This window comes from Lissotriton vulgaris, chromosome 5 (genome assembly GCF_964263255.1).
Source record: "Lissotriton vulgaris chromosome 5, aLisVul1.2, whole genome shotgun sequence".
In the NCBI taxonomy this organism is placed as follows: Eukaryota; Metazoa; Chordata; class Amphibia; order Caudata; family Salamandridae; genus Lissotriton; species Lissotriton vulgaris.
Window position 1 is genome coordinate 580793822 of NC_141693.1, and position 72089 is coordinate 580865910.

Consider the following 72089-nt stretch of genomic DNA (forward strand, 5'->3'; position numbering starts at 1 on the left):
GTACTAGGGGTGGGCGGAATTTGTGTAATCGTGTAACGCAAATCTCTGCGAAACTGTAAAAAATCTCAGCGAACACTCAGAAATTCCGCGAACATGCGGCACTGCTTGTTCGCAATGCTTTTTTCCTGTTTACAATTGCTGTTTGGGTGCTCAGGGGAAATATCTTGCGAACATGCATTCTGAGAACACGAACAACAACAGAATTTTGGGCAATATCACGTTCTCCGCGGAACGCGAAATTGCCCAAATTCCGTGAGCGGAACGGAATTTACCGCCCTGGCCTACCAAGTACTGCTCAAACAGACGCTCAAGCATGTAGAAGGTTGAGTTCCAGCGTGTTGCCACCTCCTGGATGAGTCCTCTGAATGGCACTCTACGGACACGTTGAATGATCCTCAGCTGCTTCCGGGCCTTAAAAGAATGGCTGAAATATGTGCAGTTTCTTCGGCAGGTGGTCAGTAACTTGCTGACTGTGTTTTCTTTTCTCAATAAATCTTAAACAACAATGTTAATACTGTGCGCCAAACACGGCACTCTGAAATAGCCACCATCAGACATGGCCCTAACTATATTACTGCCATTATCCGTGGAAACATAACCAATCATGTGCTTTCTTGGATGCAGCCATTCAAAGACCTTACTGTTAAACTCCTCCAAAATGTTTACTGCAGTATAAGATTTCTCCATGGCAAACATGGCTTCTGTTGCATGTTTCTGAGTAGCTTGAAAAATTGTGGCACTGTGACCACCTGCAGCTATCTTGTCTCTAACCCCCACAAAAGAGACCCAGTGTGCAGTGATGTACATGAATCAACGGCTTGGCAACTGGTCCACATGTCTGTTGTCAGGTGGATAGTGTGAACAGCACTCTTCTGCAAAGCTGCCCCAATCACCTCCAGCACATTTTGATGTAGTGCTGGAACCGCAACTCTGATAAAATAGGACCAGCTGGGAACCTCCCATTTAGGACAGACTGTTGCTACAAATTCTAGAAAACCCACCCCTTCCACGAAAGAAAAAGGGAGAAGGTCCAGCGCTAACATTTTAGCCAGCGTTGCATTATAAAGACGTGCGTTGGGTGATTGCGTACCAAGGGCGCCTCTGACTAAAACATGCTTTTAATGGTGGTCTGGACCGTTTTCATATGTGATGAGGATTCAGGCCTCTTCAACCCAGTTAGGCACATTGATGTACTTTTTCGTATTGGTGTCTCTACCACACTACTGTGCCTCCTTGATGTTGCTGGGGTAGAGGAGTGTGTGGGCACTACCACTGCAGTGCTGCTGCCAGGGGTACTGTGTGTACCAGAAAAAATGTCTCTCGGTTATTCACCTTCCCCTGCACGATCAGCTCCTCCACGTCATCAGATGCAATATCAATGTCTACATTTGGATTTGTACTTTTGGCTTTCCGAATGTTACTTAGGTATGCCTCCCACTGGATAATGGGGTTGTTTTTGAGATGACCTCTCTAGCCTCCGGTACCATAGTTGGTACCAAGCTTACCCCGACTAACTACTTGTTTACAAATCGAACAAATGACTAAGTTTTCCGCCTTTTTGCTAATACTAAAGAAGTCCCAAACTGGGGAGTTGAGATTTCCAGTGGTGGTGGAGGTGCTACTTTCAGTGCCAGATGAAGTCGAGGATGGGCGTGGCTGAATTTGACTCTGTTGTGCACTTACAGCAACACTACTTGAGGTAATGGAGGTCGAGCTGGATGGAGGTCCCTGCCAGCCCTTTCTGATGAGAAAATATGGAAACTGTAGGTTGTGTTTGTGTAGTAGTTACCTGTGTTGGTGGTGGTACCACCAGTGGTGCCACGCCACACACATCCTGCACAGCAGCATTTTTGGATAGGGTAAAAATGTCTATCTGCTGCATGCCCGCTGGGGATGGAGTGACGACTGTGATGACTGGGTCATCATCGTCAGACTGTTCATCAGCAGCAGAATACACCACTTCTACTTCTTCTTTGTCATCACCCATAAGTGAAAGTCTTGCGGGAACCTTCCTTTTAGCTAGCTTTGTCGGCTCATGGCGTGCCTCCCTCTCAGACTGCATTGGTGGGTGCCAATCAAGATCTAGATCATCAGAAGGAAGGGGGCTTGAAGAAGAACTTGTACTAGCCCTCCTTCACTTTTTTCTTGCTGAGGATCTGGAAGACAATGGATCATCAGGAGGAGTGGCTTGCTCGGATCATACCTCAGCTTGAATCTCGATTTCCTGATGTGCCCCTACTTCTGGAGGAACAAGCATTGTGGGCAGTTGTGCCTATCCTTGCGCCACTCCTTGCACCACTCCTTGCGCCACTCCTTGTGCCACTCCTTGCACCACTGCTTGCGCCTCTCATAGTGCCACTCCTTGTGCCTCTCCTAGTGCCACTCCTTGTGCCTCCCCTTGCGCCTCCCTTTGCGCCTCTCCTTGCGACTCTCCTTGTTGCACCTTTGGTTGTCATTGCGGCTGTGGTTGAACACTCGTCAGATGAATTACACCCTGCGTTGATTGGATGCTACTTTGCGATGAGTCAACGTCAACATCACTGGCGATGGTGAAAGAGCAATTAAAGAGGCTGCCTCTGCGGCACTCATGGACTTGGGCCTAACTTGGCGTGGTGGCACTGCACCCAATGAAGTGGAGGTGCTGCTCCATGCTTGGTCCCCTGCAGACACCGCTGCTGCAGACGTAGTTTTTTTCCCAAAAAAAGTGTCTGTCGGCACACCAGTCTCCTTGGTAAGTGGCGCCACTTGCTTCTTCTGCTCCTTCTTACTGGCAGTGGCACTGTAAACTTTCTTGGTAGAGGAGCTACGGCCTCCTTTCTTTGGGCCCATCTTCTTCAGATGTGAGAAAAGCAGGACGCAGTTGCACGAGTTGCTGAGTTATCTGTGGCCACCACAGGTGACATCATGTGGAGTTGTGTACACACCACGGCAGGACTTCTTCCTGGCACTAAAACAAGTGGTGATGATGAGGATGATTCCTGCTTGTCAGTCTTTGTGCACCTAAAGCAAAGGAAGCCAGAGGAACATCAGTTAAATAAATGTTGCATATGTCGTGTTTCAATTAATATTTGGAACTAGGCATTTATTATTATTAACACAACACACCCAAAAACGGAAACACTCAAAATAAAAATTACAATTCTAATCCAAAATGGATGTTTAAATTAATAGCAAAGAGACCACACAGAGAGAGTTGTTTCATGCACCACTGAGTACCCCTGGGCATAATGGATGAAAGCAAGGTAGACTGGGTGCAGGCATATGGTACAAAGCACACTGCCTGGCTTCAAAATGGCCCCTAGACCCCCACCCACATGACCAGGCTCTGGACCAGATCTCAAAATGGCCCCCACCCACATGGCCAGGCTCTGGACCAGGCCCCAACAACACCCAAAAAATCGAAATACACGCAAAAATCACCCCAATCCAATGTCATCCATGCCCTAAATAATGTTTAAATTGGATGTATGATGTTACAATGCATACTTTTGCAATGCATACCTTTACATTGCATTTTTTACAACGCAACATCCATTACAACGCATTCCATTACAATACATGCCAATCCAACAAATTTTTAAAAACTACCTTTACAACGCATTCCATGACAAGGCATACTACCTCTACAACGCATACCATTACAACGCATACCATTACATTGCATGTATGGATAGTGTAGGGGTAAAATGTACTATTCTAACTCCAGGGGGGTGCAACAGTAGGGTAAGTGTTGGATAGTGTAGGGGTACAAATTACTATTCTAACTCCAGGGGGTGCAACAGTAGGGTAAGTGTTGGGTAGTGTGGGGGAAAAAATTACTATTCTAACTCCAGGGGGTGCAACAGTAGGGTTAGTGTTGGATAGTGTAGGGGTAAAAAATACTATTCTAACTCCAGAGGGTGCAACAGTAGGGTAAGTGTTGGATAGTGTAAGGGTACTATGCGTTGTGATGGTATGCGTTGTAATGACTGCGTTGTAATGACATACGTTATACCGGTATACGTTGTAGTGTCATGCGTTGTAATGGTTGCGTTGTAATGGCATGCGTTGTAATGGATGTTGCGTTGTAAAAGTTTTGTTGTAATGGCAGTGCGTTGTAAAAGTTGCGTTGTAAAGGTTGTTACCCGTTTAAAGAGAGACCACACAGAAAGACTTGGCCCATGCACCCATGGGCATAATGGATGAAAGTAAGGCAGACTGGGTGCAGGCCTATGGCACAAAGCACACTGACTGGCTTCAAAATGGCCCCTAGACCCCCACCCACATGGCCAGGACCTGGACCAGGCCTCAAAATGGCCCCCACCCACATGGCCAGGCCCTGAACCAGGCCCCAAAAACACCCAAAAAATCTAAATACACAGAAAAATCACCCCAATCCAATGGCATCCATGCCCTAAATGATGATTAAATTCAAGAGATCCCACAGAAAGACTTGGCCCATGCACCACTGACTGCCCCTGGGCATAATGGATGAAAGCAAGGCAGACTGGGTGCAGGCCTATGGCACAAAGCACACTGCCTGGCTTCAAATTGGCCCCTAGACCCCCACCCACATGACCAGGTCCTGGACCAGGCCTCAAAATTGCCCCCACCCACATGGCCAGGCCCTGGACCAGGCCCCAACAACACCCAATAAATCGAAATACACACAAAAATCACCCCAATCCAATGGCATCTATGTCCAAAATTATGTTTAAATTCAAGGGAACCCACAGAAAGACTTGGCCCATGCACCACTGACTGCCCGTGGGTATAATGGATGAAAGCAAGGCAGACTGGGTGCAGGCCTATGGCACAAAGCACACTGCTTGGCTTCAAAATGACCCCTAGGCCCTCACCCACATGGCCAGGCCCTGGACCAGTTCCCAATAACACCCAAAAAATCAAAATACACACAAATATCACGCCAATCCAATGGCATCCATGCCCTAAATGATGTTTAAATTCAAGAGACCCCACAGAAAGACTTGGCCGATGCACCACTGACTGCCCCTGGGCATAATGGACAAAAGCAAGGCAGACTGGGTGCAGGCCTATGGCACAAACCACACTGCCTGGCTTCAAAATGGCCCCTAGACCCCCACCCACATGGCAAGCCCTGGACCAGGCCTCAAAATGGCTCCCACCCACATGGCCAGGCCCTGGACCAGACCCCAACTACACCCAAAAAATCACAACACACACAAAAATCACCCCAATCCAATGGCATCCATGACCTAAATGATGTTTAAATTCAAGAGACCCCACAAAAAGACTTGGCCCATGAACCATTGACTGCCCCTGGGCATAATGGATGAAAGCAAGGCAGACTGGGTCTAGGCCTATGGCACAAAGCACACTGCCTGCCTTCTAAATGGCCCCTAGACCCCCACCCACGTGGCCAGGCCCTGGACCAGGCCTCAAAATGGCACCCACATGGTCAGGCCCTGGACCAGGCCCCAACAACATCCAAAAAATCTAAATACATACAAAAATCACCCCAATCCGATGGCATTCTTGTCCTAAATGATGTTTAAATTCAAGAGACCCCACAGAAAGACTTGGCCCATGCACCACTGACTGCCCCTGGGCATAATGGATGAAAGCAAGGCAGACTGGGTGCAGGCCTATGGCACAAAGCACACTGCCTGGCTTCAAAATGGCCCATAGACCCCCACCCACATGACCAGGTCCTGGACCAGGCCTCAAAATGGCCCCCACCCACATGGCCAGGCCCTGGACCAGGCCCCAACAACACCCAATAAATCAAAATACACACAAAAATCACCCCAATCCAATGGCATCTATGTCCAAAAGTATGTTTAAATTCAAGGGAACCCACAAAAAGACTTGGCCCATGCACCACTGACTGCCCGTGGGTATAATGGATGAAAGCAAGGCAGACTGGGTGCAGGCCTATGGCACAAAGCACACTGCTTGGTTTCAAAATGACCCCTAGGCCCTCACCCACATGGCCAGGCCCTGGACCAGCCCGCAGAATGGCCCCCACCCACATGGCCAGGCCCTGGACCAGTTCCCAACAACACCCAAAAAATCAAGAAACACACAAATATCGCGCCAATCCAATGGCATCCATGCCCTAAATGATGTTTAAATTCAAGAGACACCACAGAAAGACTTGGCCGATGCACCACTGACTGCCCCTGGGTATAATGGACGAAAGCAAGGCAGACTGGGTACAGGTCTATGGCACAAAGCACACTGCCTGGCTTCAAAATGGCCCCTAGACCCCCACCCACATGGCCAAGCCCTGGACCAGGCCTCAAAATGGCCCCCACCCACATGGCCAGGCCCTGGACCAGACCCCAACTACACCCAAAAAATCACAACACACACAAAAATCACCCCAATCCAATGGCATCCATGACCTAAATGATGTTTAAATTCAAGAGACCCCACAAAAAGACTTGGCCCATGCACCACTGACTGCCCCTGGGCATAATGGATGAAAGCAAGGCAGACTGGGTCTAGGCCTATGGCACAAAGCACACTGCCTGCCTTCTAAATGGCCCCTAGACCCCCACCCACATGTCCAGGCCCTGGACCAGGCCTCAAAATGGCCCCCACATGGCCAGGCCCTGGACCAGGCCCCAACAACATCCAAAAAATCCAAATACATACAAAAATCACCCCAATCCGATGGCATCCATGTCCTAAATGATGTTTAAATTCAAGAGACCCCACAGAAAGACTTTGCCCATGCACCGCTGACTACCCCTAGGTATAATGGATGAAAACAAGGCAGACTGGGTGCAGGCCTATGGCACAAAGCACACTGCCTGACTTCAAAATGGTGCCTTGACCCCCCACCCAGATGGCCAGGCCCTGGACCAGGCCTCAAAATGGCCCCTACCCACATGGCCAGGCCCTGGACCATGCCCCAACAACACCCACAAAATCGAAATGCACCCAAAAATCACCCCAATCCAATGCCATCCATGCCCTAAATGATATAAATTCATGAGACCCCACAGAAAGACATGGCCCATGCACCACTGAATACCAATGGGTCTACTGGCTAGTGTGGCTTTAACACGCACCCCAAAATTACAAAAAACATCCACATAGATATAATAACAGAAACAGTTGTATTGTGCACCTATGACGAACCTTGGGCCTACTAGATACTGTGGCTACCCACAATATATTTTTTTTAAAGTTGTGAAAAAGTTTATAAATTGTAGTTGCAGCAAATGCAATGCACCAAACAAACAACACCAACTTACTTAAATCTCAACTCCAAAAGTGATCTAAACAAAAAGTCCTCAAATACAAATATCCAGCAGAAGCCACTAAGAGTAATCCTTCCAGCTCAGATCCAAATGAACAGTGACCAGGACATGGACAAAGCAGTGGGAGGAGCCTGCTGGACAGGAACAGGAAGTTGGAGACTTGGGGCACCTCTTACTCCCAACCCCCCAAGAATGCACTCCTTGCACAAAAAAGTGCAGCCAAATGTCAATCTGAGGAGTTATTCTGATCCAAATCATCAATTTCAGAAGGTTTAGGCTGCCAGTGATAGATTTCTTGTGCAGAATTGCAATTTTCGCTATTTCGGGAAAGCAAGATGTTCAAATCTCCCGCCGGATGTCAGCTGCGCGGTGCATCTACGTGTTTGCAATTGTTTACTCTCGTGATGCGTGATCGCGGGCACTTATGACGTATTCGCGTTCTGAAAGTCTCTCAGTGCAAGATGGAGGGACGCTATGACGTACTCGCGGTCGAAAAGTCTCGCGGGATCACGCAGCAAGATCGAAAATGGCACAGCACATGCAAACCGGGAGGAAAACAACTCAGCAAACTCAGAATCAGGGTAAGTCAACGCCGCACGCGCGAGATTGTATTTTAGAAGCGCGGCCAAGCAAAAAAAATCCGCCAACTTGCGAATTGCAAATTCTTTGAAAATAATTCGCAAATTCAGTGAGCGGAACGGATTTTCAGCCCATGCTTAGTCTTTCCTTCTTGATGGATTGAATTCTAAGGGTGTTAGCAAATTTGATATCACAAAAATTTCCTGGGGCTCCAGAATCAATCATTACAGAGACACCATCAACTTCGTGCTCACCAAACTGAATTGAACTAGAAATTATCAAATGAGGGGCAGATGATTGAAGAGAGTTCACCAATAACTGTGTGTTTGGAGTTGTCTCTTCTGAAGCACCCACCAGACCAACTCATTCTACTGGTGGGGCCTGTCTTTTAGCCAATTACTGGTCTTGGGTTTCTTTCGGCATTCTTTAACAAAATGTCCGGAATTGCCGTAGTACATACACAATTTCCCACTTCTTCTTTTCTCTCACTCTTCCTTAGTTAGTGGACCTCGCACAGTGCCTATCTGCATAGGTTCTTCGAATGTTCCAAGATCACTGGGTTTTACAGTTTCAGATTTTACTCTATCAAATCGAGGAGGGAATGGCTTAGAATTCTTTCGCTGCTCATTAGTTCTCTCCGACTGACGCTGATCAATCGGCAGTACCAAATCTATTAACTCGGTAACATCCGTGTGTCTCTCTGGAATTTGTGCAAGCCCATCTTTGAGCTCAACCTTTAGCCCTCGATAAAAAATTGCAGCTCTTTTTTCTTCGGGCCACTTAGTTTCCACAATCAATTTATTAAATTGCGCCAGATAGGCCACCAAATCTCTGTTCCCTTGCTTCAAATCTAGGAGTTCATTATCGGTGGTCTGGGATATAGTCCTTCTGTCAAAAATACATAGAAACTCTGACTTGAATTCTTCAAAATTATATAACACACGATCATTGGAATTTACCAAGGGCATGGACCAAGCAGCCGCATCGCCACCCAGATAGGACAATACGAAAGCCACCTTAGACTGGTCCTCTTTAAATATAATTGGTTTGCATAAGAAATGTAAGGAACACTGTGTGAGAAATATTTGAGCCTTCTGTGGATCTCCAGAAAATCTCACTGGGGCAGCCAATGGAATAGTGGGAGAAAAAGCATGTATAACCTGTGTGGATAACTCAGTAGCTGATGGGGAAGGGGAGAACGGACGAGAAGTAGCACCCCCTCTCACTGGACCTCTACTGCCCACCCTCTCTATAACTCTCCCTGAATCTTTTACCTGTGATTACAGTGGGCTTAGCTTTTCTCTCAATATAAGATTTCGAATACTGTTGTGGTAATGGTCAAGAGGTTCTTTTACAGTCTTATCTTCTTTTGCAGATGCTGTTCTTGTAGTCGCTGATAGAGATGGTAAGTACAACATATATATATATATTTTCACCTACTTGAAGATTACCGACTATGTAGAACTTGACCATATGTTGTAGTAACTAAAATGAACTATTGCCAAAGTCTTTCTGAAGAAAAGAATGGATAAGGACCTCTTCTTTCTAATGTTTCTTATGCTCAAAGCGCTGTTTGCACCAAGAGGGTACTACTATGCAGGTGGGAAATAATGGCCAGTACAAGAGACTTCTTAAGAATGAGGATAACACTGACGACCCACATGTGCAGATATTGAGGTACCTGAGTCTCTAATAATGTCCAAATATTTCTATAGTGTTCACAATGTTGCATAACTGAAGATCCTGACATCAGACTGCAAGAGAGATTCAGACAGGACTCTCCCAAGTCAAAACCAAATACCTGAAATTCCTCAACGGAAGATATGAAGCATAGAAATTACCTTCGTTGACAGGAAACCAAGTGGGATACTAGAAGGCGAGCGGAAATTAATCCCTCGTAAAGATTCTTGTCCAAAATTCTTTGCGCACTGGAATACACAGCTCCCCTTGAAGAAACAATGGTTCAAGTGCGCTGAGCTTCATACGCTCGTGCACGAAGACAAGAATCGCCTGATTAATCTGAAAACACTAGAGCGCTAACCAGCGTTAGAAGTAGCGACCGCCAAGTTGGAAATACAGTGAAGGTGGCGATCGCGGTCAAATGTGTTTACTTAGATTGCCTAGCCACCAGTTGCATCCAGGACAACTGCAGCTTTTTCCTTTCTCCATTAGGGACTGAGTCTAGACCTCTGCTCCTGAAAACTGTATGGGCACGATAAGGGACCATCCTGATAGAACCCATCTTGCCTCTCCAGCAACTTTTCAAACACACGCAGCACTTTGGGATCTTTGAAATATGGTTTAATTTGGCCAATGCATTTCAGTAACATAAACTTCTTCAGTGCCGAAACCATACAGAAATGTTATGCTCAGCTTCCAATCATTTTATACTCTCTGCACTCCTTTATTGGGGCTTCAGTCAACCCCGAACAGCACATCTCACAATAGGCAAAGAGAACGGAATGGCAGGGACTAAATGCTCCATAATGCACCTTCATCACCAATCCTTGTCCGTTCTCATTGTTTCAAAATAAAAAGGCTTATTCCTTATTATGGAATACTGGTTTTGTTTCGAGTGCGAGGCCTATTGAATATTACAGAAGCTGTGTATACTCCCCTTGCTTCCCGCTGTTGTTCATTGCACAAGCGCTCGTGGGTGACCCTCACATGGTCGAGGCACCCCAAACTTGATAAGTCAACGTCTTTCTCAGATGACCATATGTATATATATATATATATATATATATATATATATATATATATATATATATATATATATATATATATATATATGTATATATATATACATATATGTATATTACCTACTGGCGGTCGCCAGTAGGTATATATAGTTAGGATTTTTTCTCTATGGAACTTTTGAAAATTCTATGTCTAATAACTTTGGCGTTTGTGGACGGAATCGGCTGAAATTTGCAGGAAAATGGCACTTTTTGTTTCCGAGCAGCCCCTGAAAATTTGGGGGGGTTTCGTCAAGGGGGGGCCGAGAAAAAAGGGGGGTCCCAAAACGCATTTTTAACATTGAGTTTTCTATAGGGCGTTTGGCCTTTTTTTTAGCTCGAACGGCTGAATGGATTTGCATGAAACTTGGCAAAATTGTAGGGACTGTTAGCCCGATGTGCCTTTGCTGGGTCTCAATATATGTGCTCCAGTGGATTTTGAGAAATTAACGTTTTAAAAAACAGATATATCTGTGACAGCGTCCCGGATAGCACTCCGGTTCGCGAACTTTTCGCGTAACGGAACTTTGCGTAGCGAAGCTGATTGGCTCTCCGGTGTCTGTCAACATTCTAAACAGTCCGGAGCGGCCGCCATCTTGTTTCTCGGTAGGATCGAGAGACAAGAGGAGGAGAAAAACGAAGGGGGAATTTAATGAAAGGGGGCAAGGTAGACCCTTCTTGACCCCCTAGGAATGATGTTGGGGTTATTAAAGGGTCCCGTGGGGGAAATAAAAAAATATTGATTTTTTGCGGTAGAAGCGCTTTCCGGTTCGCGAACCGAGTAGTGAACCGGGACGCGAAACGGGAATTCGCCATTTTGTGTTTCGATTTAATTAAATTACAAGATGGAGGAAAAACAATGTGAGAAATGGGTATAAGGGGGTACGGGAGACGTATCCTGACCCCCTATGTTTTCTGAGGGTGACTGAGGATGCTCATATATGTTGATACTTGTCTTCCAGCGGCTGCGCGTGAGCGTTTTTTTTTTTTTGCTGCGTGACGTCTGGTAACGTTCGATTAGAAGGAAATCAGGAAGTGTTGACCGCCATTTTGACACTGCGAGTAAATATATTGTTAAAAATAATTGTTATAAATTAATTCGTATTGATAAACATTGTCTGCGCCATCTTGCTTTTTTTCAATGCCACACTTTTGTCGTGCACGGCAGCCATTTTAGATGCCTTGACCAGACCCACTCTCTGCATGCCGCCGATCCTCAGCATGGCTCCCCACCCTCGCAAGCATCTCCCCCACGCACTGGTCACGCCCGCTCTCTGTCTTATGCATGGGCCATAAACCTCCCCCCATCTGTGCTGCACACCCTGTGCCCGCCCGACACCACCCTTTCACCCTATTCACTACCGCACCCTCTGACATTCCTCTTCCTTTGTGTCTGAATGTTCAGGCCGGTCCCAGGCTATCACCTAGCCCTGCGGATGTAGTTTATGGCCTCAACTGTAAAGAATCACCCCTCTTCAAGGAGTTACAGTAGATCAAGGCCCCCACCCGATGAGATCCGTCACACCACACTCGTTCCTACTATCTGATAACCATCCTGTATTGTGATTGGGGAGGGGATTCTCACTGTGAGGGTGTGTGGGACCGAGCCTGAAGCGGAAGATTCCAGGGATGACTTTTTGTACATTAAAGTCTTCACAATTATGTGTCACATTAAAAATATATAGCACTTCAACAAAGTAGTAGGATTATAACACTTTAATAATTTATAAATATATACAACGCAACAAAAACAGTAAACACGTTAAAAAAAGTTTTTAAACAGAAGCAACAATGGTCAGTAGCGGTCTGTTGTGCGAATAGTCCCAAGGCAGCACAACGTGCTGAGTTCTGGACGGCACCTAGGTGATGTCACCTGGGTGCCGCACTGGTTTTGGTATCCTACAATGCTGCTCAGAAAAACGGCATGGGGTGCCCCGGGGGGGGGGGGAGGCGGCGTGAACGGGCCTTCCCAGGTGGAGGCTCGTCTGCTGTAGTGGGGCGCCCCTTTAGCGTTTCACTTGCCATTCAGCGGTTTTCCGCCCGCTTTTTCTGCACTGTGCATCGTCAGTAGCGGTCTGTTGTGCGAATAGTCCCAAGGCAGCAGAACGCGCTGAGATCTGGACGGCACCCAGGTGATGTCCAGTAAGTTGCCGCACTGGTTTTGGCATCCTACAATGCTGCTCCGAAAAACGGCGTGGGGCGCCCCGGAGGGGGGGGGGGAGGCGGCGTGAATGGGCCTCCCCAGGTGGAGGCTCGTCTGTTGTAGTGGGGTGCCCCTTTACCGTTTCAGTTGCCATTCCGCTCGCTTTTGATACACTGTGCCTCATCCACCATTCAGCTGTTTACCGCCCGCTCTTGCGGCTACAGCGTCTCGCTTACCATGTAGTTGAGTTGCGCCCACTCTTGGGGTGCAGCGATAGGCGGCTGCCACAGGACTCTTAAAATGGCGGCCGGCTCTTCGGATTGGGCCTGGTCCACTAAAATGGCCCTGGGACACCTTGGAACTCGGACGCTTGTCTGCTAGGGCTTGGGCCCCATTCTCGAAAGCGTCCCCTCAGCCTTGAAGATTCTACAAAAGTCTTGGGGGCCCCCGACTCCCGCAGGCTTCCGGTGGGGAGCGGCTGCCATGATTGCTTGAGGAATGACCACGACGGAGCTACGAGATGGTTGTGCTCTCATGCCGACGCCAGCTTCAGTCTGAAACATCCAGAAACACTGTAGACTATCAATTCGATGAGTTCCGGTGGAGCCCCAGCGTGACCCGGTAGGGAAGAACTTGCCCTCCCCTTTTTTGAGTGATGGTTCTTGTTGCCTGTCCCCTCTGTTGTCATCTAACGGAACCTTTTTTGATTGCCGAGTGAGAATAAAAAAGGTGGGTCTTTCATCGTTTGGGAAAAAAAAATGTTTTAATCCAATGAAAAGTGTTATTTTTAGGTCATATGATCAAGCCTTCCATCATTAGGAAACCAAAAGTAAAATGAACCAATGAAAAGTTTTATAAACAAGTCACATGACCTGTTATGCGGCTTTGGGCTATAAAAAGCGTACAAAATCCGTTGGCTCATGAGGCGGAGTCAGTAGCGGACCGATGTGCGAATAGGCCGAAGGCAGCACAACGCGCCGAGATCCGGATGGCACCGAGGTGGTGTCCAGCAAGTTGCACTGGTGTGGCCATCCTACAATGCTGCGCCGAAAGACGGCGTGGGGTGCCCGGGGGGAGGCGGCGCGAACGGCCCTCTTCCGCCTCCTCCGGTGGAGGCACCTCATCTGCAGTGCGGCGCCCCTTAGCGTTTCACACGCCGTCCAGCAGAGTTGGGTCCGCACTTGCTGCTACAGTAGGCCGAAGGCAGCAGAACGCGCCGAGATCCGGATGGCACCGAGGTGGTGTCCAGCAAGTTGCCGCACTGGTATGGCCATCCTACAATGCTGCGCCGAAAGACGGCGTGTCCAGCTGAGTTTCTCCCGCTCTTGCGGTACAGTGACTCGAACGCACCGAGATCCGGATGGCACCGAGGTGGTGTCCAGCAAGTTGCCGCACTGGTGTGGCCATCCTACAATGCTGCGCCAAAAGACGGCGTGTCCAGCTGAGTTTCTCCTGCTCTTGCGGTACAGTGACTCGAACGCGCCGAGATCCGGATGGCACTGAGGTGGTGTCCAGCAAGTTTCACTTGTGTGGCCATCCTACAATGCTGCGCCGAAAGACGGCGTGGGGTGCCCGGGGGGGGGGGAGGCAGCGCAAACGGGCCTCTCCCTCCTCCCCAGGTGGAGGCACCTCATCTGCAGTGGGGTGCCTCTTAGCGTTTCACTCGCCTTTCAGCTGAGTTCCGCCCGCTTTTGCGGTACAGTGACTCACTCGCCATCTAGCTGAATTGCAGCTATTCTTGTGGTGCAGCGATAGCCGGCTGCAACAAGACTCTCAAAATGGCGGCCAGCTCTTTGGATTTGGGCCTGGTCCACTAAAATGGCTCTGAGACACCTTGGAACTTGGACGCTTGCCTGCTAGGGCATGGGCCCCATTCACGAAAGCGTCCCCTCTTTTGATTGATTGTTCTTGTTGCCTATTTCTTCTGTTGTCATTTAACGGACCATTTTTGGACTGCCGAAAATGGTTCTGGTCCGACCGCTGGTTGGTGGAGACATTTTGACTATATCCTGGACCTGCCCGGCCTCGCTCAAAATGGCGCCGGTATAAATGGGACTCGTAACTCCTTGTTGTGTACTGGTTGCCCAACCTTGATATCACGAGATACGTATGCAGTTTTGAAGCACATGGCGGGCGGGGACGAGAATCGATTGAACATTTTGACATCCCTATTGATATTAAGTTCTGATGTGTTATTGATTACTGTGCTATTGAAAGTTCGAATTAACGTCACCCATGGTACTTGCCCGCAAATGTATATCTAGATAATTTTATTGTAACTGGCCCTGTCGTACTTTAATTATAAAATGTACGTCCACCGATTCCGCTATTGTTAGACACCTTAGTTCTTGCAACCTAATGGGTCGCCCGTTACGTTCTTGTACAGTGTAAATGTTCCCTCATCATATACGATTCAAGTTTGCTCCGTGGCCGGCCCACGTGGTTATAGGCCCGTATTTGTATACTGTCATTTTCACAATAAAGGTTTTTAAAAAAAACATGGTAGTAGTACCTACATTGGTAAAGTTTTGAATAATAGCCACTGTTTTCGAATCAGTAAAAGGCAAGTGAAATAAAGCAGTCCAATTACATGACTGTTAAAAGGTATAATACGCAGGAACGCAGTAAAGATAAATGGTTAAGGGCTGTTGTGTTTTCTACTCCTGCAACATAAAGTGATCGATAAGAATCTGATATTCAGGCCTATCAGCGACTAAGACAGCAGGCCGAGCCTCTTTTGCTCAACGGCTCCCTCATGGGACGAAGAAACGCCCTTTTTCTCGAAAAAGGAATATATTTTACTTGCAGGACAGTTGTAAATTTTCCGGGAAAATACATTAGCCTGGAACATTATAACATATATGTTTAAGAAAAAAAAATGTTCGAAAGCAATGAAAAGTGTAATTTTTAGGTCATATGACCAAGCCTTTCATCATTAGAATAACAAAAGTAAAATGAACCAATGAAAAGTTTTATTAACAAGTCACATGACCTGTTATGCTTATGTTACGCGCTGCGCGTCGCGCTCTGCATCGCTTCCGGGAAGTACTTCCGGGTGCGCTAACGCGGCGCGTCATATGACGCATTACGCGACAACGCAGGTCCAGAATATAGTCAAAAGGTCTCCACCAACCAGCGGTCGGAACACAACCCCTTTCAGTAGTCCAAAAAATTATGTTAAATGACAATAGAAGGGACAGGCAACAAGAACCTTCAGTCAAAGAGGGGAGGGCAAGTTCTTCTCTACCTGTTCACGTTGGGGCTCCACCGGAACTTTTAGAATTTGGGCGGGGTGGGTGGCGGAGCCGAGCTGTCTTGCAGCCATCATGGCGTCGATCTCAGTTCATCTCACTAGTTTCGTATTTCTCATGAGGGGTTGTTCCTAATGTTTCTATTTTAGCGAGGTCAAAAAGAGATCCCATTAGTGGCCTACTGATTTTGCTCGATTCCTTTTGTTTTTTAAAACGATTTTTCACTATTTTTGACCATGTCATGAATGATGTAATATGTGACATCATCAGCAGAGGATTGCGGGTGCGCGATATATAGTTATTGCACTTAACTATATATGCGAATTTCTATGGTTTTGTGCGAGTAAATTAAGGTTTTGTAAATGCTAATTCCTAACTATATATGGTCTATAACCTATGGTTTTTTCAGTGAATTTCAATGGGTTTTTAATAGCAAATATCAAAAGCTGTAAAATGTATTCTTATTCTAATTCAAAAATATGTTTTATATATTTTTGTATTATATTTTTTAAATTTAATTTATATTATAATTTAAATTATTTTTTATTGTTTCGCTGCCGGTACGCGAACCGGTAAACGTTCCGTTAGTGCAAATACCGCGTTAGAAAGCCACATCGTGACGCGTCGCGTAATCACAACGTATCGCGTTTCTGCGTAATGCGCCTTATGACGCGCCGAGCTAGCGCACCCAGAAGCGCTCTGGAACGCGAACCAAGGCGCGAAACGCAGAGCCCCGGAAACGATCCGAGGCGCGGCGCGGAGCGCGTAACATAAGCATAACAGGTCATGTGACTAGTTCATAAAACTTTTTATTGGTTCATTTTACTTTTAGTTTCCTAATGATGGAACGCTTGATCATATGACGTAAAATAAACACTTTTCATTGGTTTAAAACATTTTTTTCCCAAATGATGAAAGTCCCACCTTTTTTCCTCACTCCGACTTTCATTTTTATGAGAGAAAGACCTGTTTCTACTTGTACAGTCATGGCATCTGTAGTATCTGCAGCTGGTGGATCCCCACCACCACCACCACCTCCAAGGAAGAGAGGACCAACTCCACAGGTCATCTTCCAACAAGAGGAGGAAGAAGAGGAAGACGAGGAACAGGAGCAAGGGACAAGGGTGTTTTTAAAAGAAAAGCCAAGGACGTCCCATATTAAAGAAAATGTTATTTGGCAATTTTTTTCATTTCCTCCACATGAAAAAAAAGTAAATGCCAGGTACGTTACCTGCCTCATCTGCCACGATGTACTCTCCAGAGGAACCGAAAAAAAATATAGTTATGGTAATTATACCATGCATCGTCATATGGAGAGGTGGCACCCGATTAATTATAGTGCTGCCCAAATTCGAGATTTGGTGGATAACCCCCGACCTGCCAGTACATCCGCCAATTAAGTGGCAGTGACAGAATCAGAGGCAAGGGAAACGGTCCCAAATCTTCAGAAGAACTTTGGGCAGATGAAAATGACATGTTTAAGTTGTGGCAAATTAATTTCATGTGGAGAGAGGAGTGTTACTCTAATAAATAGAGCATATGAACATCATCAATGTCCAAAACGTCCCAGAAAGTAAATGTTCTTTTTTTTGTTGTTGCTCCTGTTGAGCCCTTTGTAATGAATCATTTTTGTTTCCCCTCCCTCCAAAAAAACACAAAAAAATATAAAACAACAAAAATAATAAAAAAAGTTCTTTTCAGAACTACCTTCCCTTTAAGAAAAATTGCTAGAATGTTTAGCACTCTAGCATCCTCTATTTCTTTTGATTCGCTTCCCGGTTCGCGCGCCGGTACGCGAACCGGAAGCGAACAAAATTTTTTTTTTTTTTTAAAAAGACGAGTAAGTAAAAGAAGTGAAAAGAGTAGTATAAATAAGTAATAGAAAATGAAATGAAGGAAGTAGCAAAGGCAGGAAACTAAGGGTTAAAGAAATGAAGCAGTGGAACTAATAAAAGTTAAATGTGATAGACATGTAACTTAAAGAGTACTAAACACTTACCTTATAATTGTCATTAATGTAGTCAATTGTCATTTTTATACTTTTAATCTGTGTAAGAAAGAACAAAAAAATTTTAATTAATAGAAGGTAGTAAAAAAAGAGTGAGCATGAGACAAAATGAATACATATTATAAATCACTATTCAAAGTACAAAATTAATTATACATATTTAGTGGTTTATTTTTGCTGTTATCAGAAAATATCAAATTTCACTGAAAACAGTGAGTTGAAGGTATTCATCATATAACAGCGGGGAAAAAAAAAACACAATCAAAATGATTGTGTTTAAAAAACCCAAATAATATAACTAATTAGAAATTAGAACTCCTCCAAAGTAACTTACTTTCTATGACGTCAAAGGATGTCCTATGAACAGCTTATACTCTGTTGTGCTGTTACTAATTTCTGCCCGCCACTTTCTGAAAAAATAAACTCCATCGTTTTAAGAAAAATTAGACATACAAAGCAATTTAAAACAGCACACTAAATTACAGCAACACCTAGAATCATTATAGTTCAGTTACCTACCCTAAATTCTCACTTCAGTAAACAAGTCAAAAGGCAACATTGCTTCATACTCAATTGGTAATGTTTGCTGAAAGACTAGCTTTTTTATATTTCAAACAAGCTGTGTAATATCCTGATGTTGTCAAAGGACCATCATAATATATAATAACTGCAGTTGCAAATGTTCTTCCTGAAATCGATGACTGTGTAGCCAAAACATTTTTAATTAGACTTAACAACTTTTTTTCCTCCAGTTTTTGTAGTTGAAATTGTAAAATGACATTTCACCCATAGGTTTCCATAAATAGTATGGACAGCATTGCAGACTTACATTTCCTCTACTCCTTATTTTGATCTGCTGCTTGACTTAGCTTATAAACACAAACAGTTTTCGCTCTGTACTACAATTATCCACAAGGCCATATAGAGTAGGAGCCATTAGAACCTCTGGAAATTCCTTAGAACAAATCCCAAGATTCCTTTCCTAAAATTTTGGTTGTAAGAACACCAGGTAAGAATTTTGAATGTGGAAAGGCAATCTTTTTTTGAAAGTTAAAACGGAATCATTGCAGAATGACCAGCCGTTTCCAGATTTTAAATAAGCTGTATAATGTCCTGAAGTAGTTGAAGGACCGTCATGATATATAATTGCTGTAGTTATAAAAGTCCTTCCTGATATTGACAACTGCGAAGCCACAAAATTATTAATTAAAGTTGTCAATTTAGTTCCATCAGGCCTACATCGTTGGAACATTAAAATGACATACTGGCCATAACTTCGTAAAATTAACGTGGACAGCATTGCAGACTTACATTGGCTACACTCCATGTTTTGATCGGCTGCCTTTACTAGCTTATTGAAGGATACTAATTTACTGTCAGGCAAAGTTAAATATATAAATCTTTCTGAGTCTACACTAGTAGTACTTGATAGCCTACAGTTCTCGCAATCATGCTGCCATAGATAAGAAAGGCCAAACAGATAATCTACATCTACACCTTCATCTTGCAATACATCAAGAATATACATCAAAAACTCCTGACAATCCTGCTGAATATTTTCAGAGAATTGTGTTTGACCTGAACGTTCGTCTAACAGAGACACACTTTCTACTCTTGTTCTATCAGCGCTACATTTCTCTAACACAGAATTCAACAAACAGCATAAACTTTGTTCCGAATTGATCACAATCTGTTCTTTTAAAGTCTCTAGTGAAAAGAGAACATTAACAACTACATTAGCATAGCAGTTGACACCAGAACTATTTTCAAATTCAAAACCAACAACATTTTCAACAGAATTCATTTTATTCCTGCTTACAATTTTTGGTTCATCGACTTTTGGTCTTTTTGCTTCAACCTCCCTACTATTACTGATATTTCTTCGTTTCCGGCCTACCACACGTTTCTCAAACAAAAGATATTGAGGCAAATGTGGCGCATACTCTCTTCTTAACCTATTGTATTCCTTAACACAATCTAGATCCGCACAAATGTTTGTGACATCACAGTCAATCAAGTACAATCCCGATAAAGTTCTGACTCGTGACAATGCTACATAAGCCATACCCTCTTTGAACACAGAACTGCCAATATTCACTAAAGCAGTGTCTACACTTAAACCTTGCGATTTATGAATTGTCACTGCATATGCCAAGCAAACAGGAAACTGCTTACAGCGAACATATAAGTCTGTTACAAGCAAACACCTTGCTGTGCAATGACCAATTAGCTGTACTTCCTCAATGCCATCAAATTTAATTTTAAAAAATTCAATTCCATCTCTACTTCTGTATTTCTCAAAATCAACAACATTACCCATTGATCCATTTACCAGACCTCTTTCAACATGTAAATTCCTTCTCAAAATGATACGGCAATTTAAGCACACATTCAGAGTCTTTTCAAAACCCGCAGTTTTAGATATAGTCTTCTCTAATGAATCCAATTTAGATTTCAAATTCTCAGACAAAATAATTGTTGCTCCCATATGCTCTATTTTGTCAATAGCTTCCAGTTTCACAATCTCTTGTTTTTCTAAATTCAACATTTTGTTGTTGAAGATGGAACATTCTGCAAGAGTTGGCATCAAACATATTCCAGATTTCTTCACAGTAATTTTCTGAAAAATATCCTCTGGCAAAACGTCTTCTTCTGGATATAAATTTGACAGTAATCGTGCATGTAAAGCTTCTTTCTCACGCTCAGTCACTTTCCCGATTCTAACATCTTGAAGAATATTCTTGTAATCTTCGTCCTTCGCCTGACGCATATTTTCACGCAGCTCAGCATAACTGAAGTTTAACCATATGTTACCGTTGCCAATGCTCCCTAGGCACTTCTTGGTATCTTCATGTGTAAGCAGTTTAAACACTGGTTGTCCTTTCACTGGTGTCAGCTGCAAAGGATCACCAAAAACAATGATGTGTTTGCCACCGAATAACACATCATACTCTGTTTTAAGAACTTCCTGCATTCTCAAATGCACAAAGGCAAGCATGACATTGGAAACCATGCTTACTTCGTCAATGATAAGAAGTTTCATCTTCTTCAACACTCTAGATACTTCACAACAAGCATCCCCAGATAACTTGTGGTATTGTAATTTGTTATCATGCTCCACTGGCAGCATCAGTAACCGATGCAAAGTAATCCCTTTAATGTTATGAGCTGCCAGTCCAGTTGGAGCGGTCACAACACAAGACAGCGATGACTCAGTCCTTTTTTGCAGATAACATGAAATTGCTTTAATGAGGAAACTTTTTCCAGTTCCTGCTTCTCCACTCACGTATAGTCGGACAGGCTTCAACGACGTGCATGAGCACTCTTTCTTCTCATGACTTAATCCATGCTCAATTGGTTGGTAACTTCGTCATATATTTTCCTCTGCTCAACGTTGAGTTGTCTTTCCAAATCTTCTAAGTTAACCGCATCCTCCTGAGCATGTGCCATGGCTCTTTTGACTTCAATCATGGCAGTGGCAGCTTCATTTTCGATAACTGGTTCTCCTAGTGGATCCTGACTCAATGAAACAGAACCCTGACTGTCCTGAGAACTGTCTCTAGCAATCTCAGCTGCAATTGTTGCTTCCTGCTCGATTTCTGCATTCAACATTTCTAGATATTTTGGAAAAACAGGACATTCTATGGACTCCTTGGCTGCATTGAAAGAGTCTTCGTAACAGAGGAAATCCCCAAGCAGTTCCTCTTCTGTACGCCAAGGCTTGAAAAGTTGTAAAAGAGCTAAATAGAAAAACTCTTTTCTTTCTGGAGATTCGCAATCCAATTTTCGATGATTTATCAATTGACATTTTTTTTGCTTGACCAGACATCCCTCACTTCCAATTACAGCATACACTCCTTTATCAATATCTTCTTTGATGTTCCTCTTGAAAACGTAATTTTGTAGAACATCATACAGACAAACATTCTCCAGGTGACTGCTTCTATTTGGATAATATGTATCCAACATGTTGGTCTTCAAAATATCTGTACTGTTTGGCTCCTTCTCCGCCAAAAACTCAATTTCCCGTACAGGTTTCAGAACTCGATTACGCGTTGCAGCAAGACCAAGACTCGCCCAAATGATACTCCTAGATTTGGCATAGAGACTTGCTGAAGATAACCGGTCAGAACATTCGTAAGCTCCGATTTCTCGATGCGACAACATCTTCAGACTGAAACTGTACAACTTCTTACTGAGGCTCTTTTCATGGGAAATATCCTCCCATATATCCTTCAATTCTGTCTTTTCTTTTTTGGTGATGTAAGACGTCACATACCGAGCCACAGCCATACAGTTGTCAGCCACAAACTGTATATCCATGTTAGCATTCCACATGAACGAAATCACTGGGTTGTAGTCGTTAATGTACTTGGACTCTTCGTTTCTTTTCAAATTGTATGTGTTTTTGGGTGATTTCCTATCACATTATGTCGCAGCGAAGACATCAAATTGTTAACTCTTCCTTTTAATATCACCGACCGTGGAAATGCAAAACGACATTTGGTGTAGTACTTGTCCTTGTTTCTGAATTTACGACGACAGTACTTTCCACAACGATGGCTTTGAAACCGTAAAACTTGTTCTCTTAGACTTTTGTCTTCGTTTGTCTTTGGAACAGCACATGTAGCATACTGTTCTATGAAACTCATCACTAAGTCATCCGGATCTGTTCCAAATTTGGGTGCATCTTTGATCCATAGCAGCATATGTATATGAGGAGCTCCTCTTGCTTGATACTCCTTTCTCCAGAAGAAATCCAACACCTCTCCAAGAGGTGGATTTTTCTTGTTCATGATGAAAGACATCATAGCTTCAAATCTATGATTGAAGTACCTGCATACATTCACTGGATCCAAAGAGCACAGTTCTCCGGGTGTCTTGAATTCGATATTTTCAATGTTTCCATTTGCCTCTCGTAGAAATTCAAGTAAGTCTTCCCAGCCATACTCAGCACAGCTGAGAGTGAGGAACCATGTGGGAGTTCCTAAGTTCCTCAGCATACATTTTAAGTCACCATGACGACGGTACCAATACTCATTAGTACCACGCTGACATGCCATCAGATTAATCAGGTGAGAATCCAAAATACAGTCTTGCACATTGACTTTATCCATAAAGTCCCTTGCCGAGATATTTCGCAGTTGTACACCACTTTTCAAGATGTGGTTCACTGCATAAGACAATTTTTAGAGAAAAGGAACAAGTATTAAGCAAACTATTGATAATTGAAGCGCCCTTATCTTGACCCAATATTACATATTAAATGCTAACACATAATGATTTTCCGAGACAGTGATATATCAAAATGATACGTTTTTTTATTATTTTATGTTTCTTGATTTTTTGTTCATTATTTTTGCCTCAGTTCATTTATAAAAGACATATATATTTCATATAAATTGTCAGTCAGCAACATATAATGTACATACAAATATAAACTGCACACACTCAACAATAATGCAAAAATAAAAATAGACAAGTGCTATACGATATGATTAGTCGATGGAAAAAGTGAATAAGGCAAATGCGGTAAGGTGGAACACAACGCGTTTCGGCCAGGGGGCCTTCGTCAGGTAACCGTCATTCGTATATAACATACAACATAACCTATATAAAAAAAAGTGAAAAAATATACATACAATATAGTTATAAAAAATGTCATAGAATATATATTGTTTTATACGTTTCTTATCATGATACATGAAATCTATTCATTTGTAGCAAGGGTCAAGACCATTAATTTTCAAAACAAATGTCATTATAATACTTTTGGGTCGCATATTTTATCATTCCAGAAAGTTATACCATTATGCTTATCTTGACAAAGATACACTAGCATTTTAGTCACTATGTTACACACTATATCTTATATGTACATGCATTGAAATGGCATTACTTAAAGGTAGACATTTGTCACTTTTAATCTCAAGACACTCTATGTTGTATACTCCCTACCTCTACCTCCTATACCTTCTATCTACATCATGCTTCCCTTCCCTCTTTTTGCAAAAATAGGAAGATATAACGTGTGATGGTTAAAAGAAATTAAAGAATGAAAGGTTAGAAGATATGGAGTCTACTAGATAGGAGGAATTCAGGGAATGTATAGAATGAAGGGACATCTATCACGGAAAGTTCTACGTTTAAGTTATTAAAATGTTGTATTCTTAGATACTCACTTATTTTTATTGGTAGAAAACACGATTTTGAGATTCCAAACACAAATTGATTAGCTGTTGGGTATTGAGGAATGCTATATTGAAGCACTGAAAAAATAAATATGGTTTTATAGTAAAATTCAACCAGCTTTTTATATATCTTTTGACTTATCTAGGCTTAGAGTATAGTAGGTCTATTCTCAGTTACCTGATACTCTTTATTTTGGACTCCCTCGTTGTCAAACAATTCTAGGGAAGCAGTGATTTTAGATAACTCACACAGGTATTCTTCTTACAGATACCGACACGTGTTGACCTAGGGTTCAAATGGCTACACGTATTAGAAGTTCTTAAGGACATTCCGTAAACATTAGACATATAGATAAACATATTCTAAATTACTTAATATGCTTTGAGGACATTTATCTGGCAACCAGCTTGAATATATTGTGCATTGTATGTTGCCTCTAAACGTTATTTAATTACACTATTATTCTTGTTATCTTGTCACATGAGTGTAAATCTTATATTGTTTACTAACGGACCATGTGTGTTTTATTTTTAGATTCTTACCTTTAACATCTATTTCTGAGGCTAGATTATAAAATCCATTCAAAGTAGATATTCTGGCGTCCTATGTTTACCCCTTCTAGTTAGCTGTTTGTAATTTGCTGCAATGTTTAGGGCAGTCCACTTCATTCTTTAAATTTCTGAAATATTAATGCATACCATATTTGTACACTGATTCATATAAATTCCTGGGACTAATTATTTATTATAGTAGATATTAGCTCACTGTTCCTACCTTGTTAACGGTAGTTCGAATCGTGGTCTCTCTATGCAGTCTAGTACCGGTTAAATCTAAATGGTAAACAAACGGCAACAAAATACGAGGGGATTGTTAAAAAACTTCTTTGGGAGTAAGGGCTTGATTTTAAGTATTACAGATGGATAGTCTCCTCTCTGCGCGTAGTAACATACCTTCTGTTTGATGCCGGTGCTGCATAGCCTGGGGTTCTGCTCGTATACGTGTCTTCCACTACCGATGCGAGAATGAGTTAAACCCAGCCTGCTATTTATAGGACAGCCGCTTTGTAATAATATATGCTGAGGGCTTGCAGCTGATGTCAATTACGATTGGCGCTCTTTTTGTGACTGGTCTGGCGATAAGCCTTGGGTGATTTTCGGTGTTGTGCAAAAAAGTAGAGGATAGACTTCCTCGTAGTTTTCATGAAGCAGGAATACTAGTACAAACCTTACTTCGCTAGCTTTATTTTTACTCAATTTTAGCAGCTATATTGAATATAGTATTCCGTGGTTGATTAGGTCTATATTGTTATCCAATTCCTTAAGTGAGTTTATATTATCAAACATAGAGAACAGACTCGTTAATACTAGTGCTACGGATGCCTTAGGTGGTTAAACAGCAAAAGAAGAAAAGACTCATGTCAATATAATGTTAGATGTTAATTCGTTTTGAACTGAATGTTATTTATTTCTTTAAGATGGTATTGTATATATATTGCTGTCTCCTATATATATAAATTCAGATACATTATCATGTCTAATTGGATTAAATGTCTCCATGTTTTATATTAAGTTAGGGCATGAGCCAGTGTACATATCGTTAGCTGTCTTCATATAATTGCCTGCTGCCAAGGAATGTCAGAGTTTAGTCCTAATTTAACGGTATCTAATGTAAAAATCCAAAATACCTCTCGCTTTCGTCGAATTTTGTCTATATTAATACCTGGTTTTGCTACAATTTTTTCCAAGACTACCCATTTTATGTCTTCTGGTTTGTGGTTATTCTCAATGTAGTGCTGTACCATAGGGGCATTTAGTTTTTTCGTGCGGATGGCAGATTTGTGTTCAGTAACTCTAGTGTATACTGAACGTGAAGATTCCCCAACATATCCTTTATTACATGGACATATTAGTAAATAAATGATGTTTGTGGTTTTGCAGTTAGTTAGGGATGATAACGACACTGATATGCCATTGAATTTAAGTTCTGTTGTCTCAATAGCTAGCGGACATATTTTACAGATTCCGCATTTGTGATTTCCTATTACCGGAGCCCCGGTAATTATGTTTCTTTGATCAGTGTTTTTTATAGTAGTTTGCATTCTTGATCTAACTACTAAATCTTTGATATTTTTGTTTTTTTTATACGCAAAAAGGGGTTTTGGTATAAATTCAGTACCTGTTTTGTTCACATTAAGTATATGCCAATTAGAGTATATAATTTGGCGAATTTGGTTATTGAGCAATGAGTGTCTGGTGACAAACACCAAACTGGCATCTCGTTTGTTTTTGTTATTGGTTAAGAGATGTTGCCGATCGTAGTACCTGGCTCCTTTATACGATTCCCGTATTAGTCTATGGGGATAACCGCGTTCTTTGAACTTTTCTTTCATTACAGTTGCCTTCTCATCAAAGTCACTTAATCTAGTACAATTCCTCCTCAGTCTTAGGAACTGACTGAAGGGAATGCTGTCTTTTTGGGAGGTGGGATGGACACTGCTGTAATGAAGGAGCGTGTTTCGGGCTGTTGGTTTTACATATAGATCCATGATGAGCTGTCCTTCATGATGTTTTATCATTAGATCTAAAAATTCTATTTGAGAGTTACTCATTTTCTCAGAGAATTTCAGGTTTGGATCACATATGTTAAGCCACAATAGGAATTCGTTTAAGGCATCCTCATTATCATCCCAGACAAAGATGATGTCGTCGATGAATCGCGACCAGTAAAAAATTGATTCGAAAAACGGTGCCATTTCATTAAAAATGTGTTTTTCTTCAAATTTTGCTACGTAGATGTTAGCGATCGTTGGTGCACACGAAGCGCCCATACTTACACCCTTTATTTGTTGATAAAGGTTTCCATTAAATTCAAAGACATTGTTTTCAAGAATGATTTTAAGACAATCCAGAATAAAGGATGTGTTGCAGTCAATTTGAAATGATTCAATGAACCATTTTGTTATGTACACTGGCTCATGCCCTAACTTAATATAAAACATGGAGACATTTAATCCAATTAGACATGATAATGTATCTGAATTTATATATATAAGAGACAGCAATATATATACAATACCATCTTATAGAAATAAATAACATTCAGTTCGAAACGAATTAACATCTAACATAATATTGACATGAGTCTTTTCTTCTTTTGCTGTTTAACCACCTAAGGCATCCGTAGCACTATTAACGAGTCTGTTCTCTATGTTTGATAATATAAACTCGCTTAAGGAATTGGATAACAATATAGACCTAATCAACCACGGAATACTATATTCAATATAGCTGCTAAAATTGAGTAAAAATAAAGCTAGCGAAGTAAGGTTTGTATTAGTATTCCTGCTTCATGAAAACTACGAGGAAGTCTATCCTCTATTTTTTGCGCAACACCGAAAATCACCCAAGGCTTATCGCTAGACCCATCACAAAAAGAGCACCAATCGTAATTGACATCAGCTGCAAGCCCTCAGCATATATTATTACAAAGCGGCTGTCCTATAAATAGCAGGCTGGGTTTAACTCATTCTCGCATCGGTAGCGGAAGACACGTATACGAGCAGAACCCCAGGCTATGCTGCACCGGCATCAAACAGAAGGTATGTTACTACGCGCAAAGAGGAGACTATCCATCTGTAATACTTAAAATCAAGCCCTTACTCCCAAAGAAGTTTTTTAACAATCCCCTCCTATTTTGTTGCCGTTTGTTTACCATTTAGATTCAACCGGTACTAGACTGCATAGAGAGACCACGATTCGAACTACCGTTAACAAGGTAGGAACAGTGAGCTAATATCTACTATATTAAATAATTAGTCCCAGGAATTTATATGAATCAGTGTACAAATATGGTATGCATTAATATTTCAGAAATTTAAAGAACGAAGTGGACTGCCCTAAACATTGCAGCAAATTACAAACAGCTAACTAGAAGGGGTAAACATAGGACGCCAGAATATCTACTTTGAATGGATTTTATAATCTAGCCTCAGAAATAGATGTTAAAGGTAAGAATCTAAAAATAAAACACACATGGTCCGTTAGTAAACAGTATAAGATTTACACTCATGTGACAAGATAACAAGAATAATAGTGTAATTAAATAACGTTTAGAGGCAACATACAATGCACAATATATTCAAGCTGGTTGCCAGATAAATGTCCTCAAAGCATATTAAGTAATTTAGAATATGTTTATCTATATGTCTAATGTTTACGGAATGTCCTTAAGAACTTCTAATACGTGTAGCCATTTGTACCCTAGGTCAACACATGTCGGTATCTGTAAGAAGAATACCTGTGTGAGTTATCTAAAATCACTGCTTCCCTAGAATTGTTTGACAACGAGGGAGTCCAAAATAAAGAGTATCAGGTAACTGAGAATAGACCTACTATACTCTAAGCCTAGATAAGTCAAAAGATATATAAAAAGCTGGTTGAATTTAATTTTACTATAAAACCATATTTATTTTTTCAGTGCTTCAATATAGCATTCCTCAATACCGAACAGCTAATCAATTTGTGTTTGGAATCTCAAAATCGTGTATTCTACCAATAAAAATAAGTGAGTATCTAAGAATACAACATTTTAATAACTTAAACGTAGAACTTTCCGTGATAGATGTCCCTTCATTCTATGCATTCCCTGAATTCCTCCTATCTAGTAGACTCCATATCTTCTAACCTTTCATTCTTTAATTTCTTTTAACCATCACACGTTATATCTTCCTATTTTTGCAAAAAGAGGGAAGGGAAGCATGATGTAGATAGAAGGTATAGGAGGTAGAGGTAGGGAGTATACAACATAGAGTGTCTTGAGATTAAAAGTGACAAATGTCTACCTTTAAGTAATGCCATTTCAATGCATGTACATATAAGATATAGTGTGTAACATAGTGACTAAAATGCTAGTGTATCTTTGTCAAGATAAGCATAATGGTATAACTTTCAAGAATGATAAAATATGCGACCCAAAAGTATTATAATGAAATTTGTTTTGAAAATGAATGGTCTTGACCCTTGCTACAAATGAATAGATTTCATGTATCATGATAAGAAACGTATAAAACAATATATATTCTATGAAATTTTTTATAACTATATTGTATGTATATTTTTTCACTTTTTTTTATATAGGTTATGTTGTATGTTATATACGAATGACGGTTACCTGACGAAGGCCCCCTGGCCGAAACGCGTTGTGTTCCACCTTACCGCATTTGCCTTCTTCACTTTTTCCATCGACTAATCATATCGTATAGCACTTGTCTATTTTTATTTTTGCATTATTGTTGAGTGTGTGCAGTTTATATTTGTATGTACATTATATGTTGCTGACTGACAATTTATATGAAATATATATGTCTTTTATAAATGAACTGAGGCAAAAATAATGAACAAAAAATCAAGAAACATAAAATAATAAAAAAACTTATAATTTTGATACATCACTGTCTCGGAAAATCATTATGTGTTAGCATTTAATATGTAATATTGGGTCAAGATAAGGGCGCTTCAATTATCAATAGTTTGCTTAATACTTGTTCCTTTTCTCTAAAAATGTTGCTCTTTTCCCTACTAAAAGCAAACTAAACATTATGTAGGGGTCCCCATTTTTTCCAATAATCACTGCATAAGACAATCCAGAGAGATCACTTTCAAACAGTAGATGAAATAAATATGGAATGCATTGACGAAACCTAGAATCTTCTGCATACAATCGTAAAGTCCGGTATTCTGAAGCAGGAATTTGAACAGGTCGCTCTTCATATCGTCCTCCTCGACCTGTGGGAAATAACTGTGGGAAACATCGAGCTTCCAAACTTTCCTCCCAAACACTAATGGGACTCCCTTTGGCTTGTTTCATTTGAAACAACTCAATAGCATTCCCCATGACTTCCTTGGAATGCAAAGGATGAACACTATAATGTTCATATATTTCTTCCTTTTTAGAGGCTTCTACTTTCTCAATTTGTCCAGGACACAATTCGCTGTCCTCTTCTTCACTTACTTCCTCTTCTGCAACACATACATTCTTGTAGTACTCATTATTTTTTATCAAATACAATGTTGCCTTTTTGACTTTCCTAACATCCACTAAATCTTGCCAGATTTTCTTACTCTTTGTCGGAACACCATTAACTATGATAACCAGAGGTTCCTCTTCCACTTTCTCTACTCCAATTGTATTAATGTTTTTCTTCAAATCCAAAGGCAAATAAACAACCCTTCCCTTTAATCCTCTCTGTAAATCTGATGGAGGCAACTTCCCTGTCTTTGGCTCCATTCGTACAATACCCTGAAAGGGATGGACACTTTGAATCAAAATAGATTCATAAGTATTTAAATCCTTCAATTCAGAAGGAATGTCAACTAATTCCAGATTATTATAAACCGCTCTAGCAGGCATCTGGTTTTGGTTTAATTTGTTATAGCAATAAGTACACATACGTTGGTCCGCTCCCAAATCAAAACAATTTTCTACCATCAAGTATGTGACAACATCCTTCCATTCACTATTGTTTTTCATATCACTTTTTGCAAATAAATCCACTAACTTAGTCTGATTCTTATAATAAGTCCGTCGACAACACACACAAGTGAAATTAGGACTCTCACATGTTTTCACCATAAACGTGGAAATTTCCTTGTGAAACTTATGTGTACTGAAAATCTGTACACTGTCTTCCACATTACCTTCTTCTAGTGGTTCAATATCAACATTGTTCTCTTTACCAGCAAAGTAACAGAACTCAATTTCTTGACAAATATTCTTCACATCTACTTCAGAACCATGCAAAAGAGCACTCCTTAAATTTTTTAAGCATAATTGCTGGACTCTTAGCATAATACAACATTTTAACTAATTTCCTCACTTTATTATGATGCACTGCTAGCATCCTGAAATGATGAAAAACACTCTGGCATACTCTCCTAGAAAGACAAGCCAGTGAATGACCATGCAAACCTGTCACTTGTCTCACTCTGCAAGGATCTAATTCTTGCAACAACTTCATTTTTTGTTTTAAACTTTTCTTATTAAATGTCCGTATAAAATCACAAAGCAAATTGATGGAATCCTGTCGCACACTGCAAATAGAACTACACTTCCAGGTGTACACTGGTCCCTTAGGACGTCTCCCTAAAACCTCATCACTTAACACCTCTTCTGCATCTGCAGACACAAGTATTTCTTTTTCAACCGGACGACCATCTTTTACCTCATATGCTCGACCACTGCTGTCAACTGCATGCACCAAATCATTGTCCTGAAAATAACTCTCCTCATTAAAAAATGCCTCACTATTTGAAATATGCATCCATGCCTTTTACTGATACGAAAACAGTGACTATTATTCAAAACTTTACCAATCTAGGTACTACTACCATGTTTTGTTTTAAAAACCTTTGTTGTGAAAATGTCAGTATACAAATACGGGCCTATAACCACGTGGGCCGGCCACGGAGCAAACTGGAATCGTATATGATGAGGGGACATTTACACTGTAAAAGAACGTAACGGGTGGGCCATTAGGTTGCAAGAACTAAGGTGTCTAACAGTTGCGGAATCGGTGGACGTACATTTTATAATTAAAGTACGACAGGGCCAGTTACAATAAAATTATCTAGATATACATTTGCGGGCAAGTACCATGGGTGACGTTAATTCGAACTTTCAATAGTACAGTAATCAATAACACATCAGAACTTAATATCAATAGGGATGTCAAAATGTTCAATCAATTCTCGTCCCCGCCCGCCATGTGCTTCAAAACTGCATACGTATCTCGTGATATCAAGGTTGGGCAACCAGTCCACAACAAGGAGTTACGAGTCCCATTTATACCGGTGCCATTTTGGGCGAGGCCCGGCAGGTCCAGGATATAATCAAAATGTCTCCACCAACCAGCGGTCGAACCAGAACCCCTTTCGGCAGTCCAAAAAGGTTCCGTTAAATGACAACAGAAGAGATAGGCAACAAGAACAATCAGTCAAAAGAGGGGACGCTTTCAGGAATGGGGCCCATGCCCTAGCAGGCAAGCGTCCGAGTTCCAAGGTGTCCCAGGGCCATTTTAGTGGACCAGGCCCAAATCCAAAGAACCGGCCGCCATTTTGAGAGTCCTGTTGCAGCCGCCTATCGCTGTAGCCGCAAGAGCGGGCGAAACTCAGCTGGACGGCGAGTGAAACGCTAAGAGGCGCCCCACTGCAGATGAGGTGCCTCCACCTGGGGAGGCGGGAGAGGCCCGTTTGCGCCGCCTCCCCCCCCCTTCCCCGGGCACCCCACGCCGACTTTCGGCGCAGCATTGTAGGATGGCCACACCAGTAGAACAACTTGCTGGACACCACCTCGGTGCCATCCGGATCTCGGCGCGTTGTGCTGCCTTCGGCCTACTGTAGCAGCAAGTGCGGGGGCAACTCAACTGGACGGCGAGTGAAACGGTAAGGGGCGCCGCACTGCAGATGAGGTGCCTCCACCTGGGGAGGCGGGAGAGGCTCGTTCTTGCTGCCTCCCCCCGGGCACCCCACGCCGTCTTTCGGCGCAGCATTGTAGGATGGCCACACCAGTGCAACTTGCTAGACACCACCTCGGTGCCATCCGGATCTCGGCGCGTTGTGCTGCCTTCGGCCTATTCGCACATCGGTCCTCTACTGACGCCGCCTCACAGGCCAACGGATTTTGTAGGCTTTTTATAGCCCAAAGCCGCATAACAGGTCATGTGACTTGTTTATAAAACTTTTCATTGGTTCATTTTACTTTTGGTTTCCTAATGATGGAAGGCTTGATCATATGACCTAAAAATATCACTTTTCATTGGATTGAAACATTTTTTTTTCCCAAATGATGAAAGCCCCACCTTTTTTTTTCTCACTCGGCAATCCAAAAAGGTTCCGTTAGATAACAACAGAGGGGACAGGCAACAAGAACCATCAGTCAAAAGAGGGGAGGGCAAGTTCTTCCCTACCGGGTCACGTTGGGGCTCCACCGGAAGTCATCGAATTGGTAGTCTACAGTGTTTCTGGATGTTTCAGACTGAAGCTGGCCTCCGCATGAGAGCACCACAATCTCGTGGCTCCGTCGTGGCCATTCCACAAGCAATCATGACAGCCGCTCCCCACCGGAAGCCTGCAGGAGTCGGGGGCCCGATGACTTTTGTAGAATCTTCAAGGCTGAGGGGACGCTTTCGAGAATTGGGGCCCAAGCCGTAGCAGGCAAATGTCCTAGTTCAAATGTGTCCCAGGGCCATTTTAGTGGACCAGGCCCAAATCCGAAGAGCCGGCCGCCATTTTAAGAGTCCTGTGGCAGCCGCCTATCACTGCACCGCAAGAGTGGGCGCAACTCAGCTGAATGGCGGATGAGGCACAGTGCCGCAAAAGCAGGCGCTAAACAACTGGATGGCGACTGAAACGCTAAAGGGCGCCCCACTGCAGCAGAGGAGCCTCCACCTGGGGAGGCGGGGGAGGCCCGTTCGTTCCGCCTCCCCCCCCGGGGTGCCCCACGCCATTTTTCAGCGCAGCATTGTAGGATGGCCAGAACAGTGCAACAACTCACTGGACACCACCTGGGTGCCGTCCAACTGGATGGCGACTGAAATGCTAAAGGGCCCCCCACTGCAGCAGAGGAGCCTCCACCTGGGGAGGCCGGGGAGGCCAGTTCATTCCGCCTTCACCCCCCCCCCCCCCCCCCGGGGCGCCCCACGCCGTTTTTCAGCGCAGCATTGTAGGATGGCCAGACCAGTGTGACAACTTACTGGACACCACCAAAGCAGCCCATTGTTGCTTTGAGATGGTTGTTGCAGCAGGCTGCCATGTAAATAGTTGTTTACATTTTTTTGAACGTGTTTACTTTGTTGGAGCGTTGTATATATTTATAAGTTATTAAAGTGTTATAATCCTACTACTTTGTTGGAGTGCTATATATTTTTAATGTGACACATAATTGTGAAGACTTTGATGTACAAAAAGGCATCCCTGGAATCTTCCGCTTCAGGCTCGGTCCCAGACACCCTTACAGTGAGAATCCCCTCCCCAATCACAATACAGGATCGTTATCAGATAGTAGGAACGCGTGTGGTGTGACGGATCTCATGAGGTGGGGGCCTTGATCTACTGTAACTCCTTTGAAGAGGGGTGATTCTTTAAAGTTGGGGCCATAAACTACATCCGCACGGCTAGGTGATAGCCTGGGACCGGCCTGGACAATAAGACACAGAGGAAGAGGAGTGTCAGAGGGTGCGGTAGTGAATAAGGTGAAAGGGAGGTGTCGGGCGGGCACAGGGTGTGATTCTCAGGGAAAAGCAGCGCAGATGGGGGGAGGTTTATGGCCCATGCATGAGAGAGAGAGAGCGGGGGTGACCAGTGCGTGGGGGAGATGCTTGCGAGGGTGGGGAGCCATGCTGAGGATCGGTGGCGTGCAGAGAGTGGGTCTGGTCAAGGCATCTAAAATGGCTGCCGTGCACGACAAAAGTGTGGCATTGGAAAAAAGGCAAGATGGCGCAGACAATGTTTATCAATACGGAATAATTTATAATAATTATTTTTAACAAAATATTTACTCGCAGTGACAAAATGGCGGTCAACACTTCCTGATTTCCTTCGAATCGAACGTTAACAGACGTCATGCAGCAAAAAAAAAACAACGCTCACGCGCAGCCGCTGGAAGACATGTATCAACATATATGAGCATCCTCAGCCACCCTCAGAAAACATAGGGGGTCAGGATAGGTCTCCCGTACCCCCTTATACCCATTTCTCACATTGTTTTTCCTCCATCTTGTAATTCAATTAAAACGAAACACAAAATGGCAAATTCTAGTTTCGTGACCCGGTTCACGAACAGGGAAGCGCTTCTACCGCGAAAAATCCAAATTTTTTTATTTGCCCCACGGGACCCTTTAATAACCCCAACATCATTCCTAGGGGGTCAAGAGGGGTCTACCTTGCCCCCTTTCATTAAATTCCCCCTTCGTTTTTCTCCTCCTCTTGTCTCTCGATCCTACCGAGAGACAAGATGGCGGCCGTTCCGGACTGTTTAGAATGTTGACAGACACCGGAAAGCCAATCAGCTTCGCTTCGCAAAGTTCCGTAATGCGAAAAGTACGCGAACCGGAGCGCTACCCGGGTCGCTGTCACAGATATATCTGTTTTTTACAATTTTAATTTCTCAAAATCCACTGGAGCACATATATTGAGACCCAGCAAAGGCACATCGGGCTAACAGTCCCTACAAGTTTGCCAAGTTTCGCGCAAATCCATTCAGCCGTTCGAGCTAAAAGTGAGGCCAAACGCCCTAAGGAAAAATGAATGGGAAAAACGCGTTTTGGGACCCCCCTTTTTTCTCGGCCTTCCCTTGACGAAACCCCCCGAAATTTTTAGGGGCTGCTCAGAAACAAAATGTGCCATTTTCAGCTGATTCCGTCCACAAACGCCAAAGTTATTAGACATAGAATTTTCAAAAGTTCCATAGAGAAAAAATCCTAACTATATATACCTACTGGCGACCGCCAGTAGGTAATATATATATATATATATATATATATATATATATATATATATATATATATATATATATATATACATATATATATTCCCACGTTATAGTTAGTCGGACTCACTATAACTTGCGCGTGCAATGCACTGCTGATGACATCACATATTACATCACTCATGACATGGTGAGTGACATCACTCATGACATCACTGATGACACCATCCAGTGAATATGTGTCTTTCTGAAAAATAAATATTAGTGAGTTATGTTTAAATATTTAAATACATATATTAGTGTTTCACTTTGTGTATAAGTGGCTACATGTGTTGATAAGTAGCTACATGCGTATGTATATGGGTTATTTGATATTTTTATTAGTATCAGTTTGAGTGTGTATATATGGTTTGGTGGGGGTATTACTTAGCACATAGATGCATGAGTGACTGACTCTTTGTTTGTATGTGTTTTGAAGACAGCATATGTACAGGACTGTATGGGTGGATGAGTGTCTATATGTGTTTGTTAGTGAGTGAATGACTGTCTCACTAGTGTCTTTATCAGTAACTACATATGTTTTAATCTAGTATATATGAATATTGATGTATATAAGTGAGTATATGTGAGAGTAAGAGATTGTAAGAGTTCCTGTTTAAATAAGTATGTGTTTCTATAAGTGATTGTTTAAGAGAATAACTATGTGTAATTTTCAATAGAAGTAAGGTGGAAGTGTGTGTATAACTCTATATTCAAATAAATGGTTGTTCAATAGTTTATTTGCACGTGTGAATATGTGTGTGAGTAACTTTTGGATGAATGTCGGTGTGTAACAGGATGTATAGGTGTATCTCTTCATATGATGAGTGAGTATATGTATGAGTGACTATATAGAACTGTTGGTGAATGAGTGGATGTGTATATAGATAGTGGAAGTACAGAATTGCTTGTTGTAACTGATATAGGTATGTCCATTTTTTAAAAATTTCAGTTTCTATTTTTGAATATGTGTCTCAAGGGTTACTTTACACTGAGAGGAGGTCTGTCACTGTGTCACAAGGATGGTTTCATCAGTGATGTCATGAGTGATGTCACTCACCATGTCATGAGTGATGTAATATGTGATGTCATCAGCAGTGCATTGCACGCGCAAGTTATAGTGAGTCCGACTAACTATAACGTGGGAATTTCAATGGTTTTATATCAGTAAAATTTCCAGCTAACTATAACTGGTGTGAAACCTATGGTTTTTTCAGTGAATTTAATAGGTTTTTTAAATGCTAATTCCTAACTATAACCGGTGTGAAACCTATGGTTTTTTCAGTGAATTTCATAGGTTTTTTAAATGCTAATTCCTAACTATAACTGGTGTGAAACCTATGGTTTTTTCAGTGAATTTCATAGGTTTTGTTAATGCTAATTCCTAACTATAAGTTTCACTTTATAAATAAGACTGTTAGCACTCTAGTTGTTCTTTTTAACACTCTGGTACATTCTGTCATTGGGCTACAGTTGGGCTACATCTAGTTGAAATTTGGGCTACATTTACAATTTTTGGTCTCTGGTGGCCATCTTTGGGCTACATTGGGCTACTTTGGGCTACATTTGGGCTACATTTTGGCTCTAACATATATTAAGCCCAATGTTGCACAATACATATTTTTCTAAAGTTAATTTTTTTACAAACCACTTCAGAATAGGACTACCTGTCCCTACAATTATCCCATTTTTTTTTTTAATTTTTTGGGGGAGCGCTCCCGGAGCGCGCTCCGGAGTGCGCCCCGAAAAGCGTATTTCTGAAAAGCGCCCCCAAACGCGCTCCGGGGAGCGTCCCGTGAGCGCCAATATCGCAAACGAAAACATGATCGTGACGTATTGCGTAGCCGCGACCTCGTGATACGCACGGCGTAAGCGCACCCGGAAGTACTCGAGCGAATACGACCGCACAACGTAAACTTCCGACGCGCTTACGCTGCGCGCCCCCGGGCGCGCCCCGTGCGCGTAGCGTAAGCGCGTCGGGTCATGTGAGCAGAAAATAACACTTTTCATTGGTTCATAACAGTTTTAGTTTCATAATGATGAAGCCCCTGGTCTTGTGACCTGAAAATAACACTTCTCATTGGTTCAGGACAGTTTTTTTTTCTAAATGATGAAAGACCCCACCTTTTTTCCTTATTCTGACTTTGTCCTTTGACTGAGGAAGACCTGTTTGTTGCTCTCTCTACTTTTTTGCTCCAAATAATGGCTTCAGTAGTAGCATCAGCTGGTGCATCTGCCCCACCACCACCACCACAACCACCAAGAGGACCAGCTCCAAATTATATTGGTGGTCAAGAACAGGAGGAGGAGGAAGAGGAAGAGGAGGAGGGGAGAAGAAGATGGCTGCCAGAAGAAAATACACCTTACAAACCCAAACCACACATTGTATGGCAGTTTTTTTCAATCCCAGAGGGGAAAAAAAAGGTGAATGCGCCCAAGGTGACTTGCCTCATCTGCAATGATGAACTTTCACGGGGCAACCCAAACAAAAAATATTCTTTTGGTAACTATACCATGATTCGGCACATGACCAGAAAGCACCCAAACAACTACTCTCGTGCAGAGTTCAGGGAACTGGCCAGTAACCTCCCCCAGTCATCAAGGACCCCCTCCCAAAGAAACCAACCCACCTCATCAGAACCAGAAACATCCGAGGTGATGCCTTGCATTCAGCCGAGATTTGCTGATTTTAAAATCACTTGTTCTGCATGTGGCAAGCTTATCGCCTATGGCGAAAAAAGCGTTAAGCTCATCGTCCTTGCAGGTGATAATCACAAGTGCCCCAAATAGAAGTAATTTTTTGGGTTTTTTGTTTTTTTGCTCCAGTTGAGCCAGTTTCAATTCCCTTTTTTTGTTTCTCCCCCTAAAAAAATACAAAAAAAAATATAAAACTGTTTTGAAAAGCCAAAAAAAGTTCAAAAAGTTCAAAAAACACAAAAAAAATATAAAACAACAAAAAGAAGAAAAAAAAAAGTTCTTTTTAGAACTACCTCCAATTTCTAAATAAAAACTTCATTTTTTTTATAACTCTGTCATCTTTTTCCCTCATTTTACGCTCCCCGGTGCGCTACCTGGTGCGCGTACCGGGCGCTTCCCCCGCGCAATACGAAAAAAAAAAAATTATTTTAAATGCCCCGCGAGGCCCTTTTATAGCCCCCACATCAAACCTAGGGGGTCAAAGGGGTCTATCCCTGACGCCTAATGGTCAGTTCCCTCTTTGTTTTAGCCACCTCTTATGTCTCGATTTTACTGAGACACAAGATGGCGGCCGCTCTGGACTGTTTCGAATGTTTACAGACACCCGAGAGCCAATCAGCTTTCCATGCGCACCTCGCGTCACGCGCCCGGAGCGCTCCCTGGTGCGCGCACCGGAGCGCGGCTATAGATATATATATTTTTTTGAACCTTAATTACTCAAAATCCACTGGAGCACATATCTTGAGACATAGCAAAGGCACATCGGGCTACCAGTCCCTACAATTTTGCCAAGTTTGGTGGAAATCCATTCAGCCGTTCGGGCTAAAAGTGAAATCGACCGCCCTATGGAAATTAACATGGGGAAAACGCGTTTTGGGACCCCCTTTTTATCTCGGCCCCCGCTTGACGAATCCCCCCCAAACTTTCAGGGAAGGACCGGAACGCCGCGAGGCCATTTTGAGGAAATTTTCACGCAGATTCGTCAACCGGCGCCAAAGTTATTCCAAATAGAATTTTGAGATTTAACATTGAAAAAAATCCTAACTATAACTACCTACTGGCGACCGCCAGTAGGTAATATATATATATATATATATATAGAAATTCACTGAAAAAACCATAGGTTTCACACCAGTTATAGTTAGGAATTAGCATTTAAAAAACCTATTAAATTCACTGACAAAACCAGTTATAGTTAGCTGGAAATTTTACTGACATAAAACCATTGAAATTCCCACGTTATAGTTAGTTGGACTCACTATAACTTGCGCGCCTGCAATGCACTGCTGATGACGTCACATATTACATCACTCATGACATGGTCAGTGACATCACTCATGACATCACTGATGACACCATCCTTGTGACAGAGTGACAGACCTAATTTCAGTGTAATGTAACGCTTGAAACAAATATTCAAAAATAGAAACAAACATTTTCAAAAAAATGGAGATACCCAAACCAGTAACAACAACCAATTCAGTAATTCCACCATCTATATACTCATCCACTCATTCACCAACAGTTCTATATAGTCACTCATATATATACTCACTCATCATATGTAGTGATACACCTATACATCCTGTTACACATCAGCAGTCATCCAAAAGTTACTCACACACATACTCACACATGCACATAAACTATTGAACATCCATTTATTTGCATATACATTTATACACACACTACCACCTTACTTCTAAGGAAACTTACACATACTTACTCTCTTAAACAATCACTTATAGAAACACATACTTATTTAAACAGGAACTCCTACAATCTCTCACTATATATACTATACTCACTTATATACATCAATACTCACATATACTAGATTAAAACATATGTCGTTAGTAATGAAGACACTAGTGAGACAGTCATTCACTCACTAACACACACATATACACACTCGTCCACCCATACAGTCCTGCACATATTCTGTCTTCAAAACACATACAAACAGTGAGTCAGTCACCAACCCCTGCAGCCACTTATACACAAAGAGAAACACTGATACAAACATTTAAATATTTAAACAATACTCGCTAATATATGTATTCACTAAGATACACTTAATAAGCCAGTTAACCAACCAATTTTTGTTAAAAAAAAAATCCATTTACACACTTATTTAAACATTTATTCTTCCATCGACCTTTACAAATACATATATAAAACAAATTTATTTTTCAGAAAGACACACATTCACTGGATGGTGTCATCAGTGATGTCATGAGTGATGTCACTGACCATGTCATGAGTGATGTAATATGTGACGTCATCAGCAGTGCATTGCAGGCGCGCAAGTTATAGTGAGTCCAACTAACTATAACGTGGGAATTTCAATGGTTTTATGTCAGTAAAATTTCCAGCTAACTATAACTGGTTTTGTCAGTGAATTTAATAGGTTTTTTAAATGCTAATTCCTAACTATAACTGGTGTGAAACCTATGGTTTTTTCAGTGAATTTCAAAGGTTTTTTAAATGCTAATTCCTAACTATAACTGGTGTGAAACCTTTGGTTTTTTCAGTGAATTTCAAAGGTTTTTTTAATGCTAATTCCTAACTATATAAGACCTGAAAGCCCACCAGGAATCTCCAGTATGCGCCAGGGGACTGCATTGCAGAGAGGTGTAATGAAGCCACAACCCTTTTTACACCTCTCTGCAACGCAGCCCCCGTGCATGTTTGTAGAGGGGGGACTAATTCCCCTTGCATACTGGGGGTCCCTGGATCATATCTGCCCAAACACCGATATTCCGAACGATTGTAAATGACTTTTCTTGAGAAACATTTGGATTTGGATTATCATGTCCTATACTTTGGAATTTTTGAAAGACTGACTTTGAGGATGCTATAAATTACTCAAGTCTGCCCGAATTGTGTGGGTAAAATTGATACCTAGTCACTTTTAATAAGAATATACTTATGTCTCGTCTAACATTTGGAAGAAATATCTAGTTATATGACAACGGGATACCGACATAACTTGAAGGAAATAAGAACGCCCTGAAGAAGTTCTGTTGTACAGAACGAAACGTTTCGGCTGGCGGTGGTACATAAACTTAAGGAAAATAAAAGCATTTGAATATACACCAAGATTCAGCGCTTCAATAAGTACTCTAAGTGATATGATTTCATTGGACTCATTGTGAAAGTGGTGCTGTGCCAAACTTTGGAATATTCTCCACTACTCTCTACTACTTACTCTCTCCTACTCTCTACTACTCACTCTCTACTGCTCTCTACTACTCACTCTACTACTTACTCTCTACTACTCTCTACTACTCACTCTCTACTACTCTCTACTACTCACTCTACTATTCACTCTACTACTCTCTACTACTCACTCTGCTACTCTCTCTACTGCTCTCTACTACTCTCTACTACTCACTCTCTACTCTCTATTACTCACTCTCTACTCTCTACCTCTCTACCTCTCTCTTCTTCTCTCTCTACTAATCTCGACCTCTCTACCGCTACCTCTCTACCTCTCTACCTCTACACCTCTACCTCTCTACCTCTCTCTACACGCACACATATAGACATATATGCATATATATATGTGCATATGCATTTATATATATGTATGTGTATGTATAAAAAAAACAACTAAACATTTTTTTTTCTAAACAGCTACTTTTAAAACTGTCATTCTTTTTTCCCATGGTACGCTCCCGGGTACGCGCACCCGTGCGCGTACCGGGCGCTCCCCCCGCGAAAATCAAAAAAAAAAAAATTTATTTTTTTGCCTTGCGGGGCCCTTTTATGGCCCCCACATCAAACCTAGGGGGTCAGGGGGGGTCTACTCTGCCCCCTTATGTTCATTTCCCTCTTTGTTTTGGCCACCTCTTGTGTCTCGATTTTACCGAGACACAAGATGGCGGCCGCTCCGGACTGTTTAGAATGTTTACAGACACCCGAGAGCCAATCAGCTTTCCTCGCGCAAGTCGCGTGGCGCGCACGGTACGCGCACCCGTGCGCGTACCCGTGCGCTGCTATAGATATATATATTTTTTTGAACCTTAATTACTCAAAATCCACTGGAGCACATATCTTGAGACATAGCAAAGGCACATCGGGCTACCAGTCCCTACAATTTTGCCAAGTTTGGTGGAAATCCATTCAGCCGTTCGGGCTAAAAGTGAAATCGACCGCCCTATGGAAATTAACATGGGGAAAACGCGTTTTGGGACCCCCCTTTTATCTCGGCCCCCGCTTGACGAATCCCCCCCAAACTTTCAGGGAAGGACCGGACCGCCATGAGACCATTTTCCTGAAAATTTCAGGCAGATTCGTCAACCGGCGCCAAAGTTATTCAAAATAGAATGTTGAGATTTAACATTGAAAATTATCCTAACTATAACTACCTACTGGCGACCGCCAGTAGGTAATATATATATATATATATATATATATATATATATATATATATATATATATATATATATATATATATATATATATATATATATATATATATATATATATATATATATATTACCTACTGGCGGTCGCCAGTAGGTATATATAGTTAGGATTTTTTCCCTATGGGATTTCTGAAAATTCTATGTCTAATAACTTTGGCGTTTGTAGACGGAATCGGCTGAAATTTTCAGGAAAATGGCACATTTTGTTTCTGAGCAGCCCCCAAAAATTTGGGGGTGTTTCGTCAAGGGGGGGCTGAGAAAAAAGGGGGGTCCCAAAACGCGTTTTTAACATTGAGTTTTCCATAGGGCGGTTGGACTCACTTTTAGCTCGAACGGCTGAATGGATTTCCACGAAACTTGGCAAAATTGTAGGGACTGTTAGCCCGATGTGCCTTTGCTAGGTCTCAATATATGTGCTTCAGTGGATTTTGAGAAATTAACGTTTAAATCAAGATATATATCTGTAACAGCGCTCCGGGCAGCGATCCGGTTCGCGTACTTTTCGCTTATCGGAACTATGCGAAGCGAAGCTGATTGGCTCTCCGGTGTCTGTCAACATTCTAAACAGTCCGGTGCGGCCGCCATCTTGTCTCTCGGTAGGATCGAGAGATAAGAGGAGGCCAAAACAAAGGGGGAAATTTCGATAAGGGGGCATAGTAGATCCTCCCTGACCCCCTAGGTTTTATGTGGAGGTTGTAAAAGGTTTCTGCAGGGCAAAAAAAAAAAAAAAAAAAAATTATTTATGCGTGGTGAGCTCCTAGTACGCGAACCGGGTAGCGCTCTGGGCAGCGTACTATAAGGATAAAAGAATGATAGATTTTTCTAATACTGTATGTTAATTATTTGTTGTTTTTGTTGGTTTTTTTTTGTTTTCTTTATTTTTTTTTTTTTTATTATGATTGTGTTTCATACTTTATTAAACTATCTAACATTTCATTGTCAGAAATGTCATAATTTATTATAGGGTGTAATTTTTTTTCATTTTGAAGCAGGTTGTCCACTGCTTCAACACATTGTAGAAGTTCGTGGTCTCTACTGTCATCCATAAAGTAATCAATTTTGTCTTGGCTGCTTTCCTTCAGTTCAATTGAAAATGTAACTTGTTGTTCGCCTTCCATTTTGCCTGAAATTTTGAATAAAAAAATATATATTAGTAGAGATTGGGCACTGTTGGGATTAATTTTAGATAGGTAGTTTTTATCAGTGAATTTTTCTTTTGGCAGTGTATAGTATCAGAGTGGAAATATGACTATAAAAAAGTGTATGTAATTTAACGAAGAGAAGCCTAACTCCATTCCTAACTATAACAGAGAAGTCTATCTAAATCCATAACTACTACAGAGGGATAGTGTATATGTATCAGAAAAAGTCTACCATATCAAGTTATAGTGTACAATAAACTTCATTTTTAAAAATAACAACTTACCTTCAGAAACAAGTTGAAGTCTTAGGTAAGTATTGAAATGTGATGTACACCAAGAAGTAGCAGTCAAAATGGCTGTGTTTTCTTCTGTTCCTTTATATATATTCAGGTATATAACCAATCAAATATCAGGTAATAAAAGTAGAAAATGAAAGTAAGATTTTTATTGGTTGTCAATTCCAACACTTCAGATGTGTTTTGTGAAGTAATTTACCTCAAGGTATTTAGAGAGGTCTACAGGCTTAATGGTTAAATGGAATTTCAATCAAATTTGTGAAAATGAAAGGGATTGTTATGTAGTATGAGTTAATCTATATTTGGTGAGAGTGTCTCCAGTCCTTTTTCTTTGAATTACTTTCCAACCTTTTCTTTGGGCCGCTTCCCGGGAAGCAGTTTAGTCCGCGAACTAGAAGCGTAACGGGAGTCCACCATTTTGTGTTTCGGTCGAATTAACATATAAAATGGAGGTTAAATAATGTTCAGAAAGGGTAGAAGGGGACACGGTACAAGTATTTTGACCCCCCAGGTTTTCTGAGGGTGGCTGAGGAGGACCATATGTGCGAAGAAAAAACATTTTTTAAATAATTTTGGGCGGTTAGCTTCCAGTTCGCGTACCGGGTAGCGCTCTTTGAGCGTAGTTTGTTGAAAATTTCAGAAATAAGTTAGAGAAAAGTATTAATTGTGCGTGATCAGATGAAGGGTAGCTCTGAGAAGAGCTTTTGGGTTTATGTTCCATTTAGGTACTTATAAGTAGGTACCAATGCACAGTCTTAAATTCAGAATGAAAATTCTGTTGCCCTCATCTGAGAAGTGAACTCCATCTCCTCTGTAGATATCTTGCATGTAGTAACGCAAGTTATTATTGTACAGCGAGCCCATTCCATGGTCTCTCATGAAAGCTGAAACAGATTTGTTTACATGCTTCCTCGCTTTCTCAATTTGTGGACCAAATTGGTTGGACCACCTCCATTTCTGTCTTTGGCATATATTGGAATATACCAAGGCAGTTTGAGGAAAAAGTGCCATTAATTGCTCAAAGGTGTCCTTTAAAAGCATTTCCAGACCTACTCCTGTTAAAGTGCCCAAATCATTACCTCCACAATGCACTATTAACAGGTCAGGTTTTGGCAAATGCATAAAGGTTTTCACCAATGGTATCAATTGGTGACATTTTAATCCTCTTTGGCCCAACCATTTAATTTCCACATCTTGTAAATTGAGGTTGTGTAAATTTCTGTTGTCAGCATACCTTTGAGCCCAGTGGATGTAACTATGTCCAACAATCCAGACGTTAAACATGGTGGGAGAAGGTTGTGCTGCAGTCAGATGAAGTGTGGTAATGAAAGGGCAGTTGAAACAGTAGGAGTTTGTAAAGAAAAAAAACTGTGGATTTCCAATGCTAATGATTCATTAGCAGTGATTGGCGCATTTCCATTTCTGAAAATAGAAAGTTAGGGTGCATGGATGTGTTCTTGAAAGATGTAATTTCAATGGTCAAGGAAGAAAGTTTTAATGAAAGATTGCACTGGATACGCAGGTGCACTGAGAGTTCAGAGTTCAATTGAAACATTGTTGTGTGAATTTGCAAACATGAGAGGTCTTCCAGGAGGTCGTTGCTATGGAAAAAAGGCAGAGAGGGCAGAGGGGGGGAAGGGTTTTGATTTGAAAAAAGTGAGGGAAGAGTTATGATTGGCTAATATGAGAGATATGTGAAATGAATATCTGTATTTCTGTGCTTTCAATAGCTGCAGCCTCTGGAGTGCATCCTTTTTCTTCTGCTGAAGACAATTTGGTGTATTTCTGAGACTGTTTTTAAAATCCAAAAAGTATTTGCTAAGGTGAGAAAAGATTTATTTTTTTTAGATATAGAATAGAATGATTTAAGGAGAAAATGATGAAGAAAGCTGTGTTTTAAAACTGTGGCTTTGTCTATAGTGATATAGAAATAGATTTTGTTACTTTGAGAAATTGTATTTGCATAATCGGTGTAGGATTCTGGCATGTAGTAACTCAAGGTATTGTTGTATATGAAGCGCATTCCATGGTCTTTTATGTAAGCTCAAACAGATATGTTGTTTTTAAAAACCATTTTGAAATCAATTAAATTTTGGATATGTACTGTTAGAGCTTCATAGGTTGTTTTGGGTCATATTTATAAGGCATTTGAGTGTCTTTGATGTTATTTTTTCATTTTTAAATGGAAAGCATTCCTCATGGGGCAAGTGTCTTGTAAATACGTTGCCACCTGCGCTTGGCAAATTTAGATTTTGATTATGGGAGTTACATAGCCATGATAATAATGTCGGAAAAATGGTGCTAGGGCATTCCAGAAAACGCTTTCGTGTGTCTCAAGGACATTTTCAGTCATTTCCTCTTGAATGCAGGTATACAATTGATTTATATGCTGTGTTTAAAAACGATTCTTTGATATGATGATATTTTTTCTCTTTTAAATGGAAAGCGTTCCTCATGGGGCTCTGAGCAGTTCTTAGTCATGTTATCCAATGGGTGGTGGATAACATGGCTAAGAGCATTTGCTGAATAATGCATGAATATCGTTGACTTTTCAGCGTTATTCATGCATTGCGGCCGTTTTTTTTCGCATTTGCGAGCAGTTCTTAGCCATGTTATCCAATGGGGGGTTGGATAACATGGCTAAGAGCATTTGCAGGATAATGCATGAATATCGCTGACTTTTCAGCGTGATATTGATGCATTGCTACCGCTTTTTATCGCTAAGGAGAAAATGATGAAGAAAGCTGTGTTTTTAAATTGTGGCTTTGTCTGTAGTGATATAGAAATAGATTTTGTTACTTTGCGAAATTGTAATTGCATATTCGGTGTAGCATTCTGGCATGCAGTAACACAAGTGTGCTTGGCAAATTTAAATTTTGATTATGGGAGTTACATAGCCATGTTAATAATGTCCAAACAATGGTGCTGAGTAGTTTTTAGCCATGTTATCCAACATGGGCTTCGATTGGATTTCCACAGAGCATATTATGAAGCCCATTATCGCCGCTTTATCAGCCGTTTTCGGCCGATAATGCGACGATAATTTTAGTGTTCAGGTTTGATAATATTTCCCTACATTCGCAGGGCTAGGTGATAGGCTGAGACCAGCCTGGCATGTAAAATGGCTGCCGTGCACGACAAAATTGTGGCATTGTAAAAAAGGCAAGTTGGCGCAGACATTGTGTCTCAATAAGGATTCATTCATAACAATGTGGTATTTTATCAAGCCTGTGCGCTTCAATTATCGCCGCTTTATCGGCCGAAAACAACCGATAAAGCGGCGATAATGGGCTTGATAATATGCTCTATGGATTTCCAATCGAAGCACATGCTAGATGTGAAGACATCTAAAATGGGCTTCGATTGGAATTCCACAGAGCATATTATCAAGCCCATTGTCGCCGCTTTATCGGCGATAATTTTAGCGCACAGGCTTGATAATATGCCTCAAAATATTTTATCGCACTGAGAAATTGGTGGTCAACACTTCCTGATTTTCTTCGAATCGAACGTTAACAGACGTCACGCAGCAAAAATTTAAAAAAAGAGCACGCACAGCCGCTGGAACACATGTATCAACATATATGAGGCTCCTCAGCCACTCTCAGAAAATATAAGGGATTAGGATACGTCTCCCGCACCTCCTTATTCCTAGTAATTTAATTAAAACGAAGCACAAAATGGCGTGATTCTTGTGCAGTTTGCGGCCCAGTTTGGTGTTTGGGAAGCGGTTCTATCGTGAAAAATATATATTTTTTTATTTTCCCCAGGGGACCCTTTAAAAAATTCTAACAACATTCCTAGGGGGTCAACTGGGGTATACTTTGCCCCATTTCATTAAATTTCCCCTTCGTTTTTCACCTCTTCTTCTCTCTCGATCCTACCGAGAGATAAGATGGCGGCCGCTCCGGACTGTTTAGAATGTTGACAGACACTGGGGACCCAAGCAGCTTTGCATTGCAAAGTTCCTTTTCGCAGGTGGGAGCGTATTTACAAGAAACTTGCACCATGAAGAACGCTTTCCATTTAAAAAAGAAAAATAACATCATACACAGTCATATGCCTTGATTTGCTATGTCAAATAATAAGAAGGGCATTGAGTTTTTGATGACTGTTATTCATTTACTGTTTGGTAATAGTGGTTAATAACATTTTTTATTATATTTTTCCACAGATTCAACTGCAGATTCTTTCATAGTTTGGAAAATGCCTACAAAAAATAGAGTCAGAAAGGCTCGAAAACATCAAAGACAGCACAGTGATGTTTTATTGCAGCAGTCCTCTTCCCTAAATACTTATCAAAACACCAAGAAAGCTCCGGGTAAGAGCACAAAGTCTTTCTTAAAAAATATTTGTAGTAAAAAAAGTTTTTCTCGCCAAAATGTTTCAGTTCAGAAAAAGAAGAGTAATTTCAATGGAAAGGAAAGACCCATGAAAAATGTTACTGGTAGAGGAAGAGATAACTCTGTGCATGATAGTAGAAGGAACGAACAGTTTAGGGATATTCGACAACGAATGTTCCGTAATCGGATAATAGTTAATTTAATAAAAAATATTAAGAAATGCAAACAGAAAGCGGCATTTAATAAGAAGAAGAAAAATGTAGAGAAAATTATTGATCATGCTTTTGAAATTAAGCGAAAGTTGTTTATTTTGGTAATCAATAGAATTAGGAAACTAAGCAAGGTAATTTCTGATTTCAAAACAAACAGTAGATGGAAGAGAGTAGTAAATCGTAGCTACTTTTGTGAAGTTTTTTCCGGAGAATGGATGCATAGTTCAAGTTCTGAGGCATTTTTTAATGAGGAGAGTTATTTTCAGGATAATGATTTGGTGCATGCAGTTGACATCAGTGGTCGAGCTTATGAAGTGAAGGATGGTTGTCCAGTTGAAAAAGAAAAACTTGTGACAACAGAGACAGAAGAGGCGCTAAGTGATGAGGTTTTAGGAAGACGTCCTAAGGCTCCTGTGTACATTTGGAAGTGTAGTTCTATTTGCAGTGTGCGACAGGTTTCCATCAATTTGATTTGTGATTTTATACGGACATTTAATAAGAAAAGTTTGAAGCAGAAAATGAAGTTGTTGCAAGATTTAGATCCTTGCAGAGTGAGACAAATAACAGGTTTGCGTGGTCATTCACTGGCTTGTCTTTCCAGGAGAGTATGCCAGAGTGTTTTTCATCATTTCAGGATGCTAGCAGTGCATCATAATAAAGTGAGAAAATTAGTGAGAATGTTGTATTATGCAAAGAGTCCAGCAATTATGCTTAAACAATTATGTGCTGCTCTTTTGCATGGTTCTGAAATAGATGTGAAGAATATTTGTGAAGAAATTGAGTTTTGTTACTTTAGTAGTAAAGATGAGAATGTTCAAATTGACCCTGAAGTAGAGAGTAATGTGGAAGATAATGTACAGGTTTCCAGTACAGATTATTTTCAGAAGGAAATTGCCACGTTTCAGATGAAATCAAGTGAGAGGCCTAATTTCACTTGTGTTTGTTGTCGACGCACTTATTATAAGAATCAGACTAAGGTAGTGGATTTATATGCAAAAAGTGAAAGGGAAAATAATAGTGAATGGAAGGATTTTGCCACATACTTGATGGTAGAAAATTATTTTGATTTGGGATCGGATCAACGTGTGTGTACTTATTGTTGTAATAAATTAAACCAAAACCAGATGCCTGCTAGGGCAGTTCATAATAATCTTGAATTGGTTGAGATTCCTTCTGAATTGAAGGATTTAAATACTTATGAATCTATTTTGATTCAAAGTATCCATCCCTTTCAGGCTATTGTAAGAATGGAGCCAAAGACAGGGAAGTTGCCTCCAGCAGATTTACAGAGAGGATTAAAGGGAAGAGTTGTTTATTTGCCTTTAGATTTGAATAAAAACATTAACACAATTGGAGTAGAAGAAGTGGAAGAGGAACCTCTGGTTATCTTGGTTAATGGGGTTCCGACAAAGAATAAGAAAATATGGCAAGATTTAGTGGATGTTAGGAAAGTCAAAAAGGCAACAGTGTATTTGAAGAAAAATAATAAGTATTATAAGAATGTGTATGTTGCAGAAGAGGAAGTAAGTGATGAAGAGGATAGCGATTTGTGTGCTGGGCAAATTGAGAAAGTAGAGGCCTCTAAAAGTGAAGAAATATATGAACATTATAGTGTTCATCCTTTGCATTTCAAGGAAGTCATGGGGAATGCTATTGAGTTGTTTCAAATGAAACAAGCCAAAGGGAGTCCCATTAGTGTTTGGGAGGAAAGTTTGGAAGCTCGGTGTTTCCCACAGCTATTTCCCACAGGTCGAGGAGGAAGATATGATGAGCGATCTCATCAAATTCCTGCGTCTGAATACCGGACTTTACGATTTTATGGAGAAGATCCTAGGTTTCGTCAATGCATTCCCTATTTGTTTCATCTCCTGTTTGAAAGCGATCTGTCTGGACTGTCATATGCAGTGAACCACATTTTAAAAAGTGGTATACAGATGCGAAATATCTCGGCAAGAGACTTTATGCATAAAGTTAATGTCCAAGATAGTATTTTGGATTCTCACTTAATTAATCTCATGGCGTGTCAGCGTGGTACTAATGAGTACTGGTATCGTCGTCATGGTGATTTAAAATGTATGCTGAGGAACTTAGGAACTCCGACATGGTTCCTCACTCTGAGCTGTGCCGAGTATGGCTGGGAAGACTTACTTGAATTTCTACGAGAAGCAAATGGAAATATTGAAAACATTGAATTCAAGACACCTGGAGAACTGTGTTCTTTGGATCCTGTGAATGTATGCAGGTACTTCAATCATAAATTTGAAGCTATGATGTCTTTCATCACAAATAAGAAGAATCCACCTCTTGGAGAGGTGTTGGATTTCTTCTGGAGAAAGGAGTACCAATCAAGAGGTGCTCCTCATATACATATGTTGTTGTGGATCAAGGATGCACCTAAATTTGGAACAGATCCCGATCACTTAGTGATGAATTTCATAGAACAGTATTCTACGTGTGCTGTTCCAAACGCAACGGAGAAGAAAAGCCTAAGAGAACAAGTTCTACGTTTCCAAAGCCATCGTTGTGGAAAGTACTGTCGTCGTAAATTCAGAAACAAGGACAAGTTCTACACCAAATGTCGTTTCAACTTTCCACGGCCGGTGATTTCTAAAGGAAAAGTGAACAGTTTGATGTCTTCACTACGACATAATGTGACGAGGAAATCACCCAAAAATACATACAATTTGAAAAGGAACGAAGAGTCCAAGTACATCAACGACTACAACCCAGTGATTTTGTCCATGTGGAATGCTAACATGGATATACAGTTTGTGGGTGACAACTGCATGGCTGTGGCTAGGTATGTGACATCTTACATCACCAAAAAAGAAAAGACAGAACTGAAGGATATGTGGGAGGACATATCCCATGAAAAGAGCCTCAGCAAGAAGTTGTACAGTTTCAGTCTGAAGATGTTGTCGCATCGAGAAATCGGAGCTTACGAATGTTCAGATCGATTGTCTTCAGCAAGTCTCTATGCCAAATCTAGGAGTATCGTTTGGGCGAGTCTTGGTCTTGCTGCAACGCGAAATCGAGTTCTAAAACCTGTCCGGGAAATTGAGTATTTGGCGGAAAAGGAACCAAACAGTACCGACATTTTGAAGACCAACATGTTGGATACATATTATCCAAATCGAAGCAGTCACCTTGAGAATGTTTGTCTATATGAGGTTCTCCAAAATTATATATTCAAGAGGAACATCAAAGAAGATATTGAGAAAGGAGTGTATGCTGTAATTGGAAGTGAGGGATGCCTGGTCAAGCAAAGAAAATGCCAATTAGTAAACCATCGAAAATTGAGTGGTGACTCTCCAGAAAAAAAGGAGTTTTTCTATTTAGCACTTTTGCAACTTTTCAAGCCTTGGCGTGCAGAAGAGGAACTGCTTGGAGATTTCCTCTGTTACGAAGACTCTTTTAATGCAGCCAAGGAGTCCATAGAATGTCCTGCTTTTACTAAATATCAAGAAATGCTAACTTTGGAAATTGAGCAGGAAGCAACGATTGCAGCCGAGATTGCCAGAGACAGTTCTCAGGACAGTCAGAGTTCTGTTTCATTGAGTCAAGATCCACTTGGAGGACCTATTATCGAAAATGAAGCTGCCACTGCTATGAATGAAGTGGAAAGAGCCATGGCACATGCTCAGGAGGATTCAGTTAACTTAGAAGACTTGGAAAAACAACTCAACGTTGAGCAGAGGAAAATATATGATGAAGTTACCAAGGAAATTGAGCACGGATTAAGTCATGAGAAGAAAGAGTGCTCATGTACGTCGTTGAAGCCTGTCCGACTGTACGTGAGTGGAGAAGCGGGAACTGGAAAGAGTTTCCTCATTAAAGCAATTTCTTGTTATTTGCAGGAAAGGACTGAGTCATCGCTGTCTTGTGTTGTCACCGCTCCTACTGGACTGGCAGCACATAACATTAAAGGTATTACTTTGCATCGTCTACTGATGCTGCCGGTGGAGCATGACAACAAATTACAATACAACAAGTTATCTGGAGATGCTTGCTGTGAAGTTTCAAGAGTCTTGAGGAAAATGAAACTACTTATCATTGACGAAGTAAGCATGGTTTCCAATGTCATGCTTGCCTTTGTGCATTTGAAAATGCAAGAAGTACTTAAAACTGAATATGATGTGTTATTTGGTGGCAAACACATCATTGTTTTCGGAGATCTCCTGCAGCTGACACCAGTAAAAGGTCAACCTGTGTTCAAAATACTCACACATGAAGATACCAGGAAGTGCCTAGGGAGCATTGGCAACGTCAATATATGGTTAAACTTCAATTATGCAGAACTGCATGAAAATATGCGTCAGGCAAAGGATGAAGATTACAAGAATATTCTACAAGATATTAGAATTGGAAAAGTGACCGAGCATGGGAGAGAAGCTTTAAATGCACGATTACTGTCAAATTTATATCCCAAACAAGAGATTGTGCCTGAGAATATTTTTCAGAAAATTACTGAAAAGAAATCCGGGATATGTCTCATGCCAACTCTTGCAGAATGTGCCATCTTCAACAACAAAATGTTGAATTTAGAAAAGCAAGAGATTGTGAAACTTGAAGCTATCGACAAATTAGAGCATATGGGATCAACAATTATTTTGTCAGACAATTTGAAATCAAAATTGGATTCATTAGAGAAGACTATATCTAAAACAGCGGGTTTTGAAAAGACTTTGAATGTGTGTTTAAATTGCCGAATCATTTTGAGAAGGAATTTACATGTAGAAAGAGGTCTGGTAAATGGATCAATGGGTAATGTTGTTGATTTTGAGAAATACAAAAATAGAGATGGAATAGAATTTTTAAGAATTAAATTTGATGGCATTGAGGAAGTACAGCAAATTGGTCGTTGTTCTGCTAGGTTTTTGCTTGTTAAAGACTTATATGTTCGCCGTAAACAGTTTCCTGTCTGCTTGGCATATGCGGTGACAATCCATAAATCGCAAGGTTTAAGTGTAGACTGTGCATTGGTGAATATTGGCAGTTCTGTGTTCAAGGAGGGTATGGCATATGTGGCATTGTCACGAGTTAGAACTTTATCGGGATTGTACTTGATTGACTGTGATGTCACAAACATTTGTGCGGATCTAGATTGTGTTAAGGAATACAATAGGTTAAGAAGAGAGTATGCGCCACATTTGCCTCAATATCCTTTGTTTAAGAAACGTGTGGTAGGCCAGAAACGTAGAAATATCAGTAATAGTAGGGAGGTTGTTGCAAAAAGACTAAAAGTCAATGAACCGAAAGTTGTTAGCAGAAAGAAAGTGGATTCTGTTGAAGATGTTGTCGGTTTTCAATTTGAAAACAGTTCTGGTGTCAACTGCTATGCAAATGTAGTGGTTAATGTTCTCTTTTCACTAGAGAGTTTAAAAGAACAGATTGTGTTCAATTCGGAACAAAGTTTATGCTGCTTGTTGAATTCTGTGTTAGAGAAATGTAGCACTGATCGAACAAAAGTAGAAAGTGTGTCTGAAGTTCGTTATCTGTTAGATGAATGTTCAGGTCAAACAGACTTCTCTGAAAATAATCAGCAAGATTGTCAGGAGTTTTTAATGTATATGCTTGATGTATTGGAAGATGAGGGTGTAGATGTAGATCACCTGTTTGGGCTTTCTTATCAATGGCAGCATGACTGCGAGAACTGTATGGTATCAAGTACTACTAGTGTAGACTCAGAAAGATTTATATATTTAACTTTGCCAGACAGTAAATCAGTGTCCTTTAATAAGCTAGTAAATGCAGGGGATCACAACATGGAGTGTAGCCAATGTAAATGTGATATGATGTCAACATTATTTATACGTAGATATAGCCAGTATGTCATTTTAATGATCCAACGTTGTAGGCCTGATGGATCAAAATTGTCAACTTTAATAAAAAATGTTGTGGCTTCTCAGCTGTCAATATCAGGGAGGACTTTTGTAACTGTAGCAATTATCTATCACGATGGTCCATCAACAACATCAGGACATTATACAGCTTACTTAAAGTCTGGAAACGGCTGGTCATTCTGTAATGATTCCGTTGTAACTTTCAAAAAAAAATTGCCGTTTGACCTTAAAAATTCTTACCTGGTGTTTTTAAAACCAAAATTTTAAGTAGAGGGAATGTAAGTCTGCAATGCTGTCCAGATTAAAAATCCAACTATATAAACCTGATGCAAGTAAGTCTGCTTCATAGTAAGCAGTATCAGTGTCATAGGAAAAGGAGAACATGAGTGACAAAGAAGAGTAAGATATTAGTAGTCCAGGATTGTGAAAATAATCTCAAATATTTTATTTTGGAAAGTTGCGAAAATAGAAAATGTCGGGATTTGATTGGAAGAATTACAAGACTTGCGAATCGCGGCAACATGATTTGGCCTAGTGGAAACATGTGATAGAATGAGAGAAGTTTTTTTTTCTATGTAACATATTTTACGTATCGATGGAGGTTTTCTTTCAGAAAGTGGCAGGCTGAAAATATTTATAGCAGAACAGAGTGGATGCTGTTTATAGGAAATCCTTCGACGTCATTGAAAGTAAGTTAATTTTAAGGAGTTTTGAAATCAGATTTCTTAGGTTGTATGGGTTTTTTAAACACAGTCATTTTGATTGTGTTTTTTTTTCCCCGCTGTTACATGATGAATACCTTCAAGTCACTGATTTAAGTGAAATTTGATACATTCTGAGAACAGCAAAAATAAACCATTTAACATGTATAATTAATGTTATGCTTTTTGTCCTTATGATATACATTTAGAAATGTGAGGTACATATGGGTAAGCTGAGTTCTGTAAATATCAATTTTAATGCTTACAGTGCTGTACTTCTGGGTACTGTTTTTTTTAAAAAAAAGAAAAGAGGCCTCACCTCAAAGAAAGCTCTTGAAAGCACACATCTTATTTGCATCCTAAAACAATCATTTTAAATGTTAGACACAATTTTATGATGGTTTTACATCTCTTTTGCGCTGTTATGGCATCACTATTGTGAGACATAAGCAATGCAAAAGAAGCATCATATTTCAAAATAGGCCTCATTTCATCAGCATGAAGATACTGTTTTTTGAAAATAAATATATTTAGGATTGTGTAGGGGTCGTAGAGAAGTAGAGGTTTCTATAAGTGTCAAAGTTGTTTATAAAGTGTTTCTTCTTGAACCTTTTCCCTTCTTTTTTCTAATTTTTAAATACATGTTTTAATATTTTTGGAAATGTTTGTTCTCTCTTTTACAGATTGAATGTATGAAAAATTTTCTTTAAAAATTAACAAGAATTATAAGGTAAATGTTTTCTCCTTTTTTAACCTGTATTCCACTGCTGATGATGTCACTGACTATGTTATGAATGATGTAATAAGTGGGCATATCTGTTATCTCGTTAAAAAAAGGAATAGTAAGTTTAAGGATAGGAAACAGATAGTTATGTTACAAAAAAGACAGCTATAGGACGTAAACAAAAAAAACTGTTACTCGCAATCCACTGCTGATGATGTCACTGACCATGTCAAAAATAATGTAATATATGACATGATCAGAAGTGAATTGCGGGTCACAGTATCTTTTCTTTACTCCCTATAGCTGTCTTTTTTGTAACATAGCTGTCTGTTTTCTTTCCTTATACTTACTGTTCCTTTTTTTAAAAAAACATTTTTTGGTGCGCTCAAAGTTCGCGTACCGGTGTGCGAACTGGGAGCGAACTAATAGAAATAGAGGTTGGCAGAGTTCAAAGAATTCTACCAATTTTTTTTAATAATGGGGAGGTAGTTCTGAAAAGAACTTTTTTTTTCTTTTTGTTGTTTTCAATTTTTTTTATTAGTTTTCTGAACATTTTTTATATTTTTTTGTTTTTTTCTGAACATTTTGTATTTTTTTTTTTGGGGGGGGGGGAGGGGGGAAACAAAAATGATTCATCGAAGAGGGCTCAACAGGAGCAACAAAAAAAAGAAGAATTTATTTTTGGGGGCGTTTTGGACATACATGATTTTGGATGGCTCTAATTATAAGAGTTATGCTACTTTCGCGGTAGCATAATATTTGATTGCACCTCACACAAACTTGTTTCACTTCCCCCATGTCCATTTGAATATTTGGGATCAGCTCCCTTGCTTCAGGTCCCGTAACTTCTGGCACAATCGATCTTCTGGCTATTGCTGGTGAATTCTGTTGTTCGTCTCGAAGCTGAGCTGCACTATAGTTATTTGGGTGCCACCTGCTCATGTGTCTGTGCATAGTGAAATTCCCATAACTATATTTTTTGTCCGTGCCTCTAGAAAGACGATCATCACAGATTCGGCAAAAGACATACCTGGCGTTCACTTTCTTTTGCCCTGGTGGAAATTAAAAAAATTGCCAAATGTAATTTTCCGTCCTGTTGTACCTCCTGGGCTCCTCAGGCAAATATTCAGGCTCTTCCTCCTCTTCCTGCTCTTCCTCTTCTTGAAAGATTGGTTGAGTTGGTGGTCCTTTCTTTCCATGAGGAGGTGGAGGTGGTGGTGGGGGAACACTACCAGAAGCAACAACAGAAGCCATTTCTCTGGATTGTACAAAGGTCTTTCTCTCACCAAGATGAAAGTCAGAGTGAGGAAAGAAGGAGGGGTTTTCATCATTTGGGAAAAGCCAAAGTTGTAAACCAATGAAAAGTGTTAATTTTAGATCACATGACCTAGTATTACATCATTAGGAAACCAAAAGTGAAATGAACTAATGAAAAGTGTTATTATCGAGTCACATGACCTGCTGTCTTTACGTTTCGCGCTTTGCGCCGCTATCCAATCCGCTTCCGAGTCCGCTAACTTGGCGCGTCGGATAACGTATTACGCGACAACGCAAAACGTCATGATAACGTAACAGTTACGCTTAAGGAACGATTAGCGGCTCGCGCACCAAGTCGCGGCTTTGAATTCAGCTAACGGGAAGCTGACCAGTTCGCGGACTAGGAGCGGAACAAATTTTTTTTTTTTTTAAAATGTATAAAAAACATGTACAATATATTTTATAATTTAAAGAAGAATACATTTTACAGATAGAAATATTAGCTTTCAAAAAACCATTGAAATTCAATGAAAAAACCATAGGTTATAGTCCATATATAGTTAGGAATTAGCATTTACAAAACCTTATTTTACTCGCATAAAACGATTGAAATTCCATATATAGTTAGATGCGCTAACTATATATCGCGCACCCGCAATCCACTGCTGATGATGTCACATATTACATCATTCATGACATGGTCAGTGACATCACTGATGACATCACTGATGACATCTCAAATGACATCACTGATGACATCACTGATGACAACACCCAGTGACTGTATGTTTCTGTAAAGTTAAAATATGTCTTACATATTGAAGAATGAGTGGATGTATAAGTGTCTGGATGAAGGATTTAGTAGGTGCATGACTGACTGTATGAGTGAGTGATTAAATGTGTCTCACTGAGTGCATGGGTTAGTGACTAAACTGTCTTAATTTGTGCATCATTATGTCTGTTGTTCTGTAAACTGTTGCATGTGTTGATAAGTAGCTATATGAGTAACTATATGGGTTATTGATTGGTTGCCCAAGTATTTGTATGGGAGACTGAGTGTGTGTGTGGGTGGCTGGGAGGTGTATGACTCTGTGCATAGATGTGTGAGCAGTTGATTCACTAGATGTATGGTTTCAAAAGTGCATGTGGAAACAGCTGTATGGGCGGTTGACTGTGTGCATGAGTGTATTGGTGAGTGAATGGATATCTCAGTGCTACATGTCAAAGTAAGTACATATGTAAAACACAGTACATGTGAGAGTTGACATATATAAATAACTGTGCATAAGAGCCAGTGAATGTGTGAGTGGCTGTATGGATCATTGTGAACTTGTATCAGGGATTGTATAAGAGAGTAAATATGTGTTAGTATATGTTTGAATAAGTAAAGTTTGTATAACTGTATAGTTGAGGAAATGGAGGTGTGATTGATTCTTTGCATGACTAACTAGGTGTGTGAGTAACTCCATGGATGAGTGACAGTCTGTGAGTGTCTGTTTACACTGATTGTATCTAAGGTTATATTAGAGTCTGAAGAGGTTCATCGTATTATCACATGAATGATATCATCAGTGATGTGATCAGTAATGTCAAATGAGATGTCATCAGTGATGTCATCAGTGATGTCATTTGAGATGTCATCAGTGATGTCATTTGAGATGTCATCAGTGATGTCATCAGTGATGTCACTGACCATGTCATGAATGATGTAATATGTGACATCATCAGCAGTGGATTGAGGGTGCGCGATATATAGTTAGCGCATCTAACTATATATGGAATTTCAATGGTTTTATGCGAGTAAAATAAGGTTTTGTAAATGCTAATTCCTAACTATATATGGACTATAACCTATGGTTTTTTCATTGAATATATATATATATATATATATATATATATATATTACCTACTGGCAGTCGCCAGTAGGTATATTTAGTTAGGTCCTAGTTACCATAAGAAATTCTGAACATTATATTGGGAATAACTTTGGGGCCGATTGAATTTTCCTTAAATTTGCCTCGCTGCGCTCCGCTCCTTCCCTGAAAGTTTCGGGGGAATTCGTCAAGCGGGGGCCGAGAAAAAAGGGGGGCTCGAAATGTGTTTTCCCCATGTTCATTTCCATAGGGACATTCTGACAAGGCTACAGCTCTAACGGCTGAACGGAATTACACCAGATTTGGCAAAATGGTAGGGACTGGTATGGAGCAGTGCCTATTGTATGTTTGGTGTAAATCCCTCCAGTAGTTTATGAGAAAATTGAATGTGAAATTGAGTCCAATGCAATTTTCCATTGGACCTTTAGACACAGCTACAGCCCGAATGGCTGAATGGAATTACTGCAAATTTGGCAAAATTGTAGAGCCTGGTATGCAGAAGTGCCTTTTGTATAGGTGGTGAAAATCCCTCCAGTAATTGTTGAGAAAATCTACTTTTTTCAAATTATATATCTATGGGCGGGACATGGTGCGCGCATGGGCATGCTCCGCCCTTGCACTGTCCTTGCACGTGCGCGGACCTTTGCGTGCACGCACGGAATTCTGATTGGACGTCTGTCAACATTCCAGTCAGTCGAAATGAGGAAGTGTTGTCCGCCATCTTGTTTTTGTGTCAGATGAGAGTGGTTGTAAACAGAAGTGTAAAAGTTGACAAGGAGGCAGGGTAGAGATTCCTTAGCCCCCTAGGTTTTGTCATGTGGTCTGTAAAGGACCCCGAAGGTTGAAAAAAATAAAAATAAAAATGTTTAAAACCGCGGCTTAAAAAGACAAAAAAGAAATACATTAAAATAACAAGTTTCAGTCTTTAGATGTTGGTGAGTGCAACATTGAGTGATGACTCTTTCACCTTCGGGTGTTGGTAGGTGTTTTGTGGAGAATTAGTATGGTAATTGGTAGAGAGCATTAGGGGTAGGTTGAAGATTATGTGAGTTTGAATGTGTTGATAATTTAAACCAATTAAAATTTTACTTTGGTTTTTATTTTGTGTGCGATGATATGTGATTGGCTGGGTATTTGAATGTGTATGAAAAATGAGAGGGAAACACAGCCATTTTGAGATTTTAGTGTTTGAGGTATAATTCTGAGGTGTGAGATTGAGACAGATTTTACTGTACAACAGTTTTCTAGAAGGTGAGTTGTTAATTTGTAAGGAGAACTCTTTTGTTCACTTTAAGTTAATAGGAAAAATGTTTTCTGTTGTTTATTTAATGTTTTTCTGTTATACTTATGGATTGAGTAGGGCAACATCAGATGCAGTGCTTTATATTTATAATTCTTGCTTGATACTATACACTGTCCAGGGAAATACGGCCATTTTGTTACTATAGTGTCTGAGGTACTTTTGTGTGGAATTTTTGGTGTTCAATTTCTGGTGAGTGTTTTACACAGTAGTAACTCTTCTTATAGATTTTAATAGTTTTTCTCTGCCCTATGGCCCTCTTACCCTGCAACATCTCACTGTCTTTCTCTTTCTTTTAATAGTATACTAACTTCAATAATGGCTGAAAATGAAGTGTCATTTGACATTGAAATCACAGCAACGTTTATTAATTGTATAGATGAACCAAATCATGAAGAACATGAAGGAGAATTTTTGGATGAAACACTGGACATGGAATTAATGGAGTGTGTAGACATTGGTGCGTTGGATGAATCATTTCAAGACACTTTGATGGATGAAATTTCTAATGAAGAAATGCTCCAAGTTCTTTTAGATTTTGAAAATTCTGAAAAATAAATTTAAATTTATTAATGAAACATTTGTTTTAATTTTTTATACTTATTTAATTGTTATTTATGAGGTAGTAGTAAAGTGATACAATTTTGTGTCCTTCATGTCCTGCATCCTTTCTTTTACTGACTGTCTCTGATTCACTAGTTTACAATATAATTAAGTATATAGAATAGCAAGTGTGTTTCACCAGAGTAGGAACTCATGACCGCCTATGCCAATTCTGACCACACATTGAGAAAGGAAGGAATCATGTGAACAAATCTGTTTCTGCTTTCCTGAAAGACTACAGTATAGATTCAATATACCATAATAACTTGCATTACAACCTTCAAGGTATCTACAGAGGAGACGATGTCCATTTTTATTAATTATTATTTTTTTTTAATTCCAATAGGTCTATGCACCGTGAGTGCTCGGTGCATATACGTTGCGCGAACCCTTTCGCCGCCATTTTGTGGTTTCAGAAGAGAGTGAAAAATATAACTTAAAAATGTGGGAAGGGGGTAGGGTAGACTGTCCCTGACCCCTTAGGTCTTCTCAGGGACTCCTAAGGTCAAAAATAATGCTTATTTTTTTTAAAAATACCAGAAAACACGATAGGTCCGCGCACGGGGAGTCCTCTGTGAGTGCTCGGTGCGCGGACCTCGGTAAAAGTTAATTTAAAAAAATGAAGTTAAAAATCATATTTGAGTGTTTACATGTTAGTTGGCTCTAAAAAGAGCCGTTGTGTTCATTGTGTTTTTTTTGGTACATACAAGTAAGTACCAATGCAGAGTCTGATGTTACAGAGAAAGACTTTGTTTCCTTTATCAGTGAAATGTACACCATCTGTCCTATAGATGCCTTGCATGTTGTAACGCAAGTTGTTGTGGTATATACAACCCATTCCATATTCTCTCATGTATGCAGAAACAAATGTATTTACATGTTTCCTTGCTTTCTCAATCTGCGGACAAAATTGATTGGACCAATTCCATTTTTGCCTTTGGCATATATTGGAATAAACAAAGGCAGTCTGAGGAAAAAGTGACATCAAATGTCCAAAGATGTCTTTCAATAGCATTTCCAGACCAACCCCAGTCAAAGTGCATAAGTCATTTCCACCACAGTGCACAATTGTGAGGTCAGGATGTGGGAGATGCATGAAGGATTTCACCAATGGTATCAATTGTTGACATCTCAATCCTCTCTGTCCAATCCATAAAATATCCACATTTGGTAAATCAAGGTTTAAAATTCCTCTGTTTATTGCATACCTTTTAGACCAGAATACAAAACTGTGTCCTACAAACCATACTGAAAGCATGTTCAAGGCAGGTCTGGTTGTACTCAGATGAGGGCTGTAAATGAAATGGCAGTTGGAAAGCTTGCAGTTTAGAAAAAAAAGAGGAGGATATTCACTGCACTTGAAGCTTAAGAAATGATTGGTGCTTTCTGAAAATGCAAAAGAGCATATTAGGGTGTATAGTTTTGTTTTTTAAAAGAAGCAATTCTAATGGTTCAGAAAAGGTCATTGAAAGGAACATTGCACATGATTAGCTGTTATATTGAAAGCTTTAACAACCTTGATGAATTCATTTGCAACATATTATGATGAACTTTTAAACTCTGTTATTCCTTGAGTGGGAGTTACCATGGTAACTGGTTGAATGAGCAGTAGGGGGATGGGTGAATATTATGTGAGTTTGAAAGTGTGGACATGTAGAACCAATTGAAATGTTAGTTTAGTTTTGAAATAGTGTGGGAAGACATTTCATTGGTTATGAGCAGAAATAAGTGAGAAGAATGAGTGGGAAACTGCCATTTCTGTTTCCAGTATCTGAGCTGCAGTTCAGGGATTGTGCTTAAGAAAATTTGGTGTGTGTTTCACACTGTTCTACATCTTCAAAAGCGATTTTAAAGGTGAGTAATATAGAGAGAGTGCTGTTTGCAGTATTTGGAAGCATAACAAGCATATTGGGCTTCATTACTGTTGTGTTTTGAAACTGAGTCAGGTTTCTGCATTGTAGTGAAGTGCTCATTTAAATGGGTTGTGCTCTGTGTGTAAAATGATTTTCCTTGCTAAAGGTTTTTTGATAAAATGTGTGGATAAAAGATTTTTGACAAGGGTCACACTGTGTGTGTATGTGAATTAAGGAATTATATTTTCATCTTTTTCCATAATGTTAGCTGTGTGTGTTAACAATTTCTATCTTTTAGTTTACAGTGTAGACTTCTTTTTAAAGTATTTATCATGCTTGGATTCAATGCTGGTATAGAGATAGTGTAATGGTTTCATTGGACTTTTAAATATGCTCTTTTTTACAAGCGCGTTGTGCAACCTTTAATATGGGTGGAAGCAGTGAATGTATGGAGAGGGATAGGAATAGCAGATAGAAAACCTTATGACATGGTGTGGGAGATGCATAAAGGATCTCATTAATGGCATCATTTGAGATGGAATATAAGATAAAGAGGGGCAAATTTACAAGCCCCTTGCGCAATGTTTGACATGGATGCAAGCAGAAAATGCATGCAGAGTAACAAAATTGCCACACAGACAAGAATATGAAATGTCTTGAGAGATGCTTAAAGGGTTTTTCTAATGGCATAAATTGAGATAGAATATACAAAAAGAGAGGTATATTTACAAGGCCCTTGTGCAATGTTTGACATTAATGCTGGTATAGAGATAGTGTAATGGTTTCATTGGCATATTTACAAGCCCCTTGCGCAATGTTTGACATTAATGCTGGTATACAGATAGTGTAATGGTTTCCTTGGCATATTTGCAAGCCCCTTGCGCAATGTTTGACATTAATGCTGGTATAGAGATAGTGTAATGGTTTCATTGGCATATTTACAAGCCCCTTGCGCAATGTTTGACATTAATGCTGGTATACAGATAGTGTAATGGTTTCCTTGGCATATTTGCAAGCCCCTTGCGCAATGTTTGACATTAATGCTGGTATAGAGATAGTGTAAAGGTTTCATTGGCATATTTACAAGCCCCTTGCACAATGTTTGACATTAATGCTGGTATACAGATAGTGTAATGGTTTCATTGGCATATTTACAAGCGCCTTGTGCAATGTTTTCCATTAATTCTGGTATACAGACAGTGTAATGGTTTCATTGGCATATTTACAAGCCCCTTGCGCAATGTTTGACATTAATGCTGGTATAGAGATAGTGTAAAGGTTTCATTGGCATATTCACAAGCCCCTTGCGCAATGTTTGACATTAATGCTGGTATAGAGATAGTGTAAAGGGTTCATTGGCATATTTACAAGCCCCTTGCGCAATGTTTGACATTAATTCTGGTATGGAGATAGTGTAAAGGTTTCATTGGCATATTTACAAGCCCCTTGTGCAATGTTTGACATTAATGCTGGTATAGAGATAGTGTAATGGTTTCATTGGCATATTTACAAGCCCCTTGCGCAATGTTTGACATTAATGCTGGTATAGAGATAGTGTAAAGGTTTCATTGGCATATTCACAAGCCCCTTGCGCAATGTTCGACATTAATGCTGGTATGGAGATAGTGTAATGGATTCATTGGCATATTTACAAGCCCCTTGCGCAATGTTTGACATTAATGCTGGTATAGAGATAGTGTAAAGGATTCATTGGCATATTTACAAGCCCCTTGCGCAATGTTTGACATTAATTCTGGTATGGAGATAGTGTAAAGGTTTCATTGGCATATTTACAAGCCCCTTGTGCAATGTTTGACATTAATGCTGGTATAGAGATAGTGTAATGGTTTCATTGGCATATTTACAAGCTCCTTGTGCAATGTTTGACATTAATGCTGGTCTAGAGAAAGTGTAATGGTTTCATTGGCATATTTAAAAACCCCTTGCGTAATGTGTATTCTTGTCTGTGTGCCAGTTTTATTACTCTGCATGCATTTTTTGCTTTCATCCATGTTAAACATTGCGCAAGAGGCTTGACAATATGCCTCTCTTTTTTGTATATTGTATCTCAATTGATGCCATTAGTAAAATCCTTTACACATCTCTCACACCATTTCATATGGTTATCTATCTGCTATTCCCATCCCTCTCCATACATTCACAGCTTCCACCCATTTAAAAAATTGCACAAGTTACTTTTAAAAAAGGAGCCTACTTACAAGCCAAATTAAACTATTAGCACTATCTCTGTACCGGCATTGAATTTAAGTATGATAAACACTTTAAAAAGAAGTCTACCCTGTAAGCTAAAAGATGCAAATTGTTAGCACACATAGCTAACATTATGGAAACAGATGAAAATATATTTCCTTAATTCACATACACACTCAGTGTGTTCCTTGTCAAAAAACTTAAAGCCAGAGATTTCAACAAAAAATATTTAGTATGGTAAATCGTTTTAGACACAGAAAGTGAGATGAGTAAGCATGGGCGGAAAATCCGTTCCGCTCGCGGATTTTGCGGATTTTCGGTAAATTCGCAATCCACGAACGCTCGCGAGTTTACCGAAAATCCGCACATTCGCACGCAGCAGATTTTTTTTTCTTGGTGATACAATTTTGCGGCGTGCGGTGTAAGTTCGCAATTGCGAACATGTAGGTGCGGCGGGCAGCAACAATCTCGCACTCGCAAAATTACAAAATTTGCAATTCTGCACAAGAAATCCACTAGCAAGCAGCATAGACCTTCTGAAAATGATGATTTTTATCAGAATAACTCCTCAGGTAGACATTTGCCTGCCCTTTTTTGGAGTTGAGGCCTTTTGACTTTCTTTGGATCACTTTTGGATTAGAAATAAACTATCACAAGTAAGTTTGTTGGCATTACATTTGCTGTTCTGCAGAAAAACGAGTTTTGCTAAACTGAAACACTCAGCAGCAGGTTCAAAAGTTCAAATTCATCATTAGTAACCATTCTCTGTAGTGCTTCCTGACTGGGGCCCCTCCAGAGTTCAGTTGCTAGTTGCAACAATTGTATGACCCTGCTCTGACCCTCACAGCCGGATCATAGAATAGCTACAAGTAGGCCACGAAGGTCCTGGAAAAAAAAATTGCACTGCAACAGAAGGCAAATTACAGATAAGGAAGCAGGTGCAGACTGGAATTTTAAAACAGAGACACATTAATAAATCAACCCCAAATTAGTTCATGTCAGTTGAAGCAGGGCAGGTGTGCTTGCTTTTTCCCCCCATAATCTACAGTGATGATGATGAACTAGAGGGTGGCATTGATGTACCAGAGGGTGGCACGGGTGAAACAGAGGGTGGCAGTGTTGAAACAGAGGGTGCTGTGAACCTGTGATGATGAACTAGACGTAGAAACAACATAGTCGCGACCGTTGCGTGCCGTCAAGTAAGTTCACAATCGCGAACTGGTACAAAATCCTCGCGAACTGGCAGAAACCCTTGCGAACACAAAAAAAAAAATCCGCAAATTCGTGAGAATTCGCGGATTTTGCGGATTGCGAGTTCGCAAATTCGCAAAATTCGCGAACGCCAGATTCGCAAAATTCGTCCATGCTTAGAGATGAGACACACACACAAACAGACAGATGGTGTAGGCAGATATTGAGATAACACACATACAAACAGAGAGATGGTGGAAGGAGAGAGTGAGATGAAGCATGGAAAGACGGAGATGGTGCAGGCAGAGAGTGATATGAGACACACAAAGAGAGATGTGAACTAGTGTTTATATTGTATAGTTAATGTAATTGCTATGTACTATGTTGGTAGTGGTCTATAATATGTCATATTTTTCTTTTCAACAGATTGTAAATATCTACAGAGTCAATTCAATTCAATTCAATATCAACTTTATTCAGTAGTTTTGAAAAAACACCATAAAAGTTCAGATAGAATAAAAACACAGTTACAATTGTATGAAAAAAGGGTTAAAAAGATTATTAAATGTACATTTTGTTTAAAAAAAAATACATGGAAGTAAGAAGTGCATCACGATTTCATTAGGGCAAATTTTTCCCACATGTGCAAAGACGTACAGTTTTTCTGTTATCTCAGTCCCTTCGTTAATATGTATAAGTGATGTTGTTCGAGGTTATAAATTTGTGCGGTGGCGTATACAGAATTTAAGGTAAGATACAATCGCTTTCGCATAGTTTTCATTTTCCAGGAATTGTAGTGCCAAATACGCTGGGCGACATTGACGGAGACCCCAGAACTTCAAGATAGGGAGTATCCAGCGCTTCCGGGGCTCGCTATAGAATTTGCAGAATAGCATTGTGTGTATCGTTGATTGTGGCGATACCAAATCACAAGGGCACATAGAGGTAGTAGAAGTCCTGACATTTCGCTCAGGAAATGCAACTAGTAGATGGAACAAATCAAGTCTGAAGCGGGTAAGCAGCATTCTTTCAAACTGTGTTATTTTGAAATTTAGGTAAGGTTCAGCAGAGAACGCAGTCTGGACTAGCAAGGAATGTTGGACTGATGGCTTGTGGACCTCGGATAATAAGCGTAGCTGACGTAGATGAGTTAAACACTCCCTTTTTAAGGTCTTTTTAGGGATTTCCTCTATCAGCGATGGGTGGTCAAAGTATTTCCTATATCCAAGATCTGTCAATAACGCTTTGACGTACGACAGCCATTTGATTTTCTTAGCGTGGTCTAGCGTTAAAATATCTTGTATAATCGTCCTGGTCAAGTGGCATTGCTCGGTAACCCATATTCTGCGCCACAGCATTATTGGTTGTAGTTTTATGATGTCAGTGATGTAGTCAATGCCCAGCTCAGAGTGGCAGGCATAGGTGGAGCAGGTTTTGGGCACCGCCAGCAAATATCTAAGGAAGGAGTTCTCTATTGTTTGTATTGAGTCCACGTTTTTAAAACCCCAAATCCCCGCCCCGTATGTTGCAGTGCTTACACATTTTGCATTTTATATTTGCACTAGTTCTTTAATTGGTCTCTGCCCCAATCTCTGCGAGAAGGTTTTTAGTGATGATGTCTCTCGGAGGAAAATCAATTTTCTTGTATTAATGGCTGGGGTCCATTTGAATTTTTCGTCAATGACAATCCCTAAGTAGGGGTAGGTTTTAGTCCTGTCCAGGTGTTCGCCCTGCGCCATTAGCTTCCTGTGTCTTACATTTCTTTTCTCCCCTGCGTGCATTGTGTACATTTTTTTTGCGTTTAGTTTCAGGTTTAAACTTGCCATAAAATCACAGTATCTGTTCAGGGCCATTTGTAATTCGTTTGATGTTCTTGCTAGGATAACAGCATCGTCGGCATATAGAAGTGCTGGTATCTGCCGACGAGCTGTTGCCGGGAGGTCCTTGCTGCCTTGTAGCATGGCAGCCTCTAGGCCATTCGTGTAGAGGGTGAATAGGAAGGGGGCCAATACGCACCCCTGCCTGACCCCCTTTTCCACTCTGAAGAAGTTAGTGAGCTCGCCCTTTGTCCCAAATCTTACCCTGCCAGTGGTGCCTGTATATAGTTCGCGTAGGAAATCCACAATTGGCGTAGGAACGCCCATTTTCAAGATTGTATTCCACAGCATTGAGTGTGCCACGCAATCAAATGCTGCGGAAAGATCGACATAGGCCATGTGGAATGAGGACCCTTTGGCGTCCAGGTATTTGCTCGCCAGTAGGGACAGGTTCAGGGCCTGGTCAATTGTTCCTAGTCCCTCCCGGAAGCCATATTGTAGATCGGAAATAATTTTGTGATCTATGGCCCACTCCTGGAGGCGGTCAAGTAATATTCGTCCTGCCATTTTGCCTAGGGAGTCCAGTAGGGAGATCGGCCTGTAGCATGTTGGACTATTTCGATCTCCTTTCTTGAAGATAGGTACCAAGGTTGATGTTTTCCAGGATTCCAGGATACCTACTTCAGTGGTGGCGTTCAAGACGTTAGTTAGTAGCGGGGTCCAAAGATCTGGGAGGTGTTTAAAAACGTCAACCGGTACGCCGTCCGGGCCTGGTGCTTTGGCTGTTTTTGAAGATTTTAAAGCTTTTTGGACCTCTTCATGGGAGAAGTGAAGATTTAACGGATAGACAATATGTGGCAGAGATTCAGGCTGATCTGTGTCTTCGGTCGGGTCTTTGGCAAAGACTTTGGTAAAATGGTTCACCCATTCGTGTTGGCTTATAGCTACGTCAATTGATGGAAGGTTGGATTTCTCTGTTAGGAGTGGGGAACAAACTATCTGCCAGAACAAAGCACTATCGTTAAGTTCCGAGCTTTGGATCAGTTTTGACCATAGTTCAGCTTTTACTTCCTTTTTCCTGTTTTTTAGGGCGGCTGTATACTCTTTTCTGAGTCTGATGATTTCGACTCTGTCCTTATGTTTACTGTTCAGAGCTTCCTTTAGGCGTGTAGATGCTTTAGTACATGCTGTATCAAACCATCCTTTCTTCGGTTGGGGCCTTTGTTTGTGCTTTTTAGTCAATTCTTTTTGTATGGTTGTTGTAATTGATCGAAAGCTTACTATAGTTTCACTAGGGTGGGTGGTGGAGTCCAAGCAGTTAATAATATCCGTTTGGTTATTTGTGACAATTTTTTTTGTTGTGGCTTCTTTATCAATATTACCCCACTTCAGTGTAAAGCCATTCAAAGAGCCTAGTTCTAGATCGCTTTGATTTAGAGTGGTCAGAATGTCATATGGCTTATTCTTTGTTCTTTCAGCAAGGACCATGGTAATGGGGAAATGGTCACTTAAAGGGTTGTTAAAAACCTTAAAATCTTCTACGATGGATCCTATGGGTGATGAGATCAGTATGAAGTCAATTATGCTTGTTAAACCTCTTCCCTTGAATGTGGGCTGAAATTGAACAGGTGGGTTCTTTATTTCGTTAGCAAATTTTAGTTCTAGTTCAGCCATGAGTTCATTCATTATTTCCCCCCCATTAGAGTGTGTAAAATGCGTGAGGTTTGTATCGGACTCATCACTAATACCACATTTATTGTTGTCACTATTACTGCATAGATGTAAGTTGAAATCTCCGCCCCAAATTGTTATGCATGCCTTTTTGATGTGAATAGTTCGTTGCTTTTGTATTATTGCGGAGATCTCTGGGAGTAGCGTGTTCATAGCAGAGTTGGAGAGGTTATTATAAAAGTTTATAATAAGGTAAAGTCTTTGTTTGGTGACCTTAACTGCTATGATCTGAAAATTTGTATCTAAACTTATGGGGATTATCTCATCCACGGAAAGGGTGTTTTTGATATAAGTAACTAAGCCTCCGCTATTTCTGCCAGAGGTTGATTTCGTCGCAGGTGACCAAAAAGTTTTAAAGCCTAGTATATGTATAGGCCTTATGGCCCACGTCTCCTGAAGACAGATACAACCGCTCAAATTGATCTGGCTTAGGAAGTCGGGGTCGATCTTCTTTGCGGAAAGACCTGCGATATTCCAGAAGGTAAAATGAAACTGCAAAATATCTAAGATAGAGTCAACTGGATTGCCTGTATTAGCCCTCCGTTCGATGATTTCCTGATTAGTTTGGGTCGGTGTTACAATTGTAATGACTTCATGATGGATTTTTGAGCACTCAGGTTTAATGAGAGGAAGAGGCAAATGCGTTGGAGTTATTGCAAGGGTGGGATATGAGTTAGATGATGAAGTTGGGTTCGTTTTGGGTGATTGTGAGAATTCCCCGATATTGTAAGGGTTGGAAAGTCAATCGTTAAAATCTAAACCAGAAAAGGCATTAAATCTGTTATATATTGGGATGTTAAAGGAAGTAGCTAGCGGGGGAACTGGTTGTCTCCATCGATTATCTCCATTCTCTTGATGGGGAGTATCAGAGAGATAAGGATGGGTAGGTGGGGGTATGGCCGTTTGGCTCTGATGCCACTGGACCGAGCCTGTTGGGTATAGAAACTTTGCCACTGGACCGAGCCTGTTGGGTAAAAAAATCCGCAAATTTGTGAGAATTCGCGGATTTTGCGGATTGCGAGTTCGCAAATTCGCAAAATTCGCGAACGCCAGATTCGCAAAATTCGTCCATGCTTAGAGATGAGACACACACACAAACAGACAGATGGTGTAGGCAGATATTGAGATAACACACATACAAACAGAGAGATGGTGGAAGGAGAGAGTGAGATGAAGCATGGAAAGACGGAGATGGTGCAGGCAGAGAGTGATATGAGACACACAAAGAGAGATGTGAACTAGTGTTTATATTGTATAGTTAATGGAATTGCTATGTACTATGTTGGTAGTGGTCTATAATATGTCATATTTTTCTTTTCAACAGATTGTAAATATCTACAGAGTCATAATAGATTATGCCTACCAATAACCCCAAACAAAGACTTTATAAGCAAGTTTTATCAATCAAGAGGACTCAATTAGAAGATTCATCCAGAAGACAATCTTCAGAGAAAAGAAAAAATGCTCCTGGTAATGCACCTGTGTTTCCTGTTTTTTTGCAGGATAACTTGAATGGACTCTTGTGCAAAGGGTATTAGTTTCTGGCAACAAATGCATTACATCATCAAATTTTTAAGTTCAGGTGGGATATTTGCAACCATTGATGCTTGCATTGGTGGTGCTGTTGCTTCAGAAGAAGTGCTGGGAGTAGAGCCCTGCTCCTCTGATGATCTTTTTATTACAGCTTTACTCCAATTGTTTGGGTGTATATTCTGGATATGGCATTCCATGCTATAAGTTCCAAAGCTGTACTGTTTCTGTGGATTCCCTCTTGAAAGAACTGTCTGACAGATTTTACATGTGACAAAAGGTGCATTTACCTTTTTCTCTCTTTCTGTTTTTTTTTAAATTTCAGTACTATAGAGTCTCTCTGTGTTCTAGGGGTTTCAGGAACAAACCCTTCTGAAGATGAAGTAGAAGAATGACCTTTTTACACAAAATAATTGTTGCATCTGTGGTTCCTGTTCCTCTGCAAAATTACAATGGACTGTTGTCTGAAGACTACCAATTTATTGCAATGTATGCATTGCATCATTACATTTTTCAGTTTGTGGCTGAATGTTTGCCACCATTGAAGATGGCATTGGTGTTACTCTGGTTCTTGCTGTAAATGTACTAGTAGAAGAGTCCTGCTCCTGACATCTTTGCACCACAGCTCTACTCCAATTGTTGGGGTGTATATTTTTTACATGGCGTTC